At 44.6% G+C, this 72,089-nt stretch overlaps 1 protein-coding gene across 2 annotated transcripts; it reads left to right on the top strand.

The window, feature by feature from the left end:
- The first annotated feature begins 16,899 nt into the window (after positions 1-16,899).
- Positions 16,900-28,432, top strand: YIPF5 (Yip1 domain family member 5). 2 transcript variants are annotated; one of them, XM_084838776.1, is made up of 6 exons: positions 16,900-17,487; positions 18,350-18,469; positions 19,542-19,714; positions 20,138-20,283; positions 24,187-24,368; positions 25,839-28,432. In XM_084838776.1, exons 2-6 carry the CDS (start codon positions 18,360-18,362, stop codon positions 25,999-26,001), a joined length of 774 nt encoding a protein of 257 aa, XP_084694902.1. In that variant the 5' UTR covers positions 16,900-17,487; positions 18,350-18,359; the 3' UTR covers positions 26,002-28,432. The 2 variants fall into 2 exon arrangements, with proteins under 2 accessions (XP_084694902.1, XP_084694901.1); XM_084838775.1 differs by having other exon boundaries at positions 16,900-16,932.
- Positions 28,433-72,089: the final 43,657 nt, after the last annotated feature.

The following is a 72,089-nucleotide window of genomic DNA, read 5'->3' on the forward strand; positions in this document are numbered from 1 at the left end:
TCCAACCTAGGAGGCGACCACCTATCCAAGGCAGGGCAGGAGAAGCACGGAGGGGATCGTTCCCTCTGTGCTTCTTCAGCCCTTCATTTTCGGTTAGACAACCGATTGCAGCTGTCTAGCTGTGGGAAGACTAAGTGGGGGAGGAGGCTGCTGTACGACACATTGGATGTGTCGTACATGCATTTCCACCCACCTCACCCCGGAACGCTCTCCAGGAACACCCCTTTTCGGCCGCTCCGCACTCCTCTTGTGAGCACGGAGCATGGGGCTGTTCCACGTTGTCTCGGAGGCAGCACGGAAGTGGAGGGAGGTCGGTTCCCGGAAAACCAGATATCCTATGGCTGTCTAGCTGCTGTCTAGCAGCCATAAGACTACTCCCTAAGTCTGCTCCCTGAGACCAGATTTCTTTGTGAAAAGCCTGGGGACATTTTTACACCTCAATACATTGTTTGGGTGTGGGGACATAAAGACATCGCAAAGGGAATATTAATAGATTCTAGGGGATATTTTATGTTCCACATCCAGGGATTTTTCCAGAAAAAAAAAAAAACAGTAAATGGTAAGAGGCTGAAATTTGGGGACATTATGCAGATACAGAAGACAACTATATCATGGGAGGGCTATGTTGTAGGTCTACTTCTGTGTAAATTCTGCAATGTAAACTGCATTTGGGATAACTCCACCTCACTGGATTAAAAACATGCTTATATCATCACATCAAAATATAACTTGCATAAAATAAAATGAAAACATTTCTTCTTATAAAGCACAGCATTGCTAAATATTCCTTGAACTTAATAGTTTAACGGGAAATAGCATTCCCTAAACATTTCTTGTTCTTGAACCTCTAGTCCTAATAGCTTAAAAGGAGAGTTCTCATCATGACAAGTTTCCTATTCAGCTCCAAATAGGATATTCAGCTCTGAACAGGATATTAGGCTGACACATACACAGGCCTAGTGAGCTCCGAATAAGCAGCTCTCTCATTCCAAAATTTGCACATACTTATACATTTGTGTAGAGATTACCTCATAGCTAATATTATCAACTATCCCAAAAATTAGGGGTCACAATTATCTCATTGTTACTAAAAAATTAAAACACAAAAAAGACTCAAACATGCATGTTTCAGACTAGGCATGATCAGTTTTGAATCATACATTTGAGAAGATAACTCCTTAATTAAACCTAAGTGTATGAATTTTTTGAACATCAGTATATAGACTTTTTGATGCCTATTTGTGACACAAAAATTTTTTGCTCATTAATTGACAAATGAAAAGTACACTTTAAGTACACTTTGTCCTTGATTAACACAGTTTCACACCTATTCACTACTCAAAATAACTTTTTGGTCCAAGTGATAGAGCTTCAACTCACATTTTCTCTTGGGATACTATCCAGGTAATCTTGATAATTTTTTTTTATGCTATTTACCCAGAATTCATTGAACTTGCTTATGTCTTTGTGTGTCTTCCCTTTATTACTTTTTACTAATTTACAATTTCAAAGTGTTATTTATCATTAACCATTGTTCATCAGTTGGCATTTCATAACAAGACATCCTATATCATTTCGAGAAAGGTGGCTTAGTAATTTCTCAATAGCCTTCCCAGCAATTGTAATACAGCAAAATTAGGGATGGCGGAGAATTTCTCCCCGAAACTTCGGGGGGGCGAGCGCCAACGTGTTCGGCCCCCCGAACAAGTTTCGGGGAGAAATCCTCCGAACCCCCCCGCACCCCGCACCCCCCCTGGGACGGGACTTACCTTCACCGAATGTCCCTCCCGGCGGCGGGTCCGGCCGGCGGTTCGGCAGCTGTTCGTGCAGGGCGGGAGCGGCAGCCGGTCTTTCTACCGGCTGCCGCTGCCGCCATTCCAACAAAAGAAAAAAACAAACAAACACCCCCGTGATAGGCTACGTGATGATTAACGTAGCCTATCACGGCTAGATTTGCAAAGTCAGCTGTGATAGGCTACGTAAATCGTCACGTAGCCTATCACAGGTGACTTTAAAAAAAAAAAGCGCATACGGATAATGGCGGCCCCCATAGGGAGCCGCCATTCCCGTTCCTTATTTGGTCGCTGTAGTCAATGTAAAGATTTACATAGACTACAGCGACCAAATAAGGAACGCGAATGGCGGCTCCCTATGGGGGCCCCCATTAGTGTACGCTTTTTTTTTTTTTAAGTCACCCATGATAGGCTACATGACGATTAACGTAGCCTATCACGGCTGACTTTGCAGATCTAGCCATGATAGGCTACGTTAATCGTTACGTAGCCTATCACGGGGGCATTTTTTAAAAAAAAAACTTTCGAGTTCGCGGCCGGGCGAGGCGGGAAGCCTCCCCCCCGGCCTGAATTTCGGCCGGGGCGAGGCAGGAAGCCTCCCCCCCGGCCTGAATTTCGGCCGGGGCGAGGCGGGAAGCCTCCCCCCCCGGCCTGAACTTCGCAGGGGGAGCAGCGAAGCGCCCCCCCCCCACCGCGAACAAGCTTCGGCGAAAGGTAAGGGACTTTTGTCCACCCCTAAGCAAAATCAGGTATTTCCTAAAAGTCTGTGACAGGCTGACAGCTTGCTGCAGTTCATTCACGTAGTTGTTTATATAGTAAACCAGGTAATAAGATACAAGCTGTTTCATAGTAATGGATGTTTAAATGAAATGCTGCCTGGATTATTATTTTTAAATGCGTTTTCCTTTCATTTTGGCTTTCTAGTACACTACATTTTTCCCAGCTCTGGCAGAGCTTTCGAAACAGAGCAATTCAGAGAATCTGACAAGAAGGGTTATACGTAATCTGCTAAAATAACAGGGTGTCCATTGTTAGAGAGATATGACTTACAAGTGATGAGATTCTATTTAAATGCAACAGTCCATATAAATGGGAAATCCTAATAAAAATCTTTCACCACTTAGTGGCAGGCTATCGCCCACAACCAGCAATCACCATTGAAACAAGCTTGAGTGCCATATAGTACAATTCATTTTAACTATGTATAGTGTGTTGATGTTAAACAATTTTGCCCTCAGATCTTTTATATGCCAAGTATATAATACATGCCTCTTTGCAAGGGAAAGAATGCCTTCCCCAATTGCTCAGCATGTGGGCAAAGGGGCGGGGGGAGGAAACCAACACAGGATAAGGAGGAAAGAACTATGTCCCTACATCTTTCACAATGCAAAGCAGAAGGCGTATGAGGTTTCTCAGAGAAAATAGTATATTCATCAACTGTCATTCTAAAAGCAAATACCCTATAAAACAAGGTTGGGCAGCTTGTGGACCTCCATGTTTTGGCCTACAATTCTCTTCATCCCTCACCACTGACTATGCTAGGTAGGGCTGATGGGAGTTGTAGGCCAAAACATCTGGAGGGCACAAGTTTCCCACCCCTATCGTAAAAGGACCAAGATTTACAGAAAAGTGGAGACATAGACTCGTATTGTTGAATATGAAGATGTCAGTTTGGGATGGATGGATAGATCTTTTCTTGGCAAACCTGCTAGGCCATCTAGATCTGGATCAAGAGAACAGGTTTGATAAACAAATGTTCTTAGGAATGTGTGTGACACAAAGATGTGCAAAACAATATGTGATGAGTTGAGCACAAAAAGAGACACTCTGTGTGCAGAACCATACAGCTAGCCAGGGACTAATTAAAGCCCATCAATAAGTTCCTTGATTATCCTCCTGTTTCCTACTTCATTTCTCCGATATCATCAAGTGAGTGAATCTACTTCATCTGCATTCACTTTGCATTTTCATCTCTGCAATAATTTCCAGTTTGTTTTAATGAACAATATTTTGATGTTGCATTCACTCCCAATTCATAATCTATTGCTGTGAGAAGTAGTAAATCTGAGGTTACTGTGGGTGACCTGAGCTAAAGCTCTCTCAAAACCTCTTATACAGTAACTAGAGTCTGTAACAAGAGTGGAATACTACCAGTGTTACAACCCGCATTCAGAGCATTCCATACGCCTGATGAAATGCCTCAGGGATATGACTTAGCAATGTGACAGCATATCACAACTGAGAAATGGGGTTTGTGAAATGATGGGAAACCAACTGGTTGGGGTGAGATTAGGTGAAGGCATTCTCCAGAAAACGTTTCTATACTATCCAATAGCCGAAGCTCTCTGGGAAGTTCACCAAAATTAAATGAGTCATGGGAGATTGTATGCCCCGGCCGTGGGCTGCTAAGGTTTGGAGGTGCCGAGATAACGATAAGCCAGACCCAAGTTTCCTTACAAGGAGCCTTTATTGAGTACTTACAGCACACAGGCATACCCAATGTTTGGATCAGACAGCTTCTCTGAACCTAGAGCCATGGGGTAAAATGGTTTTATACCATACATCTCAGCAGTAAGGCAGCATCACAGCAGCAAGTGTTAGTTAGCATTCATCCGCAACTTTCCCAGCATAGGCTAACGGTACTTGTGCAGAGGGAAAACAATCAGAACTTCCCAGCACAGCCATCTGTAACTCGGCGTAAACATAGCCTCACTTCTCAGGCACATCCTAGGCCCTGATAAGATACTAGCCTTCGTTAGCATGGAATGTGCTGAGGCCGCGCTATCGACCTTTGACTCATCTCACATGCTCAGAGGCCCACTAGCAAGGGAATTGCACTTATAATGAACCTAAGACAAGTATCATGGATCTCTAGGCCCCCTCTGAAACGACAGTTGACTTGGTTATATGTCTGGGGCCATTACAGAGATGGGTATGGGGGAGTGAAGATTCAGGCTGCAATGTACAACATCTGGCAGGACAATAATGTGCTGAGGAAGCATAGGATGGTGAAGGGGAGAATGGACAAACCACTATTAGTAAAATGGTTTGGTAAGAGCACTCCCATGTTGTAAGATAGTAAGTTGCCACATCTTGACCATTAATTGGCCTGGAGTTTGTCACAACTGTTCCAAATGCCTGTTTTATCCACGTTCTGGAATTGAGTCCAGCTCGTTTCTTTCAGAATTTCAAGTCATTTCCATGATATACAAGGATGTAGACCGCAATCGGGTGTATCCCCACTGAAGTCAATGGCACTATTCTGGAAAAAGCTCTTGAAAAACGGTCTCATTTCTAACATGCACAAACCAGTTCAACAACGATGCCGTTATCTTTGCTTTTCCATTCATCTGTAATGAGTAATACAGTAAATGCCCTGGAGAAGCTGGGAATAATCAAAGTATAAAACTATCTCAGTGTAAATCTGCACAGTGGCCTCTGATACCTTGCCATTAGTGTTTAAATGGAAGACTTCCTTCCCCTCCAAGTATTTGTACAACACAGGATGAAATGAAAGGTGTACCCAGATGAAAATGGGTTCAGTACAAATAGGTAAACATGGTGGATTTGACATGCATTATAAACGTGGTAGAAACACTGATGAGTTTTAGCATTACAAGGAATATTAAATATGAATAATACATTCCTGAGTAATCTGGCTTTGTAAGAATTAAAATGAGTAGGAGAGGAACTAAGAAGGTGAAGTCAACTCTTGATCCACTGCCAATTCTGCCACACATTCTTCAATATTTCATATTTTCTATTCCTAAAAAAGCAAGTGTAGAAATATAAAATATAACAGTATTTCTGCTCATTTGAATGCATTATTTTATTTATTCATTCATTTCATTTCATTTCTATACCGCCCAATAGCCGAATGCATTCTCATGCACCGCTCCTAAACATTCATTGGAGCTTGAAATGCTAATACTAATAATAGATATAATCTTTTCCATCACATGATAATACATAAATAGGAAACAGAAGCATATTTTGGTTGGAAGCAATTCCACATTTTTCTTTACATGATCACTTTTAGATTTCGATGCTCATCCATGGATGACTCCAAGCGCTAAACAACCCACAGACATTTTTCAGAAGTGGCTTACATAAATCCAGAAATATGTTTTAGATCACATCTTCATGTTGTATTTGTGTCCAACAAGTGATCTCAGTCCCAACAGGACAAGGGAATCTGAAATTTCAAAGACTGATGATGATATCCCTGGAGCCCAAATGTACAAGAGGATCAGGTCATCACTTAATCAGGAGTTCTAACAAAGTTTAAGAGGACAGACAGATCTCAAGAAAAGTGGTGAGATTACTCTCTTCCTATATTAGGGATGGACAAATCTGTCAATTCTGGTTTCTCTCAGTTTCTCATTTTTCCACAGAAGTTTGTTTCATCCTTTTGGCATGTTTTTTAAAAAGGAAATTGTGCACATTTCTCTGGATTTTGGTAGACATTTTGGGATACAATTTTGCCTAATATATGCAATTTTTGCAAGCAAATTTCCCTCAATAGAATGCATTTTGTATGCACTTTTGTTCAATATTTCCACTGATATATGCATTTTGTGCATGCTTTTCTCTAATATACACATTTTTGTACAGACTTTTTTTATTGGAGAACTGCACTGCAAAATTTGGGAAAGTGCGAATACCAAAGGATAACTGTGTTTCAGTTCATGTGTTAATTTAGGGAGTGCAAATTAGATAGGTTCACATTAAAATGTGAACTAAATTAATTTCTCTCCCATCCCTGTCCCAGGCGACCACTTTCTTTGATGGTGAACCACAAAACAAAATGGCATAACAAAGCCTTGTGTTAATGAGTATATGCACAAGGCACTTAAAAGAGATCAACTTTTGACCTATTGCATTGAGTACAGTCCACTGTCCATATGGAGAAGGATGACAGAAGGATGAATAGATGTCTTCCTTTTGTTGTCATTCGGAGACTGCAAAAATAGGGGGTTCGCAAGCACCCGACAGACCACAATACGAGGCATTGTATGTGGGGTGCATTCAGCTTGGTGGGTCAGAAATTGTAGACTCATGTTTCCAACCATGAGATCTTGGGGGGAAGGGGTGTGTCCACTTGGCACCCATGTTTGTCAGAGTTCAAGAACCATTGACTCCCAGCCCAGTGGGTCAATATCTGAGCTCTGCTGGTTAACGGCTGCACAACTGAATGCATGATGAACTCATTCACACCACATTCCCTTGCTGCAAGGATCTCCAAGACAAGGTAACTGGGCAGAAAATCATTTTGTGGTGAAAAATTAATGGTCACTTGAATCTATCCTAAGACTGCATTTACAGCATGCATAATGTTAAAAATCAGACATTTTAATAGGTTGATTTTTTTTACTGATCTTTGAGTAATTCATTTCCATTTCTTTCCCTTTTTTAGAGTGTTTACATATCCCTCAAGCTTCTGCAAATGTTATTATTTTCAATAATGTTCTAATATACTGGGAGCATCAAAACACTATTACAATTCACAATAAAAGAACAATTTTGAAAATATATGCACAAATAAATATATGCATTGATAAATATATCAATGGACAAAATCTTTGGTTCAAGATAAAGTACTGTGCTATGGTTATTGACAAAAGTATAAAAAACAGAGGCTGCTCTGATTTCACGTGGTATATAAATCCTGGCAAAGTGAAATTCAAAACTCATCCTCCGACAGACAAAGGAAGATTTAAACATGGAGTAAAACCAAGCGAGATATATAATTCAAAGGATGCCCTGTAATATTCATCATACAGAGTAAAAAGGGAAATAAATAATGGCTACAAATGTTTTGATCATCCCAGAAAGTTGTACAGTCCCAAACTCTAAACACAAACCCTTGCATCCAAGTTCAACTAGCATCACATTGGGACACAGAGCACCCTAAATCTTCTTGCCAGCTCACAAATGGCACAGCAAGCACCTCTCCCCCAGGTTCTCCATGAAACTCCATACTCCTCTGTGGTGTACCCAGAACAGGTAGGGAAGAGGCAGGCTCTCCTTTCAGCTCCTGTGGGGCTTTGGAGAAGAAGCAGTGAGAGTCCCTCTCACAGATTTCCTTTCTCCCAACACTCAACAGAAACAGAAGATGTGCTCCTGGTTAGTCCAAAGGCAGATCATGGAATAGGAATTCAACCTGTGTTGGGTGGGGGTACATCCCCTCTGAAGACTCAGGCTCGCCATTTGGCCTGAACTTGGATGTCCAGGTTTCAGTGGTGGCCAGGAAGGTGTCGGCACAGTGAGGTTAGTGCGCCAACTTCACCCATTCCTAGAGAGGAGGCCGTGGTCATGCATACCTTAGTTACGTCCCACTTGGACTACAGTAATGTGCTCCACATGGGCTGCCTTTGAAAACGGACCAGAAACTTTGGCTGGTCCAGAATGCTGTGGCCAGAATGCAAACCATGGCCGGTTACAGGGAGCACGCAGCTCCCTTATTACACAGCTTCACCAGCTACCGGCCTGTTTCCAGGCATAATTTAAATTGCTGGTTATGACCTATAAATCCCTATGTGGCTTGGGACCAGACTTCCTGAAAGACGGCCTTCTCCCATAGCCTGCCCAGGTTTTAAGATCTTCGGGGGAGGCCCTTCTCTCAGCAGCGCTTCCATCAGGGGCTCATTGGGCCTCTGATGGTGGCGAGACAGGAACAGCCACCCCCAGGCTGTGGGACTCCCTGTCTAGGGAAGTTCAGTTGGTCCCCCCATTGCTGTCCTTCTGCCAACAGGCAAAGACAGTTTTATTTAGGCAGGCCTTTGGCATATAACCTGGTCTGTTGCTGACGGAGATTTCAATTGGTTGGTGCTGTTTATTTCTTTTAGGGCACAGTTCTATGCATATTTAGACAGAAAAAACTCCTACAACTCCCAGCATTCCCCAGCCAGCCCTGCTGTCTAGGGAATGCTGGGAGTTGTAGACTTGCATAGGGTTGCACCATTATTGTTGTGTTTTCGATTTATTTGTTATTATGTTACATTTTAATTCAGGTTTTGTTTTCAATCTGGATTCTACTGTTAGCCACCTTGGGCTCCATTTTTTGGCAGAAAGACGGGATATAAATTAAATAAGTAAGTAGTGTAAGGCTCTCACACTGCTTCTGCGAAAGCCCTACACACATTGAAACAGGGCATAGTCCATCCAGCACAGCCAGAGAACTCGGGCGAGGGTGACGCCAATGGCAACTACAAATACTGTTCGGCTAGCAAGCCACACCAAAATTTGTGGAAGTCTTCTGGATGTAATAGAGATCCCATGGCTGCTGCTGAAAACATCAGTCCCTCTTTCCCCCAGTAACATCAAGAAATACTATATAAAACGTATGAAGTGGTGTCATTGCACTGTGGGTTTCCCACCTGACTTTATTTCATTAGGTGCTAGCTTAAAGAGATCTGCAACGTAATGACGTTGCATCACACATTTGGTATTACTGGATGTTACCACCAGGGGATTGCGGAGTGGAGGAGAGGCAATGCTAGGCTGCTCTTTTCAGTGGCAGTGACGTGTCTCCCATAACAGCTAGTTCTGATCTCAGTTCAGCCAAACCACCCAAAAGAAAAGACAGGGCACAGGGAAATGCTCCTCCTACCTCTATCCTATTCTTAGATATGTGGGAGAAATATGTGAGACTGACAGGGGGCAGCACCCTTGGCACCCACTCCCTCCCCATCAAATATTTTAAAGAGTTCCCACTTTAAAAAACAGTGGCAAGGAACAAAAGTTAGAACCTGAACAGTTTAACGGTATTTTCATCTTTAAATTCAATGCTAACAGAATAACAACCCAACAATAATGCAATCCTTCAAAGTTTTTCTACAAAATCTTTATAAGATGACAGCTCTCTAACAGTGCCTCCATATAAAGAGAACATTCTTGTATTTAATTACGAAGAAAAAAAAATTATGAGCAACCAATTTGCTGGCTTCATTTCCTTCAGTCAAAGTAATATAAAGAATAATTCTGCTCGAGGGTTCTTATTGTAGTTAAATTAATTCTTCTGGGTTTTTTACAGGTAGAAAAATGTAGAAAGGCATTTAAATCCACCCGGCTTTAAGAAAAAAATCTTCTCCATTAACTTTAATATGAAATTCTTCTTATGAACTGACAACTGGTTCACTGATCTACATCTTTCAAGCCACCTACAGAATTTCTGCTGTGAATTACTAAATACATCCAGCAGGTGAACTCACAGAAGCCACACGTGTAACACAAAGCCTCAACAGATGATCAAAGCAAGCACCACCGAGCATTGCCTGCTAGGAAGCTACACAGGCTGCTAGCCTGGATGAAGGCTCTCCACCCGTCTGCCCTGCCTGCTTCATCCGCCAGACCATCAGCTCATCATGGATGAATCTTTACTGCACAGTCCCTGCGCTCCTGGCGGAAAGCTTTCTTGCCAGCAAAAGGTGGATGAATCCGCCTTCTACTGGTAGCACGAGCGCTGGAGGCTCCGAGCGCTGATCCACCCATCTGCTGCAAGCCAGTTGTGGGAGCCAGCAAGGGAGCCAGTGCTCCCTGGCCAGCAGCATGCAGGTGCAGGCCAAGGGATGGGGAGGCACGCATGGGCGGGACCCACAGCTGCAGCAAGGCCGAGCACCGCCTAACAGCCTTTCTCGCCCTTCTTCCCACAGCTGCCAGGTCCTCTGCAGCTGTGCGGCTCACCACTGCTGCGTCAGGCAGGTGCTGCCACTCACTGGGCTATTTCTGCCCCCCCCCCGAGGAGCCCACCATGTCCCCCACCCTGTTCCCAGCATCCGCCTCCCTGCAGGTCCTCAGCAACACCTCTGAGGCTGTGGCAAGCTAGACCCCTTTTACGGCAGCAACATTTGAGCAAGGGGGGGAGAGCAAGGGGGGGAGAGCAAGGGGGGGAGCAGCTAGACGAGGTACCGCAGCAACCCAGAAGTCGCCCCAGCACCACCACAGCAGCAGGAGGAGGCTAAGCTGGTGAACGGTGCTTTGTGCCGCCAAGGCCCCTTGATCGATCCTGGGCTGGACGTGCCTGATCTCGTCTGACCTCGGAAGCTAAGCAGGGTCAGCCCTGGTTAGTACCTGGATGGGAGACTGCCTGGGAATCAGGTTTCCTGCACTGAGCAGGGGGTTGGACTTGATGGTCTTGGAGGCCCCTTCCAACCCTATAGTTCTATGATCTAAAATCTTCCAAGGACAGAAGACTTACTTCCTCTCCAAGTATGTAGAAAATCTTCAGAAAAAAGAAAGGAGCAAAGCTTTCCTGTTCTCTGCCTTTATAAGCTTTGCTCCGTTATTTTTCTAAGCTATTCTACATCCCTAAAGAGCACATAAGCCTCTTAGGTTGGAATTTCTCCATTTTCCCTCCAAGCTCCTGAAGGGGTTTTACTCCAAAATGCTCAAAGCTACATAAAGATTTCTACCATCACTCAGTACCAGAGGCTTCTCCTCGTTTCTGATTACCTTGCACCCCATATCTCCGGGTGGCCTTGCTTAGCAGTCTCGTGGTGATGTTAAACAACCTGGAGACAAAACAGAGACCAAAGTCTAATACAAACATACTGATGGCAATTCCCAAATCCATCATAGGACTCTCCAGACTTCCCTCCTCATCCTGCGTTCACAGTGAGCCCAAGAGGGAGTGCAACTACCCACTCCACCATTCCCATGTATCTCAGTTTTAACCTGTCTGTGCCTCTCTTGATTTTCAATAGACGAATGCAGGTACACACAAGCCAAAAATCCGCATTTTCACCATACTGAAGTCCTGGTGTCTCCAACCATCTACATTCTTGCAAACAAAATACAGATATGGACAGATATGGGGCCTTAAAAATACCTAGCTCATACAGAATGTTGTTGTTCAGCCATTCAGTCATGTCCGACTCTTTGCGACCCCCTGGACCATAGCACGCCAGGCCTTCCTGTCCTCCGCTCTCTCCCGGAGTGTGCTCAAGTTCATATTCATTGCATCGGTGATGCTATCTAGCCATCTCATCCTCTGCTGTCCCCTTCTCCTTTTGCCTTCGATCTTTCCCAGCATCAGGGTCTTTTCCAGAGAGTTTTCTCTTCGCATTAGGTGGCCAAAATATTGGAGCTTCAGTATCTGTCCCTCCAATGAGCACTCAGGGTTGATTTCCTTTAGGATGGACTGATTTGACCTCTTTGCAGTCCAGGGGACTCGTAAGAGTCTTCTCCAGCACCACAGTTCGAAAGCGTCAATTCTTTGGCGCTCAGCCTTCCTTAGAGTCCATACGTTGCTACTGGGAAAACCATAGCTTTGATTAGATGGACCTTTGTCGGCAAGGTGATGTCTCTGCTTCTTACTATGCTGTCTAGGTTGGCCATAGCTTTCCTCCCAAGGAGCAAGCGTCTTTTAATTTCATGGCTGCAGTCACCGTCTGCGGTGATCTTGGAGCCCAAGAAAGTAAAATCTGTCACTGCTTCCATTTCTTCCCCTTCTATATGCCAGGAAGTGATGGGGCCAGATGCCATGATCTTAGTTTTTTTTAATGTTGAGTTTCAAACCAGCTTTTGCACTCTCCACTTTCACCCTCAACAAGAGGCTCTTTAGATCCTCTTCGCTTTCTGCCATTAGGGTGGTATCATCTGCGTATCTGAGGTTGTTGATAATTCTCCCGGCAATCTTAATTCCGACCTGTGATTCATCCAACCTGGCGTTTCTCATGATATAGTCTGCATATAAGTTAAATAAGCAGGGCAACAATATGCAGCCTTGTCGTACTCCTTTCCCAATTTTGAACCACTCGGTTGTTCCATGTCTGGTTCTTACTGTTGCTTCTTGACTCTCGTACAGGTTTCTCAGGAGACAGGTAAGGTGGTCCGGCACTCCCATCTCTTTAAGAATTTGCCACAGTTTGTTGTGATCCACACAATCAGAGGCTTTAGCATAGTCAATGAAGCAGAAATAGACGTTTTTCTGGAATTCTCTTGCTTTCTCCATAATCCAGTGAATGGTTTATTCACTCTATTAGCCTTTGCCCTGCTTCATTTTGTACACCAAGGCCATGCTTGCCTGTTATCCCAGTGATTTCTTGACTTCCTCCTTTAGCATTCCAATCCCCTATGATGAAAAGGACATCTTTTTTTGGTGTTAGTTCTAGATGTTGTAGGTCTTCACAGAACCGATCAACCTTGGCTTCTTTGGCCTCAGTGGCTGGGGCATAGACTTGAATTACTGTGATGCTGAATGGTTTGCCTTGGATTCGTACTGAGATCATTCTATCATTTTTGAGATTGTACCCCAGTACTGCTTTTCCCACCCTTTTGTTGAATATGAGTGCTACTCCATTTCTTCTAAGGGATTCTTGCCCACAGTAGTAGATATAATGGTCACCTGAATTAAATTCGCCCATGATTGTCCATTTTAGTTTGTTGCTTCCCAAGATGTCGACGTTCAATCTTGCCATCTCATGTTTGACCACCTCCAGCTTACCTTCATTCATTGACCTTACATTCCAGGTTCCTAAACAATATTGTTCTTCACAGCATCGGATTTTCTTTTCACCACCAGACACATCCACAACTGAGTGTCCCTTCAGCTTTGGCCCAGCCACTTCACACTTTCTGGCGCTACTTGGAAATACCCTCTGCTCTTCCCCAGTAGTATATTGGACACCTTCCGACCTGAGGGGCTCATCTTCTGGCGTCATATCTTTTAGCCTTGTGATACGTTCCATGGGGTTTTCTTGGCAGGAATATTGGAGTGGGTTGCCATTTCCTTCTCCAGTGGACCACATTTTGTCAGAACTCTCCGCCATGACCTGTCCGTCTTGCGTGGCCCTGCATGGTATAGCCTATGGCTTCACTGAGTTATGCAAGCCCCTTCGTCACAACAAGGCAGTGATCCATGAAGGGATCATACAGTGTGACCATAAGCCAAATGCACATACATGAAAACACACTGTTCTTTAACTGAAACGACCAATCGGCAATATTGAAAGAATAGCAGTGTAAGCCAGATCAAATTTAAATAGACAGATGGGTTTTCTGCAGTAAGCTGCTCCTTTGGACCAGGACAATGGAACTGTAAATGCAATTTCGCCTGTGCATTTCTTTACATACATTATCATGAAGAGGCCGAGGAGGGCAGCAGGTTAAGGGTATAAAAGGAGCACTGCACTTCCTCTTAGGTGAGGACATCCATCGTGAGGGGTGAGAGGCATATTTAGCACTATAGTTTTCCAAACTGCAGCACTATACTTTCCTCCACCATTGGGACAGGGCAAAATTTGGGGAGTTGGCTACTGTTGATCCCAGTTTCAATAAGGGGGCAGGTTTAGCACACCCAGTTGCAGCCAGTTTTTTTTTCCCATAAAACAGAATGGCTTTCATTGAGGCATATAGGACAAATTAAACAGGATGCACTGAGAAACACAGCTGGAGGGGATAAGTCCCACTGAGCTCAGTGAGATTTACTTCTGAGTAAATTTGCTTACGATTACACTGGTAGTGACTCCTGAATCCACAGCTCCCAATTTAAACTCCATCCTTGCTATTTTTATATCCCCATGGGAAAGCTATTTACAATCACCACCTATACTCAATATCCTCCTTGGCGTTCGTGTTAGAGGGTTAGCTGCAGTTCTCGTCGTAGAAAATTTTTTATTAAAAAGAAAGCTGAAGTGGCTCTGGTGAATCCAAGAGGGGAAAGCAAGAGAGTCTTCTCCATATGCCTCTCTCGATACAGAGGCTCACATTATTGGGTGCAGGAGACAAAACTAAAACTACGTGGAGTCATAAAACAAAGGATCTAAATGCGTAACACCCAAAGACTTGTGACAATGCTAAGCAGTGATCTAACCTGCTCGGAGATTTCAAAAGAAAACAGCACAATCCCACCCCCAATGTTGATAGCTGGATGGATTTAAATGGCATTTTGTGGCCTCTCTACCAGGAAAGAGGAGTGCCACTGGCATGTGTGTGAGGCAGGTCTCCACTCAGGTGGGCAGTAAGCTACTGCCAGCAGTTCTCCTGCCAACAGTAGCTAGCAGAAAGTTACTGATTTGGACCTTTGTTGAGTGTTTTCAATCTATAGTTCCAGTATTTAGGAAGCCTTTAGTGGCCAGTTAACTACCCATAGCTGATCACTACACTTCAGACAAAGCATACACCAAAAATTGTTTTAGGTGGATTCAATTTTGGCTTTGTATTGGCAAGAATTATTAAAGGGAAATCTTTTTGATCCATTTTTCATTTTTATTAGAAATATATTTGGAGCATCACATCAAAACATACACAAAATGACAGAAAAATATTTCTTTCTTCTTAAACAGAGTTTTGCTAAAGATGCTTAGATCTTAATAGCTTACCAGGAAATAGATTTCCCAAACGGTCTTATAGAATCATAGGGATGGAAGGGGCGTACAAGATCATCGAGTCCAACCCCCTGCTCAGTGCAGGAAGCCTGATTCCCAGGCGGTCTCCTATCCAAGTACTAACCAGAGCTGACCCTGCTTACTTAAACTTCTATTGCTAATAGCTTAAAAAGGAGAGATCTCATTCTAATCACCAAGTTCTCCATTCAGTACTGAATAGGCTATTCAGCTGACAGGTACACAGTCCTGGTGAGCGTCTAATAAGAAGCCCTTGCTTTCTAAAATCAGCACATATTTATACCTTTTTGTGTAAAAACTGTATCATAATTAATATTATCTTTGCTATTGTTCAAGGCTAGGTAAGATCAACCTTGAATTATAACTTTGAGAAGATAACTCCTTACTCAAATTTTGCCAGTTAAACTTACACCTCACACAATTATTTTTTGCTCATTAATTGATAAGCAAAAACTTTAAGTACACTTCTGACCTGGAATAATATAGTCCCACACCTTTTTGGCCCTAGTTATTTTTCATGCCAGTTACTCAGAATTCATTGTTGAATCTGCCTGTGAACCTGTATCTTTCCTTTAACACAATTATTACCTTTTACTTGTTCATCATTTGGTAACATTTGGTATTTGCATTTCATAGCAAGACATCTTATATTGTTTTAAGAGAGGTGGGTTAGCATTTCCTCAGTAGTCTTCCCAGCAAGTTTAATAAAGGAAAATCAGCTATTTCTTAAAAATCCAGGACAAGGCATTCCACAGGCAGGCAGGAAGATGGCTTTGAATCCAGCCTCTCTTCTCCTTCAGGATGGGGCTGATACAAGCCCATACCCAGCCTGGATCTAGCACAGCCAAAAATACCAAACCCCCACCCTCCCCACCAGGAGCAATTGATCTGCTGCTTCACTTCTCCCCAGCCTTCTCTGGATTGCACTGCCCACCTGGAGTGCTAAAGCAGTATTCCCTAAGTAGAAATACACCACTCAGAACAAGGAGAATTTCTTTCATGTTTCTTTCCAGATGGATAAAGGTTTCCTTCTCTCAAATAAACTTTCCTTATTGTCCAAAAACTTTACACACTGAAAACACAAAACAGATACAGACATGATCAATGAAAGCCTTGTCACAGGTCAACTCCTGCGTGAGCAGCACCAGGCACAGGGACTAAGGGCGCAATCCTATACATATTTAGACGGGGGGGGGGGGTCCTGCAACTCCCAGCATTCCCCAGCCAGCCACGCTGTCTAGGGGCCGCTGGGAGTTGTAAGGCTTTTTTTCCTGTCTAAACACGCATCGCATTGCGCCCCAAGAGTAATGCACTGCGACTGGGGTAACCATCTCTCCGGATGCTACTTTGGAGCGTGACAGGAGACACAGCAACAAAGAGCACAACAGCCTTAAAACTTAAAAACCAGAGTTAGTACCGGTCAACTGCTCCGTAAGCAATGCCTTCTGTTTTAAACAGACGTCCCACTTTTCCTTCCTCTACCGTGAATTCCCCTACAGCCACAAGTGCGTCCGCTAACTCAACCCACTCCGCCTGCGCGACCCAGAAAACAACCCCGTTCAGCCGTCCGTCTGCTCGGAGCCCAGACGGCGAGGCGGTCGCTAGCGGTACGCCGCAGTTCTCAGTGCGCATGCTCAGCGTCCTGAACCGGCGGGGCGTCCGTCCGTCTTGCAAGGGTGACCATAGAGACGGGGGGAAAGAGCGACTTCCGTGCCGCACTACGCGTGCTCCACTTCGTTGATCCGGAAGCGGTTTTTCTCGGGCGGCTGACACGTAGCGCCTAAGCAAGCGAGGTAAAAGGGGGCTCTGGGAGGGGCGGTAGTCGCGGCCGCGCGCAGGGAAAGGGGGGGGGGTGCTGCCTCGCTGGGAAGGCGGCCCTGGGGGTGAGCCGCAGGAGAAGGGCATGAGGAGGCGCCCCAGCTTGTCGCAGATTTGTCTCCAGAGCAGTGGGAGCGAGAGAAAGGGAAGGAGGACTTAGGTGGGGGCTTGAGCCCCATTTAGCACGCCGCCACCCCCCACCCACCCCGGTTTATGCATTTTCGAGGCTGCCCCGTTTCTTCCCGGGGTTGCCACGCAGCCGGGTTAGGTGGTCCCCGGTTCAGCGTGTGCGTTTTAAATGCACCGAGGTGAAATCTCGCTACAGAACACGACCAGCGCCCTGCCCTGCCCTGCCCTGCCCTAAGTTGTCTGGGCATTAACGTCTGTAGCGCTGATGTAAAGTTCTAGGCTAGCTCAGGTCGGAAAGGCTAGGTGCTTCCGGGCATCAGTATTCTCACTTCTGGGATGCAGAAGTTGTGGGGAATCCTAAAATAGCGTGCTGTTGCAGTGGATAGTTGTACTGATTACAGGTTAGGCGTTAGTGAACTTTGTTCTATGATATCTCAAAACATTCTTTGCAGTAATGTTAATGGCTTTATCCTGCTTTTTTTTTTTTGGTTCTGGGGTCTCTGTTGTTTTCTCCTTCTTGCATTGAAATAAAGGGCGGGGGGGGGGGCACTGGATAAAACTGGCCTGTGTAGTGTTTTTCTGGGAAGAGGAAGGATGAATGAATATGCCTGTCATTTTTTCTCAATGCAGAGATGGTAGCATTGACCCCTGCCCCACCCCCTTTGCCAAAAAAACCCCAACAGCAACCTCAGGCTACCAACAGTTCTCTGTGATGTGTCACCATCCACATCAAACTGGTATAAAGGTTTTTTGCTTTGGGGAGGAGCTGTAGATTAGTGGTAGAGATATGCATTCCATGCAGCAAATCCAGGGTTTCAAATCCATGGTGTCTGTAGTTTAAAAGCGCTAAAAGTAGCAGGGCTGTGAAAGATCACTGCCTGGCACACTGGAAAACCACTTCTAGTCAGAATAGCAGATACCGGGCTGAATAGGCCAATGGTCCCACACAGTATAGACCAATTTTATATACATTTTTATGTAAGTTAAGAAACACTTCAGTATTTCATTTAAGGCTACACACGTGTCCTCTTTAAAGAGGCTATGTGTGTCACTATTGCTTTTTGATTTTGAGAAAAATATAAAGGCATTATTTCTGGTTATAGAAAATAACCAATTTTTTGTAGTGCTAAAAGCTTTGCATTATGTTTGAAGGGACTGCTTCCTCTGGATCTGTAAAACATGAGCTGCCTCCTAGAGATAAAGGTAAAATTAGTGGAGCTGTGTCAAAAATTGTAACACTTAAAAATATCCTTTATTTTACAGGTAGATTGCGATGTCTGGGTTTGACAATTTCAATACAGATTTCTATCAAACAAGTTACAGCATTGATGATCAAGCAGCACAGTCATATGGAGGAGACTATGGAGGAGGAACATACAGCAAGTAACTTGGGATTCTTTTACTCTTAATTATCAGAATAATGCCATAATCAGTTCTTGGCTTAAATGTAGAATTTTATTTAATTCCTTCAAATTAAACAAAGGCCGTTATGTTCTAGTGGTTGGAGTTAAAAAAATTGGATCCTTGTACACAGTGACTGTTGTACATTGGGCTGGACCAATGCTACTTACATTTTGCTGCAATATATGTTGAACTATACAATTTTAAGTCATATATTGGGAAAAGGCGGGATATAAAAAATATAATGATAATAATAAGAAGAAGTAGCACTTATGTAGGGAACTATGTACTACCATATTACTTTCTAGGGGAGGGGTGGAGAAGCTTGGCTTAAAATGTGTTTTTAAAACCCAAGCCTGAATAGGTTAGTCATTCTTCTTGTGCACTAGACTTCTGTGAGGAAGTTTGTCTACAAATTAAGGCGAAGTACCAATATAGACAATCAAGAAGGTCAGTTGTACTTGTCTATGTCATAATTGGTAGCTGGTCATTGTATATGTCACAAATGTTGAAGCACATACTAGTATTTGCATGATTCAACTATTCATATGAGCAAGGTTAGGAGAGCAAAGTGACTTAGACTAGGTTCTCTTTAAAGGTCTGAAAATATGATGGAATACATTAAGGATCTTGTGTCTGAGCCTAGACAACAACCTTGGTAATACATTGGTTTGAGTGATTTTTAAAATGAAATTGTCAGATATTGTTGACATTGGAAAACACCATCCAAATGATAACTTAAAAACATTTTTTTTTGTTAAAATGGCTGTGGCGTCTTCTAATCCACTGAATTTCGAGCAGTAGCAATGCTCTTTCTGCTTCTGATTTCCTTGTTTATAAGAATATATTCCTATAACTTCCTCCAAGAACTACTTGTAGTGTTTCAAGAGTCCATGAGTACTGTCTTGTATTCATAGACACTGGTATGGAAATACCTCTAACTGTGGTAGATATGGTTGGACTTAAGGATCGTAGCACTTCCTAAAAACAGATTATATTATAAGCAAAGGTTTTGCATTTCACCTGGCAAGTAATGATATTTGTCTTTCTGCAGACAATATGGTGGCTATGAGTATTCTCAACAAGGTGGATATGTCCCTCCAGAGATGATGCCACAGCAACAGCCTTACACTGGTCAGATTTTTCAGCCAACACCAGCATACACCCCATCCTCACCACAATCCTTCTATGGAAGCAATTTTGAAGATGAGCCACCCTTACTAGAAGGTTTGATTTGTATATATTGTAAACCTCCATATGGGCTAAGGTACATAGAGCAATTTACAAAAGAGCAGTCATTGATGATTATCAAAAGTGTGTGTTTAGTCTTATTTTAACATAGGAAAAGCAGCTCCCGCTGAGTTTATCAGTTTCTATAGTCTTTTCAGTTACATTTCATTTTCTGAAGATGTCATGCAAACTATTCTTAAGAGAACTAAATGGAAAGAAAATAAGCATACTGTGTGGAATGCTACTTTTTTAAAAAATCAGTATTTCCAGGAAATGCAACCAGTCATATTCCTTGGTTTCCATTTGTTGTCTTGGTCCACTAACAGGCCTTTCATTTCCATGCAGCAGTCCCTGACCACTTACAAGATAATTCTCTCATATTTGACAAATCAATTAAAAACATTTTTGTTTGATTTGCAGAACTAGGAATCAATTTTGACCACATCTGGCAGAAGACCCTGACAGTACTGCACCCATTAAAAGTAGCAGATGGCAGCATCATGAATGAAACGGATCTGGCAGGGCCAATGGTCTTCTGCCTAGCCTTTGGTGCCACGTTATTGTTGGTAAGAAAGTGGTGTGTGTGTGTCTGTGTTCCTACCAGTTTTAAAAGAGGTAAGACGAAAACAGATGAATGGAAATGAAGACTTTTCTAACATATGGTGCTTAAAATATAATTACATTTATTACAATAATTGTCATTGTGTGCACACACTTTAATATTTTGATGTGTTGGGCTGCAATCTTACACGCGCTTACTTAGGAGTAAGCCCCATTTAATACAGTAGGGTATATTCCAAGTAGATAAAATAGGATTGTACTGTAAGTGTGCTAGTTATCCTAGCACTATGCTTTTATGGGCAAAGGAGAAGCACTTAATACTACGCTGAATCATATGTTTGAGGTTTGACCCTAATGGATAATCACCCACACATCAAACTACACAGCCCGGGTTTACATTGTTCATAGAGGTGATGTGGTATATATTTGTGAATGTGAAGTGCTTTGTTAAGACTAGAGCTGTGCACAAATGGCCTCTCAAAATTCTCCAGCCTATTTGTGGGCAGAGAAATTAGGGAGACAATTTCACCAAATTTCTCATAGGGGAGGAGAAATTCTTCAATAGCTTCTCATAGATAGGGCTCACTATTGGCAGGGGTTATAGCACAGGTTCTTTCTCTTTTCCTAAGGGCTTTTTCATTTACTGCACTGTGTAGGTGGCCACAGCATCAACTTCTACCACTTTTGGGGGTAGAATTTTGAATTTCTTTTGGTGGTCTTTTTGAGCTTACCTAATGACTGCGAGGTGGCTGAGGCTGCTGTATGTGCTTTCTCTCTCTATTACACATCTTTCCATTGCTGTGCAGCCTCCCAGGCCACCTGCACTTTGAACTGAACAAGCCCCATGGGAGGAATTGCCTCATGATATCTTCCTCATGATGTCTTCAACTGAAGTGCAGGAAGCCAAGGAGGCTACAGGCTGCCACAGAGATTACTGTACAATGGCAGACAGGACAGTCATGCGCACTCCTCGGCCACCTCACAAGTAAGGTAAGCACAAGAACCCCAAGCCCAACCCATGAGAATGTCTCTGAAATTTCTCCTTCTTTGAATTTCTTTTTGAAAGCAATTTCTTTTCTATCAAATTTAATGAGAATGGTCGAAAAAATGTGGGAGAAATTTTCAGCACAGCACTAGTTAAGATCTCATTGGCCAAGATCTGATGGGATTTTCAGAGCTAGTTACTAGGGCAGTATATGGGGGAAAAATGACTTTGGAACCCACCTCATTGGCTTGGATAGGGAGCCTCTTGGAGCCACAAAGACCCTGACTGCTAGTGTTGTTGCCTGGCAAATACAGTCACAAGGACCAGAGAATAGTTTCTAATACTTTCCTTCTGTGTCACCAAAAGCACTGTGATCGGAAATAAAAAGGAGGGCTCCGGTGAAGTCATTCCCTGTTTGGAAGCTAGATCTGTCAGTGACAAGAGTACATACACACACCCCACCCCACACACACTTCCGCTCTTTGGCATTTTCCATTGTATGGAGAACTTGGAGATGCTCGGAGAAGGTCAAACTTTATCAAATTGGGCCAGAAAAGTAAAATATCCTTTTGAGGCAGTTCTGAAGCTTCAGGGCCAACCTGCTTCAGAGCAACAGTACCAGTAGGGATCAGAAAAAACAGCTGTAAGGCTAGAAACCAAAATAAAAAAAAGAACAGCTGCAGCAGTTGGGTAAAATCGGATGATACTCAACATAAGCCTTGAAATGTAGAATACTTTTCAGTCTTCTTTAGAAGAAGTGAGGGAGAGGGAATCCTCCAGAAAAGTCTAAGAGTTTTTCCCTTGATAAAGGCCCATGTCAAAACGCATTGCGAATTCAGTTGGTGCAGGTGTTCCTTTTTAAATTTTGGTTGCCAACCTGCTTCAGACCTGAGTCACTTCAGATTATGAGGTGGTCAAAATATCTCCAGAACAGATACTCATCTTAGACTTGTCCCTTGTCCAAGGCTTTTGTTCATCCCTATTAGTTGTGCGATTCTTTGGATCCAGGACATTGAGTCTTTATTATTTTGGATCAAGCATTTCTTCTAATTAAAAACTGTCAACCTGATTTAGACACTTTTTACTAATTAAAATGAATCTATTCAAAGTTTTTTATGACGATTTACAAAGTTAAGAAAATAATATAAACACAACAAGAACAGCAGCATACCACCCACATAGGGGTGGACGAAAGTCACTTACCTGTCCTCGAAGCTTGTTCGCGGTGGGGGGGAGGCGCTTCGCTGCTCCCCCCGCGAAGTTCAGGCCGGGGGGGAGGCTTCCCGCCTCGTCCAGCCGAAATTCAGGCCGGGGAGGAGGCGCCTCGCCCGGCCGCGAACTCAAAAGTAAAACAAAAACAAAAACGCCCCCGTGATAGGCTACGTGACGATTAATGTAGCCTATCATGGCTAGATTTGCAAAGTCAGCCGTGATAGGCTACGTAAATCGTCACGTAGCCTATCACGGGTGACTTTAAAAAAAAAAGCGCGTACGGATAATGGCGGCCCCCATAGGGAGCCGCCATTCGCGTTCCTTATTTGGTCGCTGTAGTATATAGCGTTGCCCTTATTTTCGCCGTAGTCTACGTAAAGATTTACGTAGACTACAGCGACCAAATAAGGAACGGGAATGGCGGCTCCCCATGGGGGCCGCCATTATCCGTACGCGCTTTTTTTTTTTAAAGTCACCCGTGATAGGCTACGTGACGATTTACGTAGCCTATCACGGCTGACTTTGCAAATCTAGCCATGATAGGCTACATTAATCGTCACGTAGCCTATCACGGGGGCGTTTTTGTTTTTTTTTCTTTTCTTGGAATGGCGGCGGCAGCCGGTCGAAAGACCGGCTGCCACTCCAGCCCCGTATGAACACCCGCCGAACCGCCGGCTGGACCCGCCGCGGGGAGGGACATTTGGCAAAGGTAAGTCCCGTCCCGGGGGGGGGGTGCGGAGAATTTCTCCCCGAAACTTGTTCGGGGGGCCGAACACGTTGGCGCTCGGCCCCCCGAAGTTTCGGGGAGAAATTCTCCGCCATCCCTACACCCACACAGAAACAGGGCATAGAAGTAGTACATTCTTAAAGGCTAACTGAAACAAAAAGGTTTTTATATGCCTTTGGAAAGCCAGCAGGGAGAGGGAACTTCTTTTGGATGAGAGTCAATGTGGAGCAGAGTATCCAGTACCGCCACTGCGCCTCCACTTTTCTGTTGCTCCTGCGGGGACCAACCCACCAGCACAACAGGAAGCTAAGACTCCCTAAAGCAGCCCTGGAAATGAGGGGAAATGCTCACTTCAGGAATGGCACAGGTCAGCAGAGCTCCCTTCTAGAAGCTTTGTTGACCTGCCCCATTCCAGAAACTAGCATTTCGGCTTGTTTCCTCTTCCTTCAGGAACCTCTAGCTTCCCATTGTGCTAGTGGTGGATCCTACTAGCGAGGGGGCAGGATTCGATACTGCCTGTACGCTTTGACGTCTCTAGGCCTTTTTACTACATAAACAATACTCTTCTCCCCTTAAAATACTCTAGTCTTTATAAAACTGGCTTAACCTGCTAGGCACAGATTTTAGTTCCTATGTTTCCACTGTCAGACTTATCTACAAAAAAGTAACTGTAATAATTTGTTGTCTCAGACCCTTTCCACCCCTCAACACACTTTTTTCCTCAGTATCTCCTCCTTGCCATCCAATTGACCTTTTTGTGTATGTGTCTTTCAACAGCTATAGCAAAACTAATATAAACAATAAGTTAAATTCAACAACATTGAAAGTCTACCTCTAATCCTTGCTTTCAGACATTTTCGCTGTTATTAAAAAACAACTTTTCTCCTGTTTCCCCCCTCATCCTTTCTCTAAAGCTCAGAGTATGGAGACATAAAATACAAAACAATGTTCTCTGAAAGTTAATTTATGTTCTCTTCCTTTTAGGCTGGCAAAATTCAGTTTGGCTATGTATATGGGATTAGTGCAATTGGGTGCTTAGGAATGTTCTGTCTCCTGAACTTAATGAGTATGACTGGTGTTTCGTTTGGCTGTGTTGCCAGTGTCCTAGGATACTGTCTCCTTCCTATGATTATACTTTCCAGCTTTGCAGTTGTATTCTCTCTACAGTAAGTATGACTTATAAAAAAAATGTTATATTGACATACATATTGCATATTACATCTAATATGGCAGAAATGTATTTGATCTATACATTTTAATGATGGCCAAATAGGATGAAAAACAGCTTATATTAGTAACTTTCTAAATATCTAATGTTATTGCTTATTAAAAAAAACCCTCTGTATAGTATCTCTACATTTTTCTTTTAGTATCACTCGATGCTTTACATTTTCAGTCTTATTTGCCCAGAAACGGACATCGGTCAGACAGCACATAGGAAGCATTGTAAGGGTGTGTCCTCTATCCCTGCCCTGCCCCCAGGAATACCCTCTTCTCGGCTGCTTCATGCTCCTCTTACAAGCACGGACCCAGGGACAAACCATGCCACCTATGTGGGGGAGAGGGCAGGGAGTCGGGTTTCTGGGAACCGACCTCAGAGCACTGGCTCTGAACCCAGTTTCCAGAAAATGAAAAATCCTATGGCTGTTTAGATGCTGTCTAGCGGCCATAGGATTGTGCCCTAAATGCATTGTACATATTTGGGTTAATGTTCTGTTCCGCTGATAATTCCAGTAGTAAGTTCTAGAACTGTCTATTTAACCTCACTCTATAAATGTACAGAATGGAAAGGAAGATAACTTGTCTGTTAGATGGTAACTTACATAGATGAAATTCTTGCATAGATGACAACTTCAGTTAATAAACAGGAGCTCATGTTCCAATAGAACAAGCATTGCCTTTGCCTTGTGCATCTGCTTCTTTGACGGAAATACTCTTGACGCCAAAGCCCCAGAGACTGGGGATAACTGAAAGATACACCTGCCCTAATACCCTGTAGCATTCTGGATGAGTAAGTTAGAAAGAGGGAGTTATTGGGAGCAAAACAATTTCTGCAGTTTTTTTAAGTGAAAAGGCAAGGCTGATTCCTGGTACTCAATTCTTAATCGTATACATACAAAAAGCAAAGGTAGCTTTTGTTCATATTATCCAACGTCAACACACCGTTACATAACAGTAAATGACAGTTTCATGTATTTCTTGCCCTATGTATCTGGATCCCATTTGGCTTCTTTTTTAAAAAAAAATCCTTCAGGTAAAAATTCATAATGAAATTATCAGTGCACAGAAAAAAAGGTTTCCAAACAGTAAGTAAACTGGTGAATACTAACAGCTGTTTTGGCAAGGAAACGGGTCTATTTGCTCAAAAGGTTATACATTTGGATGTCATACACTGACTATAGCTTGGTGACTGTACATGGGGAATATTTGTTGCCTTGTATTGGGCAAGTCAAAGATATCTGGATATGTTGCTGGCTACATGCTTAGTCCTTTTCTTTTCCCCCTTGCCCCCATGTGCTCTTCACACCATAGCTACTAATAAAACTCATACCTTTGAAGAATGCACAGGACTCTTTTGATATGCACAGACTTGTGTGAATCTGTTATCCAGTGTTTCAATCAATTTTGTTTTTCAGGGGTTTGTTGGGAGTTATTCTTGCTGCAGGAATTATTGGATGGTGCAGCTTGTCAGCTTCCAAAATCTTCATTTCAGCCTTAGCAATGGAAGGACAACAACTTCTAGTGGCATATCCCTGTGCTTTATTATATGGAGTCTTTGCCCTCATTTCTGTGTTTTGAGCTGACTGTCTTTATTACTGGACTTAAACGGGCCAAACTGAAAGCCTCCACCTGGGACACATAAACTGGGGCCAGAAAGCATCTGTTGGGTCGCTATCATGCAACGTTAATGCTTGAATTGTCGTCTGGAGCAACAACAAAAAAGTGTCTTGTGTTCCTTTTTATAGGACTCTTGAATATGGTTTTGAATTGACCTGTAATGTCTTTACTAGCTTTAATACAGGTTCATGATTACACTGTTTAAAATGTAAATTTCTTTCCCTGACCTATAGCCTCTGGCAAAATATTGTTTTGAAAACTTTTGTAGTACAGAAGTTTTTATAGATAAGAGGAAATTAAACCATGAACTTTACTTTTCCCATGCCAGCACACAACTATAGTCCTAAACAAAGGATATACATTCCCCTTTTTTCCTACCAGTTTTGCAGCTATAACATCTCAATAAAATCCAGTCTTAAAGCAAAACAAAATGGGTCCAACATACAACTTCCTAAAGTTTACAGCACCCACTTTGATTATTTTTATTTACAGTAAATGGCCCAAACTCACTGTTGAAACTTCATTTTGTATGTATTTGTAAATACTTCTGTCATCTTGTATACATGTAAGAAAATGCTTGCTTTGACAGTAAAAATCAAGAATACACTTCCAGTAGATCACAAAAACAATCTGTTTCAGAAAGAAGCTTTGACAAATGACAGTACTGCAATCTAACATAAAATACACACATTAAGCTTCCCCAGAAAGTTCTTTGAAAATATTTAAATTGAATTTAAATAACATATTCCCAACGATGTTGTCCAACCTTGAATAGCTAAGATACTCGTTTATTCAAATAAGATTTGTCCATTGAGTAAATACTATGTTTAAATTATGGAGTGCTTGAATCCAATGACATTTTGTAATTAAGCAGCTTCATAACTATAAACTGTCATAGGTACCAAGACTTACTAGGTGTTAGAGTCCTGCCCAAAATGATACAAAATAATTAATTTATGCTGTACATGACAAACGTGCATGTCACTGACAGTAATTTTTCATCCTTGTGTTGGAAAATGGTGAAATGAAGTGGCTAACATCTCCTGAGATGTTTTTGTTCTAGTGGTAGAATGAGTATCCCATTGAGCAATGTAGTGAGAACCAGTGTAACTTAACACTTCTTTTTTGCCAGCAAGTGCGTAATCATACGGTTGTTTTTCTCATTCCTGGATCACTGCAGTTCTCTATACAGTATGTTTTCATGTAGCTTGGAACTGTTGGCTAAACTGTTCAATAAATGTCTTGCAAGAATTTTGGATAATTTTGCACATCAAATTTTCAATATTTGTAAATTAAATTCCATGCTTTAGCAATTTTCCTCTAGAATGCATATTAGTTTTCCAGCAATATTATTTTAACAAAGTAAGGATAGGATGCCTGTGGTGTGGTTATGGGATGGGATTGGACCCTATTACACTCCCAGTGTCATCAGGAGCACAGTGATGTCTGGAATAAGCATAGGATTGGTCTAAAAAAGAACTGAGCCATTTTAGGTGTTTGGAGGAAAATGTTTTTAGAGTCCAGTTCTGAGCCTGACTAGTGGGAATTCAGCTGGGCTGATGAGTTTTCAGTAAAGCATGACGCCAGAATACGGTGTTCTCTTTGCCTTCTACTTATCCACTCTGTAACTGACAAGATTCTGGGAAGTATGCTTGTTTTTTATTCAGAAGGCCATTGGCAGTGTACGTGGCTTGCTTAAAATAGCCAAAGACTGTGGTCGGGATTTACTAGTGGAAATATTCTAAGCATACCTCTAGTACAACAATACTGTGTTTTTCATTGTGATTCCATGTTGTGCTGAACTCTAGCAGGAATGAAATTTCAGGGATATTCCAAAAAGATCATGGCAATGAGCATGGTATTTCAAGGAGTTAAAATGCTTAGGAGGATCTCTGTAGTAATGGAGTTTTGGTGAGAGTAAAGGTCCTCGTACTTCCATTTGCCTATGGTGCCAGGCTTTCTTACAGCTAGCTATTGCTCTGTTTGGTTCTGTACATCTAAACAATCATCCGTGGGTTAGATGTCAGCAATTTGAACATCTTCCTCCTGAGGATCTTCAATGTTCAGTGTGGGAAGACAGGCCAAAAGAGTAATGGATGTAAATATTTCACTCCATTGTGTGAATTGTAATTACCTAACATACTCTAGATCGGGGTGGGTAATTTGTGGCCCTCCATATGTTTTTGGACTGCAACTCTTAATCCTCACTGCTGGCTAGCTTTCACCACTTCAGACCTCCTTCCCCCCACCCCAAATGCTGAAGCATCATTCTGCAGCCATTCCTGGCTCACTGTCGCCTCATGTCTCAGCTTCCCTCCTGGAACAGGTCTTTAGTAATTTATCTCATAACTTGCATTTTGTTTTGCTTTCTAAATAAAAACCCATTTTCTGGAAGTGTTCTGATTTCATCTCTGTTGCTTTCTGCTGAGGAATAGACACTAAGAATGTGTCTATTCAATATCCATTCAGGAGCACAACTAGCAGCAATTCTCACCCAATGTGGTGCTTTTGGTGTCTATATTTGGTCATGGGGCATTTTGCTTGCTTAACTATAACTTGGAACAAATCCTAACTTTCAAGTAGGAATTTCTGTAGATCAGAAAAGGATTTCTTTGCACCTATTGGTAGAGGATCATGTCATTTCTGTATAGCTAGATGTAGCCTTTGAAAGGAAGTGCGCTGTCCGCGGGGAAATTTATTTTCTATCTTCACCTGTTGCACCTCTTTTGGAATCTGTCATTTCCACAGGATTTAGAGCAGGAGTGGGCACATTATACCTTTCTTTCCTCATGATCTGTCTGATGACCATGTCAGAGAGGGAGAGGTATGGGAACCCTTCGTATCAGGGGTCCAAAAAAAAGGCAAAAAGACCTATCTTGGCCAAGGCAAGGCTTTAGCAGGCAAAGACCACTAGATATGAGAGTGCAGAGTTGGTCACACGAAGCCGGGAGTTCCAGAGACAGGCTGACTTTATCCTGGCACTAACTTCCTTGGAATCACCTTGAACTCAGGGATGCAAGAATGGGCACCAAGGTGGGAGTTGCAACAGCCTGATTCAGAGGGTCTGCTAGGAGACTGCTCTTGAAATCATACAGCTTGTGCTGTCGTGGAATATCACTAGGTTTCAGGGTCTAAGATGAATTATAATCTTAGAAAAGCAATACAAAAAGCAGTTTGCTCTTGGGATTGATAGCTTCCAGATGAACAAAAAAAAAGTATGAATGGCTGTCCCTCTTAACAAAAAGGAGATGATTCTAAGCTCTGGGTGGGTGTGTTACAATCCTACACCAGAGGTCACTTGAGAACTCCGGCCTCTCAGTAGCCTTGAGCAGCGATACAGTGGCACTTTGATTGAATTAGGAAATGGAGGAAAATTGGGCATTTGTGATTCCAAGAGGACCCAGGCCACTGGGGGCTAACACAGCCCTTTCCCCATCTCAGGAGGGTGCCAGCAGGAGCTGCAAATGTATTCTGTCCTAACTTCCTAGACCCTGCCAGCTAACATTTCCAGACAAAACGGAGCTACTTGAGCCTAGGTGATCACGTGGGGATTCAAAATGGAGGCACGCAGATGCTCTTTGGCTGCAACCCCATTAGAAACCTGACAGAGCAGCTGTCATTGCTCTTTCTGTTCCTTGACTGCAATGGCCATCACTGTATTGGGGCATATTGCCCATCTCCTGTACATAACCTCTAAGCAGAAACGTTTGAGCCACAATTATGAGGACTACATTCGGCTGGGGTGGGGAATGCTTGGAAGCTACCCATGCAATCTTCTGGATCCTGTCCAGAGTCATACAGCATTTTGTTCACTGCAAATCATCACAAGGAATTTTAATGAGCCTTAAGTATGCATGACCACACCATATATTTACATCTATAGACATCTGTTGGAAGCCTTACACACTTATCAGAACTATTCTGCAGGACAAAACCCACTTACATAGAAATGTGTAACAAATTATTCTCAAAACATTAATGCCATCTCTTACCTTAGCCTATGATTAAGATTTTTCAATGTCTCTTTGATCATGAAAGCCGCGATCCTGTACCCACTTACCTAGGTCTTAGCCCCATTGAACTCAGTGGGACATACTTTGGAGTAGATGTAGAGTTGTGGTATTGACAAACTAAAAGCTAAATAAAATTACAAAGGGTAGATTTTTAGCAAGGAACCCTTTTTTAATATAAATACATTGTATTCTGATTCTCACGGTACATCTGCCCCAGTGCACAAAGTTCTTAACTCTGTTCTAATGAAGAACATTATCTGCTTGTGGATCTTAATGTCCTGTGTTTGTGCAACTAAATTAAAATGATTACTTTTTCAAATGAGAGCTAATGATATTCCAAACTGTTCTAATAAATATGAAAGCTCAAATTCTTTCCTGAGCACATCCGGTTCTAATCCTAGAATATTGTACTTTTTGTGAGCTATACTAATCAGCTCTATCTACTTTACTTTAAATTCAGACCCTTTTTCATAATTAGCTCCTAATTTTGCAGCTGGCTTGCATGGTGACTAGCATAATTTTAAATGGTGTTAACAGCAGCTTTTGCACTTAGAAGTGTTAATGAACGTAAAAGAAATGTGACACTAGCGATATCTGAACTTGGCTTGTCTGAAGTTATATGCTGTGTGTGTGAGAGAGAGAGAATGTTGAAAAAGTCCAATTCCAACACAACACTAGCTGTTTGGGATAGCGACCACACCACTAAATGAAATAGATTAAAGCAAGCTTTAATGAACTAAATTAAAGTCCCTCCAGATGTTTTGGACTACAGCTCTCATCAACTCTCGCCTAAGCTGACTGGGACTTATGGGAGTTGTAGTCAAAACATTTGGAGGGGCCCAGGTTGGGGAAGGCTGGATTAAAGTAAAATGTCATTGATAACCCACATTTGGTTATGTCCACCCTGATCCAGCAAGGGTGATGTACAGTATGTGTAGAAGAGCATGATTCCATGCACAAAGCTGACACAGATCCTCATCTGGATATACATCTGGCATTGACACAATCATATTAAATAACTGCATATCCCAGCTGGTTGCAGAGGGGCTGGTATCCCGAAGCTAATACAACTGATAAGAAGCTTTAAAATGGTACTCCTGTTACATTACGTTGCACTGGAGCAGTCTTCACATAGGGGGCTTCCAGATGGAGGGCTCCTAGCACTTCCAGTCAAAAGACATTATGCAGATATAGATATTCCATCTTTCCCTCCTTAATGGATTTTCTGTGGTAAAAAAAGGAAGTTGCGGGAAAACACAGGAAGGTTACAAATGGAAGATGTTGACGTCTGCCCCCCATCCCATAAAATTAGGTGAATGGAGTAGGGTCATTGCGCATCAATCTCAAAAGTCTCATCTGATCATGTTTAAATCAGCCCTAGGGAGGAAAGGAACAGAGGGTACCCTACCAGGTACTTTGTGTGTGTTTTTGGTAGTCTCATTGGTACAGGATTTGAACCTATGAACTGGAAAGTAGAAGTAACCGGAAGTACCCCAGCTCAAAATAATGATGATAGGCTATTCAAATTTTCCTATATAACTTCCAGTATCATAAGTGACAGCTTCTAATTAGTTAAATTATAACTTGAACTGTATGAGGAAAAGGAGTATATATTTTTAGATAAGCGCTTATTAATATGGAAGATGCTTGGGCAGCTTGTTAAAAAAAAAATACTAAAATTCACAAGGCTAGTTTTCCAATTCCATTTGTTGCACACATTAAAAAAACCTCCTTGCTTGATGGTATAAATTTATTGGTTCTCAGGAATAAATCCTGAATCCAGAACCAAAGGGGGCTACTTTGGAGAAATCCAGGACTTGTCTGAAGCAAAGTTAGTATCTCCTGAATCGGTCCAAACCAAATCTGGCCCCTCCTGAAGCTTTGGAGGACACAGAAACTATGCCTGCAAAAATGACATATCTCTCCCCACAAGCTCACCATATAAGGCAGGAGTCCCCAACCCCCGGGCCTGTTAGGAACCGGGCCATACAGCAGGAGGTGAGCAGTGGGCGAGCGTCCCTGTTCTTCAAGTAGTAGGCTACGTAAATCTTTATGTAGCCTATTACTGCAAAGAACAGGGACGCAAATGGTGTAGCGGGTGCCATTTGCGTCCCTGTTCTTTGCAGTAATAGGCTACGTAAAGATTTACGTACGTATTGAAGAACAGGGATGCAAATGGGGACGCCATTTGCGTCCGCAGTCCGGGTGCAGCAGGTGGACAGCAGCGGACAGACCCAGAGCAGCCGCCGCTAGGGAGGTTCCATCCCAGGAGGATTTGGGGGGGTGGCAGGGGGGTAGTAATAATAATAGAAATAAAGTACAGAATAAATGTAATGCACTTACATTTAACCATCCCCCCCGTTAGGTGGAAAAATTGTCTTCCACAAAACCAGTCCCTGGTGCCAAAAAGGTTGGGGACCGCTGATATAAGGGAAACACCAAGGAGAGAGGAGAAAGAGGAGGGTTTTAGGCTTGTGACTGATAGCTCTAGCTTCCAACCAGGGTTTTCCTTTTTAGTTCCAATCACAGTATGTTTGCATGGGTGGGGGAGAGAAGTAGAAGGGTTTTGACTGTGCCAACAAATTTCATCCAAATCTGCAAGAAAATAAAAAGGTTACAGGCAGTTTGCTTTAAAAAATGTAAAATTTATTTGCGCGCGCGTGCACACACACACACACACACACACCATTTGTCAAACATAATCCACTTGGAGGAAGCTATTAGCCTGGGAAATATCATCCAATTCTCTCCAAAAAAAAAAGCAAATTAGTTATAGTAATTTCTTGGTTTCCCCTTAGTCAGTGAGAAAATATATGAAGGTTCAGAGTTTCCAGAGCGAGATTCTGATGCAGACCCAAGGCCTCCAAAGTGGTCCTCGCCAAAACAGGCCCCCTCCCAAAATGTCGAAGCAGCATCCATGGCTTGGGACCTCAATACATGATGGCACGCCTCTCCCGAAATGGACCTACCCGTACTCTGCATTCAGCATCCTCTGTGTGCCTCCTCCAAGGGAAGCTTAGAAGGTGGCAATGAGGGAGAGGGCCTTCTCAACGATGCCCCCCCCCATCTGTGGAATGAGCTCCCCAAGAGGTCCGCCTGGCGCCAAGCCGCCAACATGGTTATTTTTTTGGCACCAGGTTAAGACCTATCTCTTTTCCCAGGCATTTGGCAGCACATGAGTTTTAATCGGACCTGGATGCGTCTTTAGTTATGAATGACTATTCAAAGTTGTTTTTCGTTATGTGTTGTTTGTGTATATTGGCTTTTAAACTTTGTATATCGCATTTTAACGTTTTGACTTCTGTAGACTACCCAGAGAGCTTCGGCTATGGGGCGGTATAGAAATGTAAATCATCATCATCATCATCCAAATCGAATCTTGTCTTTCAGTGCACATCCCTACTTTTAAGCAGCCAGAATCTATTCTAATTCTAGCTAGCTTGCCTGCCTTGATTAACCTCTATGGCTGGGATCTAGAGAACTACTTGTGCCCAGTGGGATGTTTCCCATTTTTTCCTTTGGATAACAGTTACCCATGCCAGTTACAAATGGCTATGAAAATGCCCCTCAGATTTAAAACTGGAAAACCATGCGGCACCAGCGGGAGGGTAGGATGTCATATATTCAAAAAACATACATCCAAAGCCTCCTTGGACATATGGAAGTAGTTACACAGTTCTTTGGATTCTGGCCCATGAGTGGTTTTATAATTGAGCCTGATTTATGGATGAAGCAGAGGCTGGTGTAATCCTTCAGAATCTTAGTAATGTTCACAGAGAGACTATAAAACCCGCCAATGATTTTTAAAACATCACATATGGGCCAATTCACACAGCTGTATGCATTACAAACCTTCCACAGAACTGGAGCTGGTAGGGGCAGGAACACTGGGGGGGGGGAGCCAATGGACATGACCCCCCCCACACACACACACACACACTTTGAATGCATACAGCGAATGTTTGAAAGGAGTCAGTGGGCAGCGTCCAACAGGGCCTTTGCTCAAATGGCCCCTCCCAGTGATCCCACTGTGCAAGCAGGACACACCATTTGCTCAATGGAGATTTAACACTTCCTACAGGAAACTCCGAAATGAGCAGAAATGCTTGTGTCTGGAATGCGACAGGTCAGCAGAGTTGGAGTAAGGGAGCTCTGCTGACCTGTCCCAAGCCAGAAACAAGCGTTTCCACTCCTGGAAGCACTAAATCTCAGTTGCACAGGCAGTGAGTCTTGCTTGCGGAATGGAATTGGCGGGGCCACAGTGCCCTGTTGGATACTGCCCAAAAAGACCGCCTTGAAGACTCCATAGGAGCCCTGCCAGATCAGTCCAAAGACCCATCTAGCCCAGCATTCTGTTTCCACAGCAGCCAACCAGCTGCCCCAGTGGGAAGTACACAAGCAGGACATGAGCACAATCATAGCACCTCCCCACTCATGTTCCCCAGCAACTGATATCGAGAGGAAGTTTTGCAGAGCTTGAAATGTATCAACACGGATGCTTTAAAATCTGGTATGCTATAGCTGAGATGCAGCAAACATGGACCCTTTTCAGAAATGCTCCTTCACGCATTAATTGTCTCAGGAATGCCCCTGTAGTCTTCTGAGCCCTCCAACAGCCAGAATCAACAGTCAGACAAAAGGGCTGCTTTCCAAAGCTTTATTTCCGTTCAGCCTAATGAGGCGTACAGATGCTAATTGCCTGAGACTCAGAGGAAATACAAAGGAACAGCCTACCAGCAGTTTCTAAGGGTTAGGACATCAGTTGGTCTCCGTTTGGAGAAAAGCGCAGCAAGTCTCTGAACTAAAAAGTAGGAGGGGAAATTCTCCCCCTTTCCCATGGGGCCTCGGAGCGCAGCTGCTGACGTTGAGCCAAGCAGGCTGAGTGCCTCAGCTCGGCTCCCACAACCTCTCACTTGAGCCTGCACCTGCACCTCACATCTAAAAGCTCAAGTTGCCCCTCCCTTTCCATTCCAGGGTCAGTATCGCTCCCAGGAATGTAAGCAGGGGGGCTCCCCCTCCAGCTGTGCCTCTGAAACCTGAGGGGGTTCCTCTCCCATGGACTTTATCTCCTCCTCAGAATCAGAGCTACTTTGGGACTCTATGGGCTCAGATCCAACCCTGACAAATTGAATCTGTGAGGGGCTGGAATGTTTGCCAACCTTGCCTCCAGCATCCACGTCCCCTCTGGTTCCACCCCCCATGATCGCTGCATGTTTGGTAGAAAGTCTGAGCAGGAAACTAAACACATGACTCTCTCAAAATCCCCTAGCTGCTGTCAATCTGTGAAGATTCTCCATGCCTTCGTGGTAATATGCACAATCACCAGTGTTGATGAATATTTGACACTCAATTTGCATTAGCCCAAACATCTGCACTCCAGTAAAAATGCTTTCTCTGGCTATAGTATTTCTAGGGATGGCGGAGAATTTCTCCCCAAAACTTCGGGGGGCCGAGCGCCAACGTGTTCGGCCCCCCGAACAAGTTTCGGGGAGAAATCCGCACACCCCCCGCACCCCGCACACCCCCCGGGGACGGGACTTACCTTCGCCGAATATCCCTCCCAGCGGCGGGTCCGGCTAGCGGTTCGGCGGGTGTTCGAGCGGGGCGGGAGCGGCAGCCGGTCTTTCGACCGGCTGCCGCCGCCGCCATTCCAATGAAAGAAAGAAAAAAACGCCCCCGTGATAGGCTACGTAGCCTATCACGGCTAGATTTGCAAAGTCAGCCGTGATAGGCTACGTAAATCGTCACGTAGCCTATCACGGGGGCGTGTTTTGTTTTTTTTTAACTTTCGAGTTCGCGGCCGGGGCGAGGCGGGAAGCCTCCCCCCGGCCTGAATTTCGGCCGGGGCGAGGCGGGAAGCCTCCCCCCCCAGCCTGAACTTCACGGGGGGAGCAGCGAAGCGCCTCCCTCCCACCGCGAACAACCTTCGACGAAAGGTAAGTGACTTTCGTCCACCCCTAAGTATTTCCCCCAAAAGTAGAGGATAGCATGGCATTTTAGTATCTGTTGGGTTGCATCCATTTAGTCTAACTTACATCCCATTCATTTCAGTGGGTCCACTCTAATATTGGACGCAACCCATTTTTCCACTTGTTACTGAGTGTCTTTCTCTAGTAGACCTGGCAGGTATTACGGAGACCTGGCTGGCCGAGGCTGCTGCTCCAACCCTTGCAGCCATTTGTCCAGCTGGATTTTCGTATGCACAGCAGCTGAGGGCTGGGGATCGGGGAGGGGGAGTGGCTGTTATCTACCGAGAGTCCTTGGTCTTTACCAGACCCCCTCTCCGGGAGACCAGGGTTGCTGAGTGCATGTACTGGAGGTTGGGCCCGAAGGGCAGTCTGGGGATTCTGCTCGTGTACCATCCACCCCGCTGCATGACTGACTCCCTGGCCGAGGTGCTTGAGGTGATCTCTGATGTGCGTGTGCAGTCCCCTAACTTACTGGTGTTGGGGGACTTCAACGTACATTCGGAGGCCATCCTCACAGGAGCACCTCAGGACTTCATGGAGACCATGGCCTCCTGGGAGCTGCACCATATTATAACTGGGCCCACCCATGTAGCCGGTCATGCACTAGACCTTGTGTTTGTTTCTGGAGAAGTGGGGAGTGATCTGGAAGTCGGGGGTATATCCACCACCCCCTTGTCATGGTCAGATCACTATCTGGTGACGTTGGACTTCTCGGTTCCACAGCCCCTCCGCAGGGGTGGAGGACCCATTAAAATGGTCCGCCCCAGGCGTCTTATGGATCCAAATGGATTCCTGAACGTGCTTGGGGATTCTCTGGGACATGCCAACGGCCACTCGGTCGAGACCCTGGTGGGTGGCTGGAATGCCGCAATCACTGGGGCATTAGATCAGGTGGCTCCGAAATGCCCTCTCACCCTGAACAGGGCTCGGACTGCACCATGGTTCAATCCGCAGTTACGAGCTCTGAAACAGGAGGTGAGACGGCTAGAGCGCCGGTGGCGGAAGTCTCGCTCCAAAGACGATCAGACACGGGCTAGAGGTGTATCTTCAGCCTATCACGTGGCAGTGAAGGCAGCAAAAAAGGAATATTATGCTGCCTCCATCGCATCTGCAGAGTGCTGTCCCAGAAGGCTGTTCCAAGTGGTCCGGAGCCTGGTCGGTCCTGTGGCTCCGGAACCACTGGAGCATTCTAAGGCCTCCTGTGAGGCCTTGGCAAGGCACTTTGCAGATAAAATTGATCAGATTAGGTGTGTTACTCTGCTCGCTGTGGATACAGTAGTGAGCAAGAGGCGGCCTGTGGCAAACCGGTTTTGTGGGATCGGTTCCAACTTCTTCATTCTGGTGGACAAGGTGCTTTCATCGGTACGGCCGACCACCTGCTTACTTGATCCTTGCCCATCTTGGCTCATTATGAGCTGCAGAGAGAGACTGGGTGAGGGGATCAAGGCGGTGGTGAACGCCTCCCTTGAGGAGAGAGTGATGCCATCAGCCCTCAAGGAGGCAGTGATAAGACCGCTCTTAAAGAAGCCCTCCTTGGATCCTCAAGTTCTGAACAACTTTCGCCCAGTCTCAAATCTGCCATTTTTGGGCAAGGTGATTGAGCGGGTGGTGGCGGTGCAGTTGAAGGCACACTTGGAAGAAACTGATTATCTAGACCCATTTCAGTCGGGCTTCAGGCCTGGGCATGGGACAGAAACGGCCTTGGTCGTAGGGCTGGACGAAAGTTCCTTACCTGTCCTCGAAGGATGTTCGCGGTGGGGGGGAGGCGCTTCGCTGCTCCCCCCGCGAAGTTCAGGCTGGGGGGGAGGCTTCCCGCCTCGTCCCGGCCGAAATTCAGGCCGGGGGGGAGGCTTCCCACCTCGGCCCGGCCAAAATTCAGGCCGGGGAGGAGGCTTCCCGCCTCGCCCGGCCGCCAATGTGAAAGTTTAAAAAAAAAACGCCCCCTGATAGGCTACGTGCCGATTCACGTAGCCTATCACGGCTAGATCTGCAAAGTCAGCCGTGATAGGCTACGTCAATCATCACGTAGCCTATCACGGATGACTTAAAAAAAAAAAAGCGCGTACGCTAATGGCGGCCCCCATAGGGAGCCGCCATTCGCGTTCCTTATTTAGTCGCTATAGTCTACGTAAATGTTTACGTAGACTACGGCGAAAATAAGGGCAACGCAAATCTAGCCGTGATAGGCTACGTGAATCGTCACGTAGCCTATCAGGGGGTGTTGTTTTTTTTTCTTTGATTGCAATGGTTGTGGCGGCAGCCGGTCGAAAGACCGGCTGCCGCTCCCACCCTGCTCGAACACCCGCCGAACCGCTGGCTGGACCCGCCACCGGGAGGGACATTCGGTGAAGGTAAGTCCCGTCCCGGGGGTGTGCGGGGGGCGGGGGGGTTCGGAGGATTTCTCCCCGAAACCTGTTCGGGGGGCCGAACACGTTGGTGCTCGGCCCCCCGAAGTTTCGGGGAGAAATTCTCCGCCAACCCTACTTGGTCGCCTTGGTAGATGATATGAGGAGGGCTCTGGATAGGGGTGAATGCTCCTTCTTTGTTCTCCTCGACCTCTCAGCGGCTTTCGATACCATTGACCACGGTGTCCTCCTGGACCGCCTGGAGGGGTTGGGCATTGGGGACACCGTATTGCGGTGGTTCCGGTCCTTCCTCTCCGGCAGGTACCAGAGGGTAGCACTGGGAGAGAAGGTTTCGGACCCGTGGCCACTTACTTGTGGGGTGCCACAGGGTTCCATCCTCTCCCCGATGCTATTTAACATCTATGTGAAGCCGCTGGGGGCTATTGTCAGGAGGTTTGGGGTGCAGTGTCATCAATATGCAGATGACACGCAGCTCTACCTCTTGTTTAAATCTTCACCAAGGTTGGCCGTAGAATCCCTGTCCAAATGTCTGGAGACGGTGAGTGGCTGGATGGGGAGGAATAAGCTGAAGCTGAACCCTGACAAGACCGAGGTACTTTTGGTGGGAGACAAGAGGAGGCTGGGGGATGTTGACCTGGTGTTGAATGGGGTATGGCTACCCTTGAAAGACCAGGTCCGCAGCCTGGGGGTCATTTTGTACTCCCAGCTGTCCATGGAGGCTCAGGTGTCAGTTGTGAGCCGGACAGCGCTGTATCAACTCCATCTGATATGGCGGCTGCGCCCCTTCCTTCCCGACCATCTGCTCCCATCAGTAGTACATGCCCTGGTCTCCTCTTGTTTAGACTACTGTAATGCGCTCTACATGGGGTTACCCTTGAAGACAGTTCGGAAGCTGCAGCTGGTACAGAACGCGGCGGCTCACCTGATTAAAGGCAGCCGCCGGCGAGATCACATCACTCCAGTGCTGAAGGAGTTGCACTGGTTACCAGTTGTTTTCCGGGCCAAATTCAAGGTGTTGGTTTTGACCTTTAAAACCCAGATGGTTCTGGCCCAGCCTATCTTAAGGAGCGCCTCCAGCAGCACCGACAGGCCGCTTAACAAGATCAGCCTCGGATGGCCTTCTCTCTGTCCCATCAGCCAGGACAGCTAGACTGGTGGGGACGAGGGAGAGGGCCTTTTCTGTGGTGGCCCCCACTCTGTGGAACTCCCTCCCTAGGGAACTCCGTCATGCCCCCTCTTTAATGAGCTTCTGTCGTGCATTAAAAACGCTGTTGTTCAGGCAGGCATTTGGGGTGGGTTAGGGTATTTTAGAAAATGTTTTTATTGTAGAATTTTATTGTTTTAAACTGTTTTTATTGTATGTTGTACATTGCCCAGAGTGGCTGGGTGACCAGCCAGATGGGCGATTAATAAATTTAATAATAATAATAATAATAATAATAATAATAATAATAATAATAGTAAAAATGTCAGTAACCTTTCTCTAGGCAAGGCTGACTTTGAATGTATTAGAGCAGGGGCAGGCAGTGTAGCCTTATGGAATTTATTTTGCTTCTCTCTGGAATCACAGGTGCAAAATAGTGCTTCAAGAAGGTGGACATAGAATTACAGAGCCAGGTGGCCCTGAGGACTCATGCTCAGCCCAGAAATTTCTTTTCAGTACCAGAACTGGAGCACACAAATCCTTTCACACACAAGTCTCTCCTATTTCCCCCCAAGCTTTCTTGATCTCAGCAAGGAAGGAAAATTGTCCCCAAATGATGGGGAGTTGGAAAGCCTACTAATCTTCTGCAAATCCCCTGGAGATCTACCAGTAGATCTCGATTTACCTTGCCTGCCCCTGTATTAGTGAACATTTGTGACAACAGGGGGTTACTAATGGTCTAGAATTTTTCCGTGGCCATGACTGCATCAGAAATTATGAAATCTGGATCAACTGAGGAAACTGCTATGCTAAGTCTGTATCCGGACAGCAGCTTTTGTGACTGCTGGTATAGCTCTGCCCTCCGCCATGCAGAGAATGCACAGGCCGAAGTGAGTATCACATTTATTTTTAATAACAAGACTTTCAGTTACAGAGTCAGCAACAAACATCCCTGCTGGCATGAGAAACAAAGGCCAGGTGATAAAAATAGATTGGGAATCCACGTCTTCACAGATGCCCCTTTCTGCATGACTGATAACAGGGTGTGAGCGCACGTCCGCGCGTGCACACACACAGCGCAAAAGAGGCACACACTCTAGGAGTGAGGTTATTGTTCAGGCTGCATATGTTCTATGTAATTTGTTGACATTTGCTTAATGGTATGCCCAATGAAAGACCACTTCATTTCCATATGAAAAGTAAAAAGGGGGGTGCCAATTCCCTTTTCCTCCTGCAGTCTCCAGTGTCACCTTCCATGCTGTTCCATAGGTCCCCTGACCCTCCAGAAAAGCTGTGTTGGCCACAGGGGGCTGCAGGGGGGGGGGAATTGAAAATCAGCTCCCCCACCCCTTCCTCCAGCAGAGCGTCCCATGGATAGAGAGCCGCCCACTGCTTTTTCACTGTTCGCTGTGCATGTATCCAAGAGCTGGCCATTAAAGCTTACTGGGAATCCTGCCTCCTCTGTGAAATCTGATATAGCGCCCGTGGGCTTCATCAGCAATAATTCATAGTTTGAGCTTGATCATTTGGCTTCTCCATTTCCCGCTTCGAATAGCACAGCAACAGCGAACACAGTTTAGATACAAACCTAAACCTGGATCAGTATTTTATGCAAAACACATTTGGCAACGTATTTTTAAAGTCACCTCCATCCATTTCACTTGTTATGTTGCAGTTCTCCACTGGGTGGGCCTACAGCATATCTAATACAGTTTGCTTTACAATTCACTCATTCGCTAGCTAAGTCCAGAGCTGCCTAGCTGATACTAGAAAAGATTTATATTCTCCTTTCATCCAAAATGTATCAAGAGGAATTCAGAAACTGAGCTGTTAAATTCACCGCTTTAGCAATTCAAGCCTCTGTTCCCTACAAAACACAAGGGATTTCTTTTAATCATGGTCTTTCAAATTAGCACAGATGCTGTTGTAAGCCTGAGTGAGCTGGGTAACCCTGGTGATGGGCGAGGAACCACTGCTGCTTCATGGTATGTGCTTAATGCTCCGGTTTTGCAGTCTAAGCCAATCTTCACTCTCTCTTCTCTCATAAAATCAGCTCAGACTTTCAGTTCAAAAAAAGAATTTTCCTGCCTCCCTCCATTAAAAGTTTTCTACTCATGTAATCCAAATGTAGGAGATTTTCTCATTTTACTTAGGTAACATTAAAGAGACAGAAGGGTGGATTGTAACTGGGTTGGGCTCTGATGTTATTTATATTATGCTCCCTCCCCAACATTAACAGTTGTCACATGAACATATTATGCCATCTATTCTCACACAAAGCCCAACCTCCCAAGAAAGGGCATTTGTGACTGAATATGTTACATGAAGTTATCTTCAGAGTATGGTCTGTACTAAAGAATTCCCATTGGATGGATTTGTAAGCAGTGGTTTGTAAGAAAGTGAAACCCAGAAAACTACCGAACATTGAAAAGATTGGTCATTTAAGAAGACAGGAAAATATTTTTCCAACACATTGTTTTGCTCAGTTTTTACATTAATTTTAGCTATCTGTTGTAGCTGGAGGTGTGCACTGACCATATTAGACTCAGACCCCAATTTTGCAGTTCAGAAAATGGCCAGATTCTGCTTGGATTGATCCAGAGGCTATCTGCTTCAACTTGGGTACTGAAACCGGGTCGAGATTTGGAAATCTGAGGCTTTGTGCCTCCCATTGACTATCACGGGAAATGGGGGGAAATGGCTATAATTTTTTTTTCTGTTTGTCAGAATTTGCAAACTTAAGCCCCTTAGGAGGGTATTACGCCTGCTAAATTTCAGAAAAATAGGTGCAGTGATTTTGTGCTACTGCCGATAACTTTTTTAATTTCATGACAGCACTGGATAAATTTGCAGGAATAATTGCCCCTTCTGAGTGAATCAAGCTGGCCAAGTTTCAGATGAATAGGTACAGAGATTTTTGTGCAACAGCAGCCCTTACCTTTTGAGGGTATCCAAAAAAGGATGCACTTATCCCCCTATGTTCCTTCTGGACCATTTAAAAAACAAACCCAATAACACAGAGGTGGCCCAAGAGAACTGCAAAGTTTCAGAAGGATAGCCACAGCTCTTTATGTGGAAGGGAAGTCCTTAAATAGGAAGGGTGATTTGCTTCCCCTTCCCTCCCCTGCCCATGTTTTGGGGGCAATTTGTATGAAAATGGCATGCATCATAGAGGTGTCTCCAGGAAAGAAACCTGTAAAGTTTCTGAAGGATATGTACAGGGACTAGAGATTTATGATGACTGAAAACCAGTTTAAGGGTGTGTGTGTTTTTCATAGCCTGGTAGCATTGGAAGAATGGCCATCCCAGGGACCCATCCTTCCCCTTCCTCAAAGCACAGTGTTGGAATGCCCCTGGTAAAATGTGCCCTATTATTAGAAGGTGGACCTGTCAGTCACTCAACCCCACTCACTCACTCACTCACTCACTCCCCAATCAGCACTGATGGAAACAAAAGCAAAAGATGCTATTTTGGGAGACATGTTGTCTGCCTTCCGAAAGCCAAATGCAAACATAGCCTCACGCCAGGTCCAACTTTGGTTCCAGGCCCTTTAGAGGGAAACCCACTTTGTAGGGAATCCCAGAACTGGTCCAAAGGGGCCCAATTCAGCTCAGGCTTTGGGCTCTGGCCAGATCCAATATACATTCCTTGTTGTGGTCACAGCATTCATATTTTTCCTCTTCCCTTACATCACTTCCAGCTAGAGAAATCTTTGATTTCACTGCAGAAATGAGAACGTACCCAAAAAACATTGAACTTGGTGTTCTTTCACTGTGGTTGCACATACCTTTAAAAACCACTAGCAATAGAAACCTACCCAATTTACAGCAAAAGTCTATAGCTGAAGTATACTTTTCAGGTGAAGAGTTGTTATGTGGAACACATATCATGCGGAAAATCATTTTACCAACACAGAATTTAAACCTGACTTTCTGACCAAGCTCCCATGGACATAGATATGTGAAAATGTTCCACTGAGTACAAAGGTTTGCTGAATTTAAGTCAATGGCTTCAGATTCGAGCTTCAAAATACAGAAATGCATTGACTGGCATGGCCCATCATGTGCTGCCACCAATGGTGTCCATACACCAGCAGAATGGATACTGCTGCAGGAATTGATTCTCTTTCCCCCTGCAGCCTCCTACATACCCCCAGACTTGGGGAGAAGTTGCATGTTCATGCGATGTTGGATGGAGCCCCATATTTTAAATTATTTAACAATATTTGTACATTGCCCAATAGCTTTAACATTCTCTGAGCGGTTGGCATCATATCACTCAAGCAACCCCTCAGTAGCATTAACATTAAGTAAAAATTAGGTTCTCACAAACACATTTTACAAATGATGTCAAAGCCAGGATAGAAAGCACCCCATGTGAGAATGAAAAGTGCTTCCATTGGGGACAAGGATACTAGGGGCCGATCAACACTCACGTTTTTTTACGTTTCTGATGAGTTTTTGTTCCCCTCATTTCACATGATGCTCTCGCTGTTTCGTTTCAGAACCACAATTTCCCACTGTCCTGTTATCACTTTCATTACCCTGATATTCCATGATTTCCGAGAAGATTCATTCATGATTCATGAATCATCATTCATGATTTCATTCAAGTGCTCTGCTTTTCTGCTTTCGTTACCGTATATGGGCGTGGAGTTTTCCTCCCATGCCTGTCCTTATGTGGCGGTGTTTGTATTTCCCTCCTGTCCAATCACAGCTCTCAACGACCCCATGCGGTCTTCCAGCTACTGATAGCATCGCTTCCTCAGCACTTGGAGTTTTAACTTTTACATCCTTCTATCCCCTGCTTTGGCTTTAAAAAAAAAAAAATAAGGAATTCTCTTCGAATCTTTGAGGAATCGTAGCTTTTCCAGCTCAATTTCTCTGCACACTTGCCCGGGGAAGCCCTGGCAACTGTAAATTTTTTCACAGTCCCTTCAATGCTCACTGCACGCTGTCCCGAATGGAAAAACATACACATACATCCAGGCAGACAGTCATCACTATTCATGGACTAACATCAATAAAAATGTCTGTAGACAATATTAACATCATGTCATGATTGGAAAGCGGCAGACAAAAACAGGGCAGTCTTTGAAGCTTCGAAGACACAAGCAGACCCCCCCCCCCAAACTCAAGCACTGGGTTGCCGCCACCCCCCCCCCTTCCTCGTGCCATCTGTCAAGGGCTTGTGCGGGGAAAAGAGCCTTGGCAGCCACCCCCCAGCCTCTTGCCCTGGCTTCCAGCAGGTGTGGGGATGAGAAGAGGATAGGTGCCTCCTTCTTCCCTCCACCCCCACCTGCTACAGCAGTGGCAGCAAAGGACAAGGTGGTCATTTTCTGTAAAGCCAGGAAAACTTACGAAAAACAACCAGCCTCTCCCACACCACTGCCACTGTAGCAATGATGGGGGGAGGATGAGAGGCACTGCCTTCTTCCCCTCTTCTTGCTGAGGGAGTGGGCACCCAAGCACTTGCCCAACTCAGCACGCCACGAGTTGGGCAAGAGCTCAGGTCCGCGAACTGGTGTCCGGGGGGGCGAACCGGCTTCTTCTCATCAGACTTCGAGCCCCAACCAGATGTTCATGCCATCCCTACACACACACAGGGATAGAGGAAGAGAGGGGCAGTGGGCGGGGAATTGGCAGAAACAGGAAGAGTTACTGCCCCTCCAATGCGAGCCGCCTTCTTTTAAAGCAGGAAAAGAACACAGTGCTACAGTGTGAACCATGCTTGCGTATTCAATGAAGTGCTGGAACGGGGAAACAGAGTGAGTGTGAATAATCACATTTTAATGCAATTGAATTTCTACCGACTTCTTTGCACTAGTGAACACAGTGTAGATCGGCCCCAGTTTTGCTTTCTGACTGCATATTAAACCTTGCTCTGCAGGGTATCCTGGTCATGAGGAGCAGGATTCAGGGCTGTAGTAAGAAGGGAAGCTAGAAAACACCCAGTGAGTTCATGACCATTTGGATCTGAGCCCCTGTCCACACACAGCAGCCCACAAAAGGGAATTTTACAATAAATAGTTGGTTAAGGATGCATTGTTAGACAGAAAAGAGTCCTACAACTACCAGCATTCCCCAGCCAGCCATCCTGGGAGTTCTTGGACTTTTTCTGTGTAAACACATATAGGATTGTGCCCTAAATTATCCAGCCTGGCTGCAGTTTATATTATTATTATTATTATTATTATTATTATTATTATTATTATTTACATTTCTATACCACCCCATAGCCGAAGCTCTCCAGGCAGTTTACGAAGGTTAATTACCAGCAAACGGTACACACTAAAGATTTTTGAATGGTTCAGGAGGACTTTAATGAGCTCAGTGCCTTTTGCCTTGTTTACTTAATTTTCAGTTTATTAAAATGAGGCAATCGGTTGATTTTTCCCCACCAGTCATTGCTTCAAATGTTAATCATCAACAAGAGAAGATAATCCAGCATCTTGGCAAAGCTCTGTGGCTACTGAGGCAGCCTTATTGGATCACAGCTGGAAACATTTACATTCGATACGATTTTCTTGTTCCAGGGCTATTTGTCCCAATTAGACGTTCTCGGTTCAGACCAGGTTTGGGGATGCAAAGTAGAGAGCATCCACACTCAGCCACAGCCAGTGACAGATGTCACATTTCCCCTGTACACATCTTTGTGGCTCTTTTCCCAGATTTTACAACATTTAGGCAAGTAATTAATTTTGTTTTGTTTATAAGAGCCCCAGGCCTGCCCTTGAAGGTTCCAAGCAGAGATATAACTCTCATACAGCACCAAGATCTAAGCAAGTAGAGCCTCCCCATTTTTCTCTTATAAAGAGGACCTCCCCTGGTCCTCTTATAAATTGAAATCTCATTCAGGTAAATAGGAGAGCAAAGAAAATGGATGATAGAAATACAGCCTTTTGCTGTATTCCAGTCATTCAGGTTTAACAGGGTTTAGCCTAGGACTCCAACATGGGCAAAACTCTCAGAAAGAAGTTTATTTTTATTGTTTTAGATTGTTTTTATTAAAATATCTATGACCTACTTTTAAACTCAAGCTCTCTAAGAGAGCGAAAAAATATTAAATACAGTGCTAATCTTAAGAGGAGGCTGTTTTCATGGGGATGCCAGGGTGGGCTATGGAATTTGTCTTTTTCACACCTGCCACACGTTTGGTCAACCACATCACCGAGATCCCTTTCCTGCTCAGTCACGCCCAGCACATAAGTGAAGTCAGGATTGCATGTCCCCAATATGTATCACTTCACACTTGTTTCCACTGAAATGCATTTGCCGTTTTAATGCCCATTCACTGAGTTTGGAGAGATCGTTTTGGAGCTCTTCACAATCCCTTTTTGTTTTGACCACCCTGACATCATATGTATGATTTGACCACCCTGACATTACGTAGCCTATCACGGCTGACTTTGCAGATCTAGCCGTGATAGGCTACGTTAATCATCACGTAGCCTATCACGGGGTGTTTTTTTTTTTAGTTTTATTGGAATGGCGGCGGCGGCAGCCGGTCGAAAGATCGGCTGCCGCCCCCGCCCCTGACGAAGACCCAACGAACCGCCGCCGGGACCCGCCGCCGGGAGGGACATTCGGGAAAGGTAAGTCCCATCCCGGGGGGGGGCGCGGGGGGCGGGGGGCTGGAGAATTTCTCCCCGAAACTTCTTCGGGGGGCCGAATACGTTGGCGCTCGGCCCCCCGAAGTTTCGGGGAGAAATTCTCCGCCAACCCTAGAGAATACAGGGGCTGTATGAGAATTCTATCTTGCGTGTGAGAGAGTCTTCAGGTGATCTTTCAGGCCCCATTATTGTTAACAAAGGAGTGCGTCAGGGATGTTTGCTTGCATCTCTTTTATTCAATCTATATCTTAATGATATGGTTCCCTACTTATCTAATCCAGACTTCTTCCCACCTCTTTTAAAAGACAGGAATATTTCAGTGTTATTATATGCAGATGATGCTGTTCTCCTGTCATACACCCAGGTGGGGATGCGTAGGCTTTTAAGAGCCCTAAGCTCATATTGTGTGAGAGAAGCCCTTCACGTCAACTACGAAAAAACTAAAATCTTAGTCTTTAGCAAAAGGAGGAAAAAATTCCGATGGCAGCTGGATAACCACCTGCTTGATCAGGTCAACAAATATAAATACCTAGGAGTGACATTTCAAAGTTCAGGATCTTGGTCGGAGCACTTGAAAGCACTAGCCCTGACAACTAATGTAACTAGTAATGCCATTCTTCGTTTTGCTGCTGGACCAGGTGGTAAGATGGTGGCCTCTTTAACAGAGCTAAACAAGGGCAAATTACTTCCCCAAATATTATATGGGGCACCTGCCTGGACCCATGCTAACATTGCTTCATTGGAGTCAGTGCAGCATAAATTTCTATCCAGAGTACTCAGGGTTCCCAGATCCACTTCTAAGGCCATTGTCCGACTAGAAACAGCTTGTCATTCAGTGGGAATGCTTGTCCAAAAAGCTGCCACTTTCTTCTGGTTAAAGATAGTGTTCCAACTGGCCTCCCCCTTGGTCTTATTAGCATATGAAGCTATGGGAAGGGGCTCATGGGCAGACAAGATAACCACATCTATCTCTGAGTTGGGCTTTTCACAATCATATTTGCTTGCGAGGGGCTATGATAGAGCTAGGGATGAGATTTCAAAGAGGTTACACGATGTTGATATTCAAACAACAATGGCTGTTGCTGCTGAAAGTCGCTCTAACAAGATCTATAAAAGCATTATGACCTCTCCGGGGAAGGGTCCCCTGTATTTGATTTCTATCACCTCACATGAATTGAGATGGCTCATGACTAGGTGTAGACTGAACTCACTCCAATTGATGGAGGTGAAGGCACGTTATAGGACCCATCATGGCATGAGTGCAGATTGCCCAGCTGGTTGCCCCAAGGTAGAGGACATGGTACACTTTCTAGCAGAATGCCCATTGTATATCGATTTGAGGAAGCAATACCTTGAGCCCATATTAGCTGTGCTTGAGGATACTTCTGGTGCAAGCATAACTCGATTATTATTAGCTGGAACAGATCATTATACATCATATAGGACTGCTAAGTTTGTCAGTCGAGCCCTGGAGAGGCGAAAGTCATTGACTGTTATAAAAAAACTAAATCTGTAAACATGGTAATAATATTCTGGCAGATATTGTTTTAGGATTTTAAAATGTTTTTAACTTGCTCTTGTTGGTTATTTTATTAATAATTTGTACTTCGGTCTCCCTTTTGGGTTGATGTGAGAATTCTATTCGTTTTGTGTGGGGATGGCCTGATTGGCTAAAAAGCAATAAACTGTAATCTAATCTTAGATTTAGGGTAGTTAAAACAAAAAGGGATTGTGAAGAGCTCCGAAAGGATCTCTCCAAACTGGGAGAATGGGCATCTAAATGGCAAATGTGGTTCAGTGTAAGCAAGGGTAAAGTGATGCACGTTGGGGTAAAAAATGATCTGAGCTAGCGGTGACCGACCAGGAAAGAGATACTGGGGTTGCAGTGGACAGCTCGATGAAAATGTCAACCTAGTGTGTGGACAGTATAAAAAAAAAGAAGCAAACTCTATGTTAGGCATAATTGTAAAAGGAAATGAGAATAAAACTGCCAATATCATACTGCCCCTATACAAATCTATGGTGCAGCTATGCTTGGAATATTGTGTACAGTTCTGGTCATCATACCTAAAAAAAAAGATATTGTAGAACTGGAAAAGATGCAGAAAAAGGGCAACTCAAATGATCAAGGGGCTGGAGCATCTCCCGTATGAGAGAAGGTTACAACAGCTGAGATTGTTTAGCCTGGAAAAAAAGGAGAGTAAGGGGAGACATGATAGAGGTCTACAAAATCATGCATGGTGTGGAGAATGTGGATAGGGAGACATTTTTCTCCCTCTCTCAAAACACTAGAACCCAGGGTCATCCCAGGAAGGTGAATGGCGGGAGATTCAGGACAGATAAATGGAAGTGCTTCTTCACACAGCGCATAGTTCAACTATGGAATTCGCTACCACAGAATGTACTGATGGCCACCAATTTGGATGGCTTTAAAGGGGGGTTAGACAAATTCTTGGAGGAAAAGGCTATCAATGGCTACTGGTCTTGATGGCTATATGCTACCTCCAGAATCAGGGACCATGAGCCTATGTACAACAGTTGCTGCCTGTGGAACATGGGTGGGAGGGTGCTGTTGCACTCATGTCCTGCTTGTGGGTTCCCGATCGGCAGGTGGTTGGCCACTGTGTGAACAGAATGTTGGACTAGGTAGACCCTTGGTCTGATTCAGCATGGCTCTTCTTATGTTCTTATGTGCACTGCTTTCTATAGTCCTGTAGGGGCAGATTCAGTGATATTTTTTTACCAGATCTGTTCCCCATATGTGGGCTGGGGAGTAAAGCACATCTTCCCTCCCTACCTGATTCTGAAATCCCTGGGTAATCATACAGAGCATAACATTCAAATAGGGCAAAGATGCATGAAATCTAGAGCTTTTCTATATGAAGCATTTATTGTGCACTTTCATTCTCTACTCACAGTTGTTTACAGGTTCTTTAGCCAACATTGTGACCCTCCAGTTTCACTTCTGTTTGTAAATAGCACTTTCAGTAAGTTTTTTTAAAGCAGGAGAAATGGGGTATTATTTCAAATGGTGAAAGAAAATGCTGTTTCCACTTGAATATTTGCCCTATTCTGCTATACCACAGTGCCACCTAAAGGTTATATAGCAGAAAAGAAGGAAAGGAAACACTCCTTGTGTAGTGCTAGGATCTCAATTCTGTAACAAAACTGAAATTAGATGCAGCGGATTAACAGCCTCATATAGAAAAGCCCCTAATGGACAGAGGCCCATTTCACCCTTTTGATGTCTCAGATAAAGCCCAAAAGTCAACTGCACAATCTGGGCATCTGCACATTCAATTTATGCAGATAGGCCGTATTTGAAAGTTATGCCACTGCATGCATGTCCAGGATCACTGGAGGCAGAGCAGGAGCTTTTCTATGTGAGGCTTTTTAACCTGCACCTTTACTTTGCACCTTTTTAACCTTAATCACCTTTCTGATTCTGAGGAGTGACTGCTCTTCCTCAGAATCAGAACTACTCTGGGATTCTATGGGCTCAGTGTCCACCCTGACACTACCATAGGTATGGGACAGATGCAAGGATAGGTTTTGTCTGATCTGGACAGTAATGATTTTGGTTCATTAGCGCATTAGTTTCCTACTTATATGCTTGCAGAAAATAGATGTACGCACATATTTATTCTAGTGCTGTGCTGAAGATTTATCCCACATTTTTTTTACCATTATCATTCAATTTGATAGAAGAGAAATTGCTTTTGAAAAGAAATTCAACTGAGAAGAAATTTCAGAGAAATTCTCATGAGTTGGGTTTGGGATTCTTGGGCTTACCTGACTTAGGAGGTGGCCGAGGAGTGAGCACAAGTGTCCTATTTTTCATTGTACAATCATCTCTCCAGCAGTCTGTAACTCCTCAGCTCCCCACACTTCAATTAAAGTCCAGTTTAAGGCACCATGAGGTAGGGATGTCAGAGAATTCCACCACGGATCTCGGGGAGGCCGAATGCCAGCGCATTCAGCCCCCTGAAATCAGGGGCAGAATGGTCTGCCACCCCCCGCCACCCCCCCGGGATGGGACTTACCTTGGGCGGATCTTCCTGGCGGCGGCAGCTCCAGTGGCGGTGCGGCGGCGGTGTGGCGGCAGCCAGTCTTCTGACTGGCTGCCACCACCGCCATTTCCAGTTAAAAAACAACAACAACAACAAAACGTGATAGGCTATGTAAAGATTTACATAGCCTATCACGGCTAGATTTTTAAAAAAACACCGTGATAGGCTACATAAATGTTTACATAGCCTATCACGGCTGATTTAAAAGAGAAAAAAAAAACCACGCGTATGCAAATGGCGGCGCCCATGGGCACCGCCATTTGCGTTCCTTATTTTGGCACATCTTAGTCTATGTAAACATTTACGTAGACTAAGATAGCGAAAATAAGGGGAACGCAAATAGCGTAGCATCTACACTATTTGCGTTCCCCTTATTTTCACCGTCTTAGTCTACGTAAATTTTTACGTAGACTAAGATGTGCCAAAATAAGGAACACAAATGGTGGCGCCCATGGGCGCCGCCACTTGCGTATGTGCGTTGTTGTTTTTTCTTTTAAATCAGCCGTGATAGGCTACGTAAACATTTACGTAGCCTATCACGGCTGACTGCAGGGACGCACATGGCAGTGGCTACAGCTGCCGCCATTTGCATCCCTGCTAGCCAGCGGCCGGATGTCCGGCCGCTGGCGGAGCCGGCCAGTGGCTCTGCAGAATCCCTGCGGAGTGGAGCCGGGCGGCCAGAATTTCGGGGGAGAGGGACGGAGTGCCTCTCTCCCCAGCCAGAATTTTGGGGGGAGGGACGGAGCACCTCCCCCCCCCCACGAATGTCACCCTTTGAAAAGGTAAGTGACTTTCGTACATCCCTACCATGAGGTAATTCCTCCCTTGGGACTTTTTCAGATCAGGATATACAGGCAGCCTGGGAGGCTAGCTGTGATTAGGTTAGGGATGGCAGAGAATTCCGCCACGGATTCCAGTGAGGCCAGATTCTTTAGAATCCAGCCCCCTGGAATCCGTAGTGGAACGGCCTCCTGCCCCCCCACAACCCCCCGCAGAATCCCCCGGGATGGAACTTACCTGGGGCGGATTTGGCGGCAGCAGCGGTTCCGGCGGCAGATTCGGCGGCGGCGATAGCGGCGGCTGGTCTCCTGGCCGGCCACGGCTGGGCTGCTGCGGCCGCCATTGCCATCCTTCCAGGCTGCCATGATAGGCTATGTAAGAATTTACGTAGCCTATCCCGGCATGTCCCCCCCAAAAAACGGCGTATGCAAATTGCGGCGGCTATGGTGGCCACCATTTGCGTTCCCTATTTTTCGCCATTCTAGCCTACGTAAATATTTACGTAGGCAATTACGACGAAAAAAAGGGAACCGCAAATAGCATACTGGGCACTATTTGCGGTTCCCTTTCTTTCGCCGTAATTGCCTACGTAAATATTTATGTTGGCTAGAATGGCAAAAAATAGGGAACGCAAATGGCGTCCGCTGTAGCCACCACCATTTGCGTACGCCGTTTTTTTGAGGGGGGGGCATGCCGTGATAGGCTACATAAATTCTTACATAGCCTATCACGGCAGCCTGGAAGGACACAAATGGTGGCCGCCATTTGCGGCTGCAGCAGCCCGTCCACGGCCGGAAGTCCGGCTGTGGACGGCCCTGGCCGGCTGCTCTGCGGAGCTGCCGTGGAGCAGAGCCAGCCGGGCAGGATTCCGGGGGGGGGAGGACCGGATCGCATCCCCCCCATCAAGGATTCCGGGGGGAGGGACGGAGCACCTTCCCCCCCAGCGGATGCCCCGACCGGAACAGGTAAGGGATTCGTACATCCTTAGATTAGGTAAGCTCAGAACACAAATAAATGATAGAACATCCTAAATGTGGCAGAACAATGGAAGCCTCTTTCATGGGGGAAGAAAACTTCCAGGAAATTGGAGGACTAACTCCACCTCATCCCTGGAGCTGGACACAACACTGCCTCCACCTGCATTGCGGTGGATGCAAACTGCGGGCCAGCCTTCCAGTGGGAAGCCCTGGGAGAAATGGTTGAGAATTTAGGGATGTTGGAGGATTCCTCCAGGGATTCCAGTGAAGCCGGATTATTTAGAATCCGGCCCCCCGGAGTCCTTGGCAGAATGAGGCAATCCCCCCTGCCACCCCGCAGAATCCCCCCGGGCCAGAGCCTACCTGGCGGCAGCAGAAGTTCCAGCGGTGGCTCTGGTGGCATTGGCGGTTCCGGCGGTGGCTCTGGGTCATCTTCCAGCCACTGCTGGGCTGCGGCCGCAAATAGCGGCCACTATGCCGGCCGCCATTTGCATCCCTGCCAAGCTGTAATAGGCTACATAAGTATCTATGTAGCCTATCACGGCAAAAGGCAGGGATGCAAATGGCATAGCGGCTGCCATTTGCATCCCTGCTTTAGCCGTGATAGGCTACATAGATACTTACGTAGCCTATCACGGCTTGGCAGGGACGCAAATGGCGGCCGGCGTAGGAGCCACCATTTGCGGCCGCAGCCCGGCAGTAGCCGGAAGTCCGGCTGCAGCCGGCCCTGGCCGGCAGCTCCACAGCCTTGCCACGGAGCGCACACAGCCAGGCAGGATTCCGGGGGGACGGACAGATCGCCTCCCCCCCACCGCAGATGCCCCTGAGCGGAGCAAGGTAAGGGATTCGTACATCCCTATGAGAATTTCTCTTCCCCCTGGAGAAATGCGGTGAAATTGTCTCCCAAATTTCTCTGGCCACAAGTAAGGAGGAGAATTTCAAGAGGCCATTTGCGCACAGCTCTAATTTATTCTGGTTTTCTGTTCAGATAGCAAAACAGAGATGGTCCAGAGCAAGTGAATCCAGCTGACCAGACTGGGTTTTGAACAGCACATGATGTGCTCAGAAAATATTGAACTTAAAAAAAATATATCTTCAGTCTAATCCATCCCATGTTTTAAATCTTTCTATGCTCTGTGTGGCCCTTGCTACTTTCTGGTCTTAAAATATCTGACGTGTTCCTACAGGAGGTGCACTGTTTCAATGTATCAATTGACACAGCTGAATAGAATTTAAATTGCTTGGCTCATAACTTAGAGGATATCTTTCACCCTTTACCCAGCTCATCTCCCCCCCCCCCCACACACACACAGTTCTTTCAAACTGCTTTTATATTTCACTGCACACTGTTTAAACTTCTGGAGACATATGGAAAAAGAGAACAGTTTGCACATGTACTTTCTTCTTCTCTTTGAAATCTCTTGCATGTCTGCTTTGCTTTTCTCATGGAATTTCTCATGGGGAGGAACCACAGAAAGGTCTCCAAGCTTCATAATGAGGTAAACAGCACTGCATAGTTTTTAGTCAATCAAAATTGAAAACAAAGGAAAGGAAAGGAAGCAACAAGACCCAATGCAATGTATGGATCAGATGTTCCAGTGTTTAGTCAGAGAATGCAGTTCAAGAGAGAATATATTACTTTGGCTTTCCTATATCGATACATACATCACTGTACTGTACAAGGAGAACCAAAGCTATGTCAGTAAGTTCATTCCCTGGATCCATTTTTCCTTGGCAACATTCTGTCCCAGCACTATATAGGCAAAGAGGCTTATTCCTACATACAAAATAGCAGTGGGATGGAAACAAAAAGAGGTGTTCACTTTCAAATATCAAACATAGCCATTTAATTAAACATACTATACCCCAGTTTTCAAGCTCTGAAAAGCCTAGTGAAATTGTCTACAATTTCTGCCAATTATTTATGTGCCTAATCATATAGAACTGGCATGGAAAACCACAGCCATTAATTCTTTCCCATTGCAATGCTGCAACACGATTTATTTATTTATTTACTTATTTATTGCTACTGCTACTACTTCTCTTTTAGTGGCGGCTTTGACGCTGTTTCACCATTCGGTAATATTCAGCGTGTTGGGCCATGGAATGAACAATCCTATTGCCCCTAGACAGTGTCTGAGGGGCCACAGGATACTTTGGATTCCCAGCTCTGAGGCTGGAGACAGCGCTCCAACCTCAGAGGGGAGAAGTGGAGCTCCGACTCCCCTCTCCCTCAATGCTGGGATGGAAAGAACCCCACCGGCTGTTCTCCGAGGTCAGGAAAGTGCCCTCGGAGAGGGCGGAAAGTGGTGTTTTGGTGGGTGGGGAGGAGAGGCCAGGATACAAGCGACCCTGAGGCCTCACCAGTCTCCTTCCCTCCCCCTCCAAGACATTTTCACTAGATGGGCATAAAAGCCAATCCAGCAAAAATGCAAGGTGGGAAGATGGGGAGCTGTATATTGCCTCCACTGCTTCTCCCGCCCTGCACAGGATGACCGTAAGCCTCCGTGTTTGGAGGCTTACGATCATCACAACAGAATTGTGCCCTAACAGTCTTAATGGTGGTGTCATTGTTCTCATGTTTGTATTAAACTTTGCTAGATAAGGGCTAAATTACACACTACATTAAATATGTAAATATGCAGCTTCTCCTCACTCTTTTATTTACTTCCATGTAAGCATGTAGGATCCTGATCCAGATTGGAATCATTGCATGGATAGGGGAAGTTTAAAGCTTCCCACCCAGTCACTTTTTTCCTTTAAATTCTGCCCCCACCCCCCTGCAGCCATTTTCGGAACTAATAGAGTGGGGATCCACTGGTGCCAATCAGTGACTATTCCTAGAAATCAGCCAGATAAATTCTATGTTACAACAACATACAGAGGTTATGATGGCATAACTTTGTCACTACCTTCTATGACATCATAGCGAAGCCATTGTAAACGAGAGGAGGGGAGGATTAGGGGTGGCACCAGCATTGCCTGGACCCCATCCTTCTCCAGGGGAAAGTCCTGGTTCCCCCACCAGTTGGCAAACAGCTGTCATAAGCGAATGCATGCCCATTGTTTTAATGGAGAGCCAGAGAAAGCTGCCATATTCATGTCCTTCTGTTCCACCGGGTAGCCACAACTGAGCACAAGATACCAACCAATTCTGCAATCAGACACACATACCACACCAACAGGAGAGTATAAATCGCCTGGCAGAAAACCCATAGCTCACATGATGAAGCACATGGTTGGTACGGGACACTCTCTTTCTTTCTAACCTCTTATTGTGCACACAGAGAGCACAGCCGGGGGGACTTTGGTAACAGGTATGATGACAAAAGGGACGTGGCACAAAAAGGGAGCACTTTGCCTGGCCTCAGAACAAATGTAGGAACAGTGTATGGCTACTTTTCCTCTTGGAACTCTTACAGATACCAACATTCCGGAAAAAATTTTGAGGGTGTGTCAGCAGCAAGTAGGGGGCTGGAGGTAGGGATGTAAGAAAGTCACTGACCTTTTCGATGAGGCGATTTGCGGTGGGGGGGGAGGCACTCCGCACCTCTCCCCGAAATCCTTCTCCGGCCGGCTCCACTCCGCGGAGATTCCACGGAGCCTCCGGCTGGGGCCGCCCGCAGCCAGAAATCCGGCTGCTGGGCAGCCTTCCTTCTGGAAGGAAAAAAAAAAAAAACGCGTACGCAAATGGCGGCGGCTACAGCGGCCACCATTTGCATTCCCTTTTTTTCGCAGTTTTAGCTTATGTAAATATTTACGTAAGACATTACGGCAAAAAAAAAGGGCAACGCAAATGGCGTAGTAGGCACCATTTGCGTTCCTTTTTTTCCTGCCGTTTTAGCCTACGTAAATATTTATGTAAGCTATTACGGCAAGAAAAAAAGGAACGCAAATAGTGCCCACTACGCTATTTGCATTGCCCTTTTTTTTGCCGTAATAGCTTATGTAAATATTTACGTAGGCTAAAACTGCAAAAAAAAGGAACGCAAATGGTGGCCACCGTAGCCGCTGCCATTTGCGTATGCGGGGTTTTTTGTTTTGGCTTACCATGATAGGCTACATAAATACTTATGTAGCCTATCACAGCAAAGGGCAGATGGCAATGGCAGCTGCGGCAGCCGATCAAAAGACCAGCCACCACCGCCGCTGGACCTGCCGCCAGAGCTGCTGCCATCTGGGACATCCGCCCCAGGTAAGCCTCGTCCCGGGAGGAATCTGCGGGGGGGGCAGGCCCTTCCACCACAGATTTCGGGGGGCTGAATGCCAGTGCATTCGGCCTCACTGAAATCCATGGCGGAATTCTCCGCCATGCCTAGCTGGAGGCAGAATCTCCTGCCTAGTTCTGCTGATGGAGCAGTACCATCATACGAACTACTTCACTGGATTTACCCTCAAAGTGTTTCTACATGAGGCATATATCGTGTGCTCATCATTCCCTACTCATCTCTACGCCAGCCTAAAATCCCGTGTTTAAAATGGGGCTTTCTGTTTCCATTTTAAATGCAAGATCACAATGCACTCCCTTTACACATGCTTCATCTCCCCTTCCCCCCCTTTTCCTCCTTATCTGAGTCTTCCATATATTTCATTATGCAACTGCTAGATGGCGCTGTGATCTAGCTCCTCTTATTGCAAGTTTTCCTCTTTTCACGAGGGAACTCAAGCAGAACTCAAGCACTGCAATGTGATAGCTCATTATCTCCAATATTTTTAAGAATGGAATTAAGGTCATTTAGTGCAGGAGATGCCCTGGAGTTTTACAACATCATCTAAAGGACCCACAAATGCCTGTGACTAACACAATAGTGGGGTAAAAGCTCCATGTGAAGAAGCCCAACATCATGACCCTCCAGTGGCTTCTGTGTCTATCAAGCACTTTTGATTAGTTTATTTTTAGATCAGGGAAAGTGCAGTATTTAATTGTAAAAGTGAAAGAAAATGCTTTCTTCACTTGTGTATTTGTGCTGTTTCACTATACCACAGTGCCACCTAGAAGTTATGTAGCGGAAGAGCAGGAAAAGAACATCTGTTCTTGTAGTGCTTGGATTTCAGTTCTGTGACGAAACCGAAAGTAGATACAGTGTCTGAATTTATATATATACAAATACGTGATTCTACTGTACTGGTTTCCCCCCCTTTTTTAATGTATATTGTGATGGCCTATGACTTTAAGCAATAAAGTTCTATCTATCTATGAGATACAGAGGATTAACAGCCAATTAACAACCTCATGTAGAAAAGCTCTTCGTCTTTTAGAAAATAATCTGGTTTATTGGTTCCTTCTGCTGCTACTGTTCTATCCTATCTTCTTTTTCTTTTCTCTTTATATATTTATGTTGTTCTTGTGTTTCAGTTCTGTTATCCACTCTGGGAAGTTGTTCTTATCTCACCGGTGGGCTAGAAATGTTGTTATTTTTAAAACAAACCTCCCTCTGGTATATTCCTCTGTGATTTCTTGCTCTTTCCACTCCTGCTGTTTCTGCTGATTGAGCAAAAACGGGGAGGCAAGAAGGAGAGGGGAAAGAATCCTGAATACCGTTGGCTTCTGAAGAGGAAGAAGACTGAAGTGCTGGCAAATTTTCTGCACTTAATGTCACCCTGCTGAAACTCAAGACACCGTTTTTACTTTTTATTTGCTTCACGTAGTAAGGCAGCAGGAAGTAGGTTTTACGAGAATATTTTCCATGGAAACAGACATCGTAATCCTGCACATAGCGACTGCCATTGCAATATATACAGGCTTGATGTTTGGATACCAAGCCAGCATGTCAGTTTGGTTGCTATGGTCATGTTTTCTGTTTTCTCCCCAGCTTTGATGAAAACAACAGCAGTGAAGAAAACATTTGGGCAAGTGTGATTTTGGTATCCGAAACTGACATACAGACTGTGCTAGTTAGCCAGCTAATGTCAGGCTTGACACAAGCAAGCAGATTGTATGCATTTAAGAATTTAGCCGTTTGGGCCTCTCCATGCATGCTGTTGCTTGAGTCCGGTGCTGACAAAACATCTTACAGCTGACTTACAACGCTCCGCACCCTCTGCATCCCCCCACCACTCTTATGTCTACAATAAACTCCACACAAAGACCTCCATTAGAAGTCCCCAAATATACCCTGTGGCGCCTCCAACCTTCACTTTTTGTATCTACTTGCCACATGTTATGTTTACAATACTGGAATGCTCCCACAAAGTTGAAAGCAGGAGGGGTGATCCAACCCACCAATGGTGGATTTCACCCTCTCTCTGAGAGACACAAATGTATTGGAATCTCACAGAAGCACTTGCATGTGGTTAAACAGGGGTTCAGAACATCGGCTCCACAGGCCAAATCTGGGGGTCCCCCTGGCCCCACCTCCTTTCTCTGAAACACTGATCACTGGGTGGTTTCCCAGATTTTGTGCAGTTCTTCCCCAATCTGAAAGGTTGAAATATCTCTCCTATAGCTTAGTTAGTAAGGGCGCAATCCTATGGCCACTAGACAGCATCTAGATGGTAATAGGATTTTTTGGTTTCTGGGAACCAACCTTGGAGCCAGGGCTCAGAGCTCAGTTCCCGGCAATCCGTCTCCCTGCCCCCCCCCACCACAAAGGGGCCGTGGGTCATAGGAGGTGCTCGAAAGAGCAGTGCAGAGCAGCCAAAAAGGGGGGTTTCCTGGGAGAGGGGACCACAGAAGCGCCATTAAGATGCTTCCTATGCGTCATCCACCACTCCACCCACCCTGCTCTGAAGTGCCCCAGTTAGATGGCCAAAATCAGCCATCTAGCCAAAAATGCAGGGTGGCCGGAGTGGCGAGGAGAGGATCCCCTCTGCACTCCACCCGCTCTGCATTGGATAGTCGGCTGCCTCTGAGTTCGGAGCCAGCCAACTCTCCCCATAGGATTGTGCCCTAAGAGCTTTAAGCTACAACATGCTGGGGGGGGTTGTACTTCTGCCCCCTCCCCTTTTGCCTTTGGCCCCTCCCACTACTTTGCCCCCTCCCACTTCTCCAAAATGCAATTTGGCCCTTGGGCTGGAAGAAGTCCTGCACCCATTTTAAAATACGTAGCAAGAAAAGCTGGATAGATAGATAGATAGATAGATAGATAGATAGATAGATAGATAGATAGATATGGTTAAAGAAGCTGAAACTTCAACATTTGGAAATTATGTTTGTACAACGAATTGAAAATTACACTGGAAGATAATGGCAGGGAAGCAGAAACAGCATGAGATGATGGTGGTTTGGCAGGTCAATTACGATCTGGCATCAAGGTCCTATTATTCTAATAGTGAGTGCACAACAAGTGGCAAAAAACATGTTCCCAGAGCTCAAAGGAACCAGGCAATGCTCCACATGCTTGAGTTCAAAGACTGTCCAGGACAGCTTCTCTCGGTATGGGAATGCAGTGATGTAGTGATGGGAAATGCATGTCCTGATTTTCTGCCTCTGTAAGAAACAGAAACACATGGGGAGGAGCAATCCACACAAACTCAGCTGAATTGACATTAAAAGATAGAACATGCTGTATATTTCTCCCAACTAGAAGAATTTTGTATTTTTTATTATTATGGGGGGGGGGGGGAGGTCAAAAGAAAATTCCAGAAAAGGAACCTTGAAGATGACATAAACCCTATTAAAATAAAGAAGAGCCTCACTGCATTTTAAATACATATACAGCTGTTGAGTCGTTCTACTTGCCATTATGGACTGCTTTTGGACTACAGTTTGCTTAAAATTGCTATTGTGTCAAGATGTGCTACAGCCCTCTTAGAAATCATACCTAAACTCTCATGGCTAAAGGGTTGTGTTCATGAATGCAACAGTTGAGGATGCCTTAGTTCAAACAGATTTTATTCACCTGCAATCTACCAGCAATAACCTCTAAGGAAGATAGTCTTGATGGAAAAGCATAAGAAAACATCAGCTCAGCATGGCAAAAACTCACAGAAATGGCTTCTTGTTGTGTACATCTGAAACTGGATGTCAAGCTTCCAGCATGCTCATTTTCCTAGAGCTTCATGCTATGCATTCTGATTGAATATATATATATATATATACACACACACACACACACACACACACTCAGAAGTAATTCCCCCCCACATCTGATGGAGCTTATCCCCAAGTAAGCGTGCAGAAGAGTATGGCCTTAATTGATAGACTGGTCAACCAAGGCATCTATTAATGAATCAGTTGGGGTGATGATTTTAACCAAAGAGAGAAAAATTTCATTGTGAGGCTAAGAAGTAAGGGCATTCTTATTAATTTGGAGAGTCATTTTGTTTCCGGTTTGTTACTGTAGGGGATGGAATGAAAAAGGAAGTAATACAGATGACTTGTCTTTCTAACACTTAGCGTTAGCACTTACTTCATTTACTGTAAATTCTTACTTCGGTATTTCACAAAAACAACTATACTGAGGCTTTGATAAGGTGTGCATATATTTAAATGCAATTCATTAATTGGATAAATATTTTCTGCCCTGTTGCGGTGCCCCTTTTTGTACTACCCACATTGTCATGTCAAAATATGCAGTGCTGTACCAGTGAAAGGAGCCAGCTCTAGACTACGTGCTGGTGCAGTGGTGGGCTAACAGTCAGTGTTAGCACATCAACAAGGGTAACGTCATGCTTGATGGCACCTTATGGAGCCTTGTGTGCCACTGGAATGAACAGATGAGGGCAGGAACTAATGCCAAGGTGGAAAGGCCCAACGTTTTTGCCCTATTTGAGGAAGGAGCTCCACTGCCCACCATTTTCCCTACCAGAATACCTCTGCCACTTCATTTCAAGAGGCTTCCAGGGGAAAAAATAATGGCTGCCAGTGGGTGGGCTACTATTCTGCCCCCAAAGCCTCCTTGGAATGACACCACATGATGATAGAATGTTGTTCCACAGGCATTCTGAAGAGGGGAAATGGCAGGAACTGGCCACCAAGAGGCACTCCACCACTGCTACCAAACAAGCAGTGGCAGCAATAACAACAACATGAGAGAGGGGGGGGGCGGGGGGGAGAAAGGCTGCTGCCAGTAGAGGGAGGCAATGATGGGGAAAAGCTAAGGCAACCAATCAGTAGAGATGCGTTGAATGGGAGCTTTTCTACATGAGGCATTTATTGTGTGCTTGTGATTCCTTACAGATGTTTATGGGCTTTTTATACGGGGTCGTGATTCTTCAGTTTTGCTTCTGTTTTTTCAGAGCACTTTCCTGGTCTTTTTTGTTGCTGTTCAGTCGTTCAGTCATGTCCGACTCTTTGTGACCCCATGGACCATAGCACGCCAGGCCTTCCTGTCCTGCGCTCTCTCCCGGACTGTGCTCAAGTCCATATTCATTGCATCGGTGATGCTATCTAGCCATCTCATCCTCTGCCGTCCCTTTCTCCTTTTGCCTTCAATCTTTCCCAGCATCAGGGTCTTTTCCAGGGGGTTTCTCTTTGCATTAGGTGGCCAAAATATTTGAGCTTCAGCTTCAGTATCTGTCCTTCCAATGAGCAGTCAGGGTTGATTTCCTTTAGGATGGACTGATTTGACCTCCTTACAGTCCAGGGGACTCGTAAGAGTCTTCTCCAGCACCACAGTTCGAAAGCATCAATTCCTTGGCACTCAGCCTTCCTTATAGTCCAGCTCTCACAGCCATACGTTCCTACTGGGAAAACCATAGCTTTGATTAGATTTAAATCAAATTTAAATAGATTAAATATTTAAATAGATTTAAATCTATTTGCGTTCCCCTTATTTTCGCCATAGTCTACATAAATGTTTACGTAGACTACACGTGCCAAAATAAGGAACGCAAATGGTGGCGCCCATGGGCGCCGCCATTTGTGTACGCACTTTTTTTTTTCCAAAGTCAGCCGTGATAGGCTACGTAAATCTTTACGTAGCCTATCACGTTTGTTTGTTTGTTTGTTTGTTTTACTTGGAAATGGCGGCGGCGGCAGCTGGTAGGAAGACCAGCCGCCGCCGCCGAACCGCCGCCGAACCGCCGCCGAACCGCCGCCAGAACCACCGCCGCCAGGGACATTTGAGCAAGGTAAGTCCCATCCCGGGGGGGGGGGCAGACCGTTTCTCTACCAATTTTGGGGGGCCGAATGCGCTGGCATTCGGCCTCCCCGAGATTCGTGGAGAAATTCTCTGACATCCCTATTTTGTACACCAAGGCCATGCTTGCCTGGAAAATGGGCTATTTTTTTTAGAAAGGGGAACATGGCACTGTTTCTTTTTGTGTATTTGAGCTATTCCACTACAGCACAGCACGACCTAGAGGTTATGGAGCAGAAAAGCAGAAAAGGAAATGGTCTTTGTGTAAAGCTTGGACCACAGTGCTGCAACAAAACTGAAAGTAGATACAACAATCAACAGTCTTGTGTAGAAAAGCCCTAGGAGAGGAGCCAGGGTGACATGGAATGAATGCAACAAGATGTAGTGACATGCATTTAGGGTTTATTTTGGTTGCAGATTAGGACTTAGTTTTAGGGATGTTAGAGAATTCCACCACGGATCCCAGGGAGGCTGAATTCCAGTGAATTCGGCCTCCCGGAATCTGTGGTGGAACGGAGCAATCCGCCCCACCACCCCACGAAAGTCCAGCGAAATGGAGCCTACCTGGCTGCGGCGGCGGCAGCAGCTCCAGCGGCTCTAGTTCCTGCCGGGCTGCGGCCGCAAATGGTGGCCGCTATGCCAGCGCCATTTGCATCCCTGGCAAGCCATGATAGGCTACGTAAGTATCTACGTAGCCTATCACAACTCAGAGCAGGGACGCAAATGGCATAGCAGCTGCCATTTGCATCCCTGCTTTTGCCGTGATAGGCTATGTAAATATTTACGTAGCCTATCACAGCTCATCAAAGGGATGCAGATGGCGGCCACTATGCCGGACACCATTTGCATCCACAGACCTGCCGTGCGCATGCACCCGGCCGGCAGCTCTGCGGAGTTGCCGCAGAGCGGAGCCGGCCGGGGTAGAATTTCAGGGGGAGGTACGGAGCGCCTCCCCCCCACCGTGAATGTCACCCTTCGAAAAGGTAAGTGACTTTTGTACATCCCTAGTGGGTTTAAGTGAACAATTTAATATATCCCATAAAATGTTTGTGCAAAAGTAAGAGAAGTGAAATGAGGCCACATATTCCTTTGCAGTTGAAGCATTTTCACATCCTTTCAGCTGATAAACATTATAGAACTGGCAACATAGTTACTACATGTCCTCCAAAACTAATGGAGGGCAATTTTAATAAACTCTTTTTAAAAATTAAAAAAAAAAGCTAGAACACAGTTCTTCTGATGTGTACGTGTGTATGTTTTGAAAATGCAAACACACACACACACAAACACACACTTCTATTTTGGCTTTTTCAAGAAATATGCGTTAGTAAAATTGTGTTTCATACTGACTGTTCATATCACCAAACCTTGATTGCTTTCAGATTATCCCTTTCCTCCAGAATTAACACCATTTGTTCACTTAGTGTTTACCCAGAACCCAATTGGCCAACCTGTTGCATTCCAGTGTTTTCTGTATTGTCCCCCCATCTTTTTTCAGACTTGATTTATGGCAATTGAAAAACACTCACAATAGCCTGTCCAATGTGGATTGGTGAAGCCCTATTGAGGCTTCTTAGGACTCCTGTCTCATTAATTAGTTGTTTCCAGCCCAGCCACATCATTACTGAACCATTCCTTTAATTAGTTATTTACTGTTCCTTGACAGCAGGCTTTTTACTAACTTGCTTCCATTTTGCAGGTGCATTTCTTGTCTTAAATTTTATTTTATTTTTATAGTATTATTATTATTATTACAATTGTACTCTGATTAATGCCACTTCCAACTTCTTATGAAAAGCAATGCCTCAGCAGCAGCACTAAAAGGTCCCAGTGTGGAAGCAACCCCTATTTCTCAGTGACAAACTACTGTATGAAACGTGAGCATTGCCATGCTATGTCGAGTGAGGAAATAAACTTCACCATAAGCTTTTGTATAGCATAACAACGAAAAATGAGTTGGATCCAGACTTACTGACGTGACCTGTTGGTTTCAGTGGACCTACTGTAAGTATGATTAAGTCTGGATCCAACCTATTGTTGCCTTTATGCAAGGAGGCAGATTCTGTGGAAAGTGGTCAGGAAGAAACATATGTTAAAATGGAGACCTTTCTTTTCAGTGTATCTTTCCAAGTTAGCTCCCTAAACTCCTTCATACTCTTATCAGTATCAAATCAAACAAGGAAGAAATGCTTAAGATATATTCAACTACTACCTTAAAGAGAGAAAAAAAGCTACTGAAGCATTATTCCATATTACCCTGATGCAATTTACTACAGACCTCAACATTGTCCCACGGACAAGTAAACATAGTTGCATGAGGGGTGAGGGATGGAATCCATATGATGCCTCCTTTTGGCCTCTCATAGGGAAGTAGACAGTAGGGAGGAAATCCTTTGTTAGTTCGGAATGGGGGGAGGATCAAAATCCTTGATCAAAACATTTTCAGTTGAAATATATAAACCAGAAAAAAATTAATTAAAATAATTGTGTTTTCATCTATGCTTTCTCATTGTTATTTTTCCATTACTATTTAGAATGCCTTCTAAAGGCCTTCCCTGCAGTGGCCCCACACCTTTGGAACAAGCTGCCATCAGAAGTCCGCCATGCTTTGTCATTGCAGACTTTAAGAAGGCCTTGAAAACATATTATTTTACCTTGGCCTTCTCTTGATATGACTGCTGTTGCTACTGTTACTGCTGTTAACACTGTTGCTGGTTTTATTGTTGGCTTTTATTGTTGTTTCTATTGTTTTTATGTTTTTATCACTTTTAATATTTTAACTGTTTTATGTATTTTATTGCTGTGAGCCACCCTGGGAGGGCTTCTGCCCTGAAAGATGGCCAAGAAATATTCTAAATATTCTAATAAATATTCTAAATATTTAAATAAATAAATATTCTAAATACCAGTATGGTGTAGTGGCAAGAATGTTGGACTGGGAGCTGGGAGATCCGGGTTCTAGTCCCCACTCGGCCATGGAAGCTCACTGGGTGACTTTGGGCCAGTCACACACTCTCAGCCCAACCTACCTCACAGGGTTGTTGTTGTGAGGATAAAATGGAGAGGAGGAGGATAATGTAAGCCGCCTTGGGTTCCTTGCAAGAGGAATAAAGGCGGGATATAAATGCAATAATAAATAAAAAAATAAAATAAAATAAAAAATAAAATAAAATAAAATAATAGAAATGTGAGAAGAGCCTGCTGGATCAGACCAAGGGTCCATCTAGTCCAGCATCCTGTTCACACAGTGACCAACCAGCTGCTGATGGGAAGCCCACAAGCAGGACACGAGTGCAACAGCACCCTCCCGCCCAAGTTCCCCAGCAACTGGCATGCATAGGCATACTGCCTCTGTTACTGGAGGTATCATTTTAGTTTCAATATCTATGTTATTAAAATTTTGTTTTTCTGTTTTCTAGAGAAAGTGATGACAGATGTTCACAGAGTGTGAAATCAGGTGGGGGGAGCACTTCTGGGGGTGCGCCATGCTCCTGAGGTTCGCCTCAAGAGCATGTGCAGTAGAGCACTTACTGTTGCAGCACCCACCCTCTGGAACGCTTTACCAGTTGATATTAGACAGGCCCCCACTGTTCTGATGTTCAGACATCTTCTTTAAAATCACCTCTGTACAGAGGCTTTCCCGAAAGTGTGACCCAGACACCTTTGTAGCATGCAGTAGAGTATGCATTTTTATTGCTGATCAATTTGTATTGTTAGTTTTTATTGTTGTTTTTATGCCGTTGTATTTTATGTTCACTGCTTTGATACCTTTATGGAAACTGGTGTATAGATTTGAATAAATAATTAATAAATAAATCCTCAGAATTTAAAATCTGTGGGTTGGGATCCAGATTTTGTCATCCTCAAAGCAAATCTATTGAAATAAATGAGACTTTAGTCTGTCATCATGACTCATGATAATAATCCCCGTTCATTTCAGTGGCTCTACTTTAAGTATGACTAAGTCTGGATCCAACCTGATATATTGTTTTTTTTCAAAAACCTGTGTCAAATTCAAAATAAATTAAGCTGAAATGTTATTGTTGCTGCAAAAATCCCTGGTTACTACCTAATATTCATACTGCCTCTAACACTGCTTCAGGAAACCAAAAATACCATACAGTGGAAAAATCTTGAAACCACTGTATTTCAACTACTAACACACATATTAACTTTTTGGTCGAGTATAGCTTCCATACAAAACCACAAGTCTAATTTTCTCCACTTGAAAAAAAGGTCAAACAGTAAACTATGTGGAAAATCAGAAACACTGGAGGGCTAAATTTAAACAGTTAAAGTTCCAAAGCATTTGGTGACTATTTGATATAAATGCTATATTCTAGAAAACGAAATGAAGACTTAATGCAGGAACGGTGTTTGACTTTCACAACACAGGTACCATTTTGGCAGAAAAATAAAAGCTTGCAGCTTTAATCAACAGTTCAAACCAGTATTTTTCAGTCTTAACTTGGGGGGGGGGCACGATTGATCACAAACATCTGTCCTACCATGGGTAAAAGTATGCACAGCCATGTGTGTGGAATCCGCTACTGCATCTGAGACATTTAAAGATAATAGGGTATCTCCATCCCACCTGTTAAAATCATAACAGGAATGAAACAGAAGCTCTTCACTGGCTTCCTTCTTAGGTCAGTGTGGGATGATGGGGCATGTGTGTGTATGTGTGTGGGGGTGTCTGCCAGGATATATTCAAGCTACTCAGATCTCCAAACAATCAGGTTTTATGTCTGACTGTACTCCTACCCTTCTTCTACTATGTCTGTGCTGGAGGAGGAGGGGGAGGAGGTTCATTCATTCATTATATTTCTATACCACCACATAGCTGAAGCTCTCTGGGCAGTTCACAAAAATTTAAAAAAACATTAAAATACATTATATAAAGTATAAAAACCATTCATGTGATGACATAGAATGAAGAGCACACAACAACAACATATTTAAAACAATTAGCCAGAGACAATCAAAGAGGTTGTACCACAAAGCAATTTTGCCTGAGCTCAAGAATTTGCTGACAGACTAGATTTCACGTGGAATCAAGTGGGGATTGGGGACAGCCTTGCCTGGTTCAGGAAATCCAACACCACCACTTAATCCTGGAGTCCTACACACCCACAGTTGGTGCCAGTGAGTGATTTAGGGTGGCCAGGTGCCCTCTTTTACAGAGGACCATCCTCTGTTTGAAGGAGTCCTCTGTTTGAAGGGCTGCCCTGTCCAATTCCAGTTTTAAGATAAAGAACCATAAGGACTGTTTCCCATCAACAAACTGAGCAGGCAGGCACAGAGGTCACCTGGTCACAGGCACCTGCATTATGGTGAGATGTACTGTTTTCTATTCAAATTATAATAATCATTTCAAAATTTGCAACTATACATATACATTAGCACATGCAAATGTTATGCAAATGTTATGCAAATACATGCATAGTAAAAGGCAGGGGAAAGAAATGGTTGTTCAGCTATTAAATAAGGATGGCAAAATGATAACAGATGACAAAGAAAAGGCAGAGGTGCTCAATTCCTACTTTGGCTCAGTCTTCTCCCAAAAGAGGGTCTATGACCCCCCTGGCAAAGGTGAAGTACAGGCTGAAGGGGCAGGATTGCAGCCTGAGATCGATAGGCATATGGTCAAGGAACACCTAATTACTCTGAATGAGTTCAAATCTCCAGGGCCAGATGAACTGCATCCTACAGTAATAAAGGAACTGGCAGAAGAACTCTCAGAACCGCTGTCTATTCTCTTTGAGAAATCATGGAGGACGGGGGAAGTGCCAGATGACTGGAGGAGGGCTAATGTTGTCCCTATCTTCAAAAAGGGTAAAAAGGAGGAACTTGGGAACTACAGACCAGTCAGTCTGACATCAATCCCTGGGAAAATTCTGGAGCAGATGATAAAGCAATCCATCTGGAAGCACCTTGACAACAGTGCCGTGATTACTCGAAGCCAACATGGATTTGTCAAAAACAAGTCCTGCCAGACAAATCTGATCTCATTTTTTGATCTAGTCACCTCCCTTGTAGATGGTGGGAATGCTGTAGACATCATATACCTCGACTTCAGCAAAGCTTTCGACAAAGTGCCCCATGATATCCTGATGAGCAAACTAGCTCAAAGTGGGCTAGATGAAACAACGATCCGGTGGATCCACAGTTGGCTACAGAATCGGACTCAAAGAGTGCTTATCAATGGGACCTTCTCAAACTGGGGAGAGGTAACGAGTGGGGTACCGCAGGGCTCAGTCCTGGGCCCAGTGCTCTTCAACATTTTTATTAATGACTTGGAGGAGGAGGTGCAGGGAATGCTGATCAAATTTGCAGATGACACCAAATTGGGCAGGATAGCTAATACTTTGGAAGACAGAAACAAAATTCAAAGTGATCTGGATAGACTGGAGCGCCCGGCAGAAAACAACAGAATGACATTTAATAGTGATAAATGCCAAGTTCTGCACCTAGGAAAAAGAAACCAAATGCACAGTTACAAGATGGGGGATACGTGGCTCAACAACATGACAAGCGAGAAAGATCTTGGAATTGTTGTCGATCACAAGCTGAATATGAGCCAACAATGTGATGTGGCTGCAAAAAAGGCAAATGCTCTTTTGGGCTGCATTAATAGAAGCATAGCTTCCAAATCCCGGGAAGTACTAGTTGCCCTCTACTCAGCACTGGTTAGGCCTCATCTGGAGTACTGTGTCCAGTTCTGGGCACCACACTTTAAGAAGGATGCAGACAAACTGGAGAGGGTTCAGAGGAGGGCAACAAAGATGATCAGAGGACTGGAAACAAAGCCCTATGAAGAGAGACTGAAAGAACTGGGCATGTTTAGCCTTGAGAAGAGAAGACTGAGGGGAGATATGATAGCGCTCTTCAAGTACTTGAAAGGTTGCCACAGAGAGGAAGGCCAGGATCTCTTCTTGATCATCCCAGAGTGCAGGACACGGAAGAATGGGCTCAAGTTACAGGAAGCCAGATTCCGGCTGAACATCAGGAAAAACCGCCTGACTGTTAGAGCAATACAACAATGGAACCAATTACCTAGGGAGGTGCTGGGCTCTCCCACGCTGGAGGCGTTCAAGACGAGGCTGGACAGCCATCTGTCAGGGATGCTCTGACTTGGATTCCTGCATTGAGCAGGGGGTTGGTCTCGATGGCCTTGTAGGCCCCTTCCAACCCTACTATTCTATGATTCTATGAACTCTTCCCTAGCCTTTGTGATATCACCTTAGTAAAATCATGACAGGACAGGGAATCCTATGACCATCTACAAAATCCCTTCCCAGACAAAAAGTAAAGTTAAAGAGCCTGGTAGAAGCTGAAACGTCCTATGTGCCATATTCTTGAGGTTCCTATCTTTGCTCATAGCCACCCCTAAAGCCACCAGTTTAGCTGATCTTTGTGAATACCTTCTGCAGAATCTAGTGAATGGTCCTCTTTTTTCTCTCTCTTGATCCTGAAGAGCCTGCTAATTCCGGCACAGAAACAACTGCAGCCAGTGTCTGGATGCCAACCTTCCCAGCCCAAAGTAGGCCATCCAATGTAGCGTGGCACAGGCTTATACCCATTCTCCGTTTTTAGAATCCACAGGGCCTTTTCAGAGCAGAACCTGTCCTTGAATGGGAACCCCAAAGTTCAAAATCACCTGAATGGACTGACAGCAAGGAGGAGAAAGCTAACAATGTCACTGTTGGCCATCAGTGTACCCTGGCTCTGGGGCCAGGCCACAGGGTGGCTACATGTCATACTTTACAGAGGACAGTCCTCTATTTGAAGGGCTTCGAGAGGACCATCCTCTGGTTGAAGGTGTCCTCTGTTTGAAGGAGTTGTCCTGTCCAATTCTGGTTTTAAAAAAATGATGTAAAGATGTAGAAATCCTCTTTTCCCTCCATTATTTCTCAAATAACTAGCAAATTGTAATGAATCTGGAAAACACACACTCCAGTGCAATACTGTATGGTGATCATATCCAATTAAGGTACACACACACACACACACACACACACACACCATAATGAAGTGGTAGGCAAACTGGTCCCTCCAGTTGCCTTGAGTGCTATTTTCTTTGGTGGAAAGGTGGCTTATAAATAAAATAAGTAAATAAAAATTGGGACTACAGCTCCCATCAGCCCCAGCCAGCATTGCCAATGGACAGGCATTGTAGGAATTTTAGGCACTAGCACTGAGCCTAATGTATTATATTAGCAAAATCTGGGTGCTTCATAATACTAGCAAATCCTCCCTACCAACATTTAAATAAGCCATCCAGAAGAGGCAAAGATAATTTCATGTCAAGTTAGACATTCTGCTTTTTGGTCATAAGATGAGGAAAAGGTCACAGTAAAGTTTATAAACTATATCACCCATTTTGAGAGCAGAAACACCAAATAAAGCCTGGATAAACCGTTTGACCGATTCCTTGTCTGGGTCATATTTGTTGGATAAAGGGCTTACTTCGATCAGTCTTGTTTGACAAGAACTGTTAACAGCTTTTTCAACTGTCTATCTTGCTGACAACATTAGACAAGACAAAGAAATGAAATCCTGTCAGAACAGCCTCTGACTAGGCATATCTAACAAGTTATGTGTTCAGGCAGAAAAAACAACTGCCACAGCTTGTTTAACAGGTGGGAGGTACAGACAAGTCACAGGAACATTAAGATTCATCTAAAGCAAGCTAAGTTAGAGGAAACTATAGTTTTGCTACTGATTTACAGCCAAGATATACACCAAAGCTGCCTTGTAATTATATAACCCACCATCCATCCCCCCACAATACTTCTTCTTCTTATATTTATTTATACCCCACCTTTTTCCCAGTACTGGGACACAAGGCAGCTTACAAACATTAAAACATATACAATTAAAACATATGAACATATACAAAAATTAAAATATAATTGAACAGTACAATTAAAATTATATTAGAAACATTAAAACAGCATTTTAAAACAGCATTTCAGCAGCTTACCCCCAGGTTCCAACTATGCCCCAAAGGCCTGCTGGAATGAGAATGTTTTAGCCTGCCTCGGGAAACACATCTAGGAGGGTGCGACTCTTGCCTCCCTGGGAAGGGCGTT

The sequence above is a fragment of the Heloderma suspectum genome, chromosome 2 (assembly GCF_057233095.1).
Source record: "Heloderma suspectum isolate Gila_16-S chromosome 2, 16-S_ref, whole genome shotgun sequence".
Lineage (NCBI taxonomy): Eukaryota > Metazoa > Chordata > Lepidosauria > Squamata > Helodermatidae > Heloderma > Heloderma suspectum.

Excerpts from the sequence above, each read along its gene's own strand:
- YIPF5 (XM_084838776.1), top strand. The coding sequence starts at position 18,360 with ATGTCTGGGTTTGACAATTTCAATACAGATTTCTATCAAACAAGTTAC. Across the intron at positions 18,470-19,541 it reads GGAGGAGGAACATACAGCAA|ACAATATGGTGGCTATGAGT; the intron begins GTAACTTGGGAT and ends GTCTTTCTGCAG. Across the intron at positions 24,369-25,838 it reads GCAGTTGTATTCTCTCTACA|GGGTTTGTTGGGAGTTATTC; the intron begins GTAAGTATGACT and ends TTTGTTTTTCAG.